Below are 70003 nucleotides of genomic sequence, written 5' to 3'. Positions count from 1 at the left end.
GCCTCCTATAGACCAAGGGTGAGAGAAAAACAAGAACACAAAAGGTGATGAGGTTATTGACTCTGGGACATTAGATCATAACAGATATCTCTGAACCTCCTTTGATATTCACCAACACCTGAGTCTGATGTTGGTTTACAACACAATGAAGCTGCCCTGCATCTGCTTTTGAGGAGACAAGTGCTTTAGGAAGAAAAAAACAAACTATGAGACACACTATGCACCGATGCCTACTCGGAGGGGTAGCAAGAAACACAAGGCAGTAAGTGAATTAGAGTGAGCAGTACCATGGACAGAGATACAGCATGTTTGGGGCTACAGTCTTTCCTAAGTCGCACAGAGGTCATTTATTATTAACGGAGCGGTGGTGAAACAGTGTCTGTGACGATATGTGTGTTTGTGTGTGTGTGTGTGTGTGTGTGTGTGTGTGTGTTGGGAGGAGGTGACAGCTCTGATGAGCTCAGGCTCTAACTGCAACTACTGTCTGATTTTAATCCTTAAATTTGGAAAAACAAAATTAACATTTGTGTGGCTTTGAGAGTTTCAGTTTGTATTGTAAAGGCATCAGTATCTTCTTTACACTGATGTGCACTTGCTGCAGAGGTACAAAAACAATTTGATGCACAAATTGTTTTAGTGCCTCTGCAGCAGGTGTCCAAAGTGTCCATTAAGAGTACGGAGCGCACAGTGCCGTAGCTTGTGTGCACTTCTTCAAATGAGTAACAAAGTAATGGGATAATGCAGGCTACAGTATGTGGATGCTCTCTCTTCGAATCTTCCCCGACATTTTTCCAGTTCTGGTAGTAGTTGTTGATCACTGAAAGCAAAGGAATGGTGACACTTTGATGCATTACCACCACACTGGAGGCTTTCAGCCTATGAATCTGCAGATACACTCTCCAGCTGTCTGAAAATAGCACTAAAGCTGAGCCCAGACTACAAGAGATTTTCAAATTTGAAGAGGTTTTCACCGGTCTGAGTCTTTTAGCCAACACAACACACGCTCTGACAAAGTAGTCCTGTTGACCTAAGTGCTGTCACAAACTTGCCCACAGAGTACCTTCAACACAATGCTTGTTGATTTGTGTGCACTCTGTACAGTGTAACAATAAAAAGACAAGATGAAAAATGATATGGATGAAGCTGTAGTTGAAAACCGGGCTGAGTGTGGTGGCTTCTAAATTTGGCAGAGTGGCAGACACAATTTATGAGAAATTGACAAGTGAAACTGTCACATTTATCTTCATTATAAATCAATGTCTCTAGTAAAATTTTGTCATGTGCAGCAGTGTTGCTTGACAGGGCGTGTGGAGGGAAACAATTTGAATGTAGCAGAAACACTTCATCATTTTTAAGTACTCTGTAAGCTGCATCCCTGCAGCGGGTCTAGCAAAGTAGTAGTAGTCTCTTGGCGATTGAGGGTGTCTGTCTGGGACTCACACACACCACAGAACACTTACTGATCATATTAAAACGCATTAAACATGATTCTCTTCTTGCAGAAAATCTGCAAAAGGAGTGTGGTGCACAGGTTGGGTGGAGGGACTCTGTGCAAAATAGCACAGGGATACAGGAATATGGTATGTATAATGTGTTTGAAATAAGGGAGCAAACAGGAAGAGGAAACTCTGATAAGAGTCCAACCAGCCCAAATGACAACAGTTCTACTTCCTCTGTGCAAAGATCCACCTATTATGTTACCTATTCAGTGCCATTGATAGTCCACAGGGGAACCCTGGGGCCCAATGTCACCTGGGGATGAGCCATGATCCACACAGAATGGGCCAATCTCTGACTCCATCTCTTAAACTATCAACATATAATCACCGAGTGCAAATGGGAGGGACCCTGGACTCCCAATTTGAAGCATTTACAGATGTTTGTATCAAGACATTGAAAGAAAAAGACCCAAGAATACATACTATAGGATCCCAGTCTCAATCAGCTCAGCCCGACCTCCAGCATGACCCTGCACCCCTGCATCACAGTCCATCCATCAAAGTAAGCCTTTTTTTTTTTTTTTTACAATACTCACAAAACACCAACATTTGGGTGTTTCTGCTGCGCAAGAACGAGTTCGTGTGTGAGTTAGGGCTGCACAATTAATCGAATATTACGTGAATTACGATCACGATTTTGGCTTCCCACAATTACATGAATGACATTTAAAATGCGTGCTCCGCTTATAGAGAAATCTGCTGCATATCAAATCAAGCTCTTCCTAAACTAACAGCCAGCCATCAGCCGGTGATCGAGATCTTTTGGCTTCACTTTTGGGTATTGATATTATTTATACAACCAGTGTGTTAATGATTAAATTGAGAGCACAACAATTGGGTATCTAGCTGTTAATGTTCCTATTTTTGCTCTCGAAGTGCACCAGATTGAAGTATTTAACTTTAAAATGTAGCTAACAAAAGGGTAGAGTGAAAATTCCTGTATTTTTTCATACTGCAATATTTATAACAGAAAACAAATATTGCAATGTCAGTTTTTTCCAACATCGTGCAGCCCTAATTTGTACATTAGCAGGAATGTAGCACAGCATGGAAGTGAAAGCAGTGCTCGGTTTCTTTTAATGTGAAAGAGCAATAAAAATATGTTGTCGCTAAAATCAATGAATAACCATGATATCAATATTGATCAAAATAATCGTGATTATCATTTTGGTCATAATCGTGCAGCCCTAGTGTGAGTGTGCATGTGTTAAGAATGCTCCTCACAGATTTAGTGAAACCAATACGGCTGGTGTTTTCCATTCATCAAACCATGCGGCCAGTAAAGTTACATTCCTGTCTTGGTGATGATACTAGCAGTACGATATCAAGTGTCCTGCTTCACAGTTTGTGCATGATTATTGTTCACTTTAACAATGACTGTTTCTGACACACACTTACACAAAAGGATAGTGCCCCAATAGCCCATTACGACTTCCTTTTGCATTAGGATTTACTTCCTGGACGAACCTGTGAGTCGGCTCAGATGACTCACCTGTACAGTGATCATGCACCCCAATCTTTTGTTTACAGTGGATCATGCGACTGACCCGTCTATCGCAACAGTGAAGTCACAGAATGACAAGTCATGTAGATGGCCTAAATGATGGGTGCTGAAAGAAAAGGCTTGTATTTCATTGTCCCTGTTGGTTTGTATTGTCATGCGTTCTCCAGTGAAGAACTCTGGTCCAAAATCTCTACAGTGACAACAGTGAGTATATTATGTTTATCACCTTTAGGAATACTAGCCAAAACTACAACAATAAGACTACGGTTGTAATTTTAGATATGCATACAGACTACTGATCCTGGCCTGTAAATAGAAAATATATTGCTGTATGTATTACTTGAACTGATTAGCACGCATTCAGCATCTGCCAACTAATCTTCACTTTGGTCAGGGTCAATTCAAGGGGCTTCTGCTAACAAAAAAGCATGGAAAAAAGACGAGCATTGGCAGCCACTTAAAGTTTATTGTGGTTCTCTAACGCCAGGCCATCAATACCACTGAGATGGTCTCCCCTGGGAGTTGTTGGTAATTTCATTAAGCACATGAGGAACTGAAAGGCTAGTATGTTTTCATTCATTGATTGGATGCGTAAATGCTTAAACTGATTGCTCAAATTAAACATCTGTTACTGAAAATGCCAGTTATACATGGAAATACTTTAGGGGACTAACCAATGTAGTGTATAACATGTAAAGTTCGATATCAATCCTTGTTAAAGTCAGTTTATTGCAAAGAGAATCACAATACAGAAATATTTAGTGTCTCTTTTTTCTTTAACTCTTTCCTAAAGATACTTCTATCTCCAGCTATAGATATCTGATCAGCCCATGTCATTATTCAGGCCTATCAATAAGTACTACTCCAATCAATATATGCAAATTGCCTCCCTAAATACTAGACAGATGCTGACTCATGTCTAATCATGGATGCATATGTATAAAACAATACCATGTCGCCTATTAGTAATCCCTCTTGGCGGTTTCCTCATCTGCAAATAGAGTCTATATGAATCACTTTGAGTCTTTCACACCCCAATCCTGCCATGCCAAGCTCCTACAATGTACAGACTCACACAGTAAAAAAACAAAACATGCTGGTCTTTTAAGACCAAACCTGTTGGATCTGCAAGACATATTTACTGTATATTTGTATTCTGGGGGTATTATTCCTATGCAGAGGGTGGTTTAGTTTATTTTTTTGACTACACAGAGGGTGTTTTGATATTTTAATAATTTACTTATTTATTGTGTTGAGTTGAATGTGCTACTTATTTTGTACTGTAATTACCTTGTGCTTTTTCTACCTTCTTTCTTTTCTTAAAGCTGACTCGGTGTAAACTGCTCAGAATTCCAATGTACTTATAGGTGCAAATGGCAAATAAAACTCTTGAATCATGACTGAGATGGAAAGCACGGTGCTAATCTGTACATAAGACTTCTTGAAAATCAAGAATAACTCAGCATATATTTAGACCCATTCAGGTAAAAAAAATTTAAAAAAAATTAGCCAAATGTATAATATGGTATTGTTTGTGGTTTCCACATCTGCAAATAGAGTCTATATGAATCACTTTGAGTCCTTTCACACCCCAATCCTGCCATGCCAAGCTCCTACAATGTACAGACTCTCACACAGTAAAAAAACGTGCTGGTCTTTTAAGACCACATCTGTTGGATCTGCAAGACATCATGATAGAAAGCACGGTGCTAATCTGTACATAAGACTTCATGAGAATCAAGAATAACTCATCATACATTTAGACCCATTGGTATGTTTTCATTCATTGATTAGACGCGTAAATGCTTAGATTGAATGCACAAATTAAACATCTATTACTGAAAATGCTGGTTATACATGGAAACACTTTAGGGGACTAACCAATGCCGTGTATAACATGCAAAGTTTGATATCCATCCTTGATAAAGTCAGTTTATCGCAAAGAGAATCTGATCAGCCCATGTCATTGTTCAGGCCAATTAATAAGTACTACTCCAATCAATATATGCAAATTGCCTCCCTTAATACTAGACAGATGCCAACTCATGGATGCATATGTATAAATCAATCCCCCTGGTGGTTTCCACATCTGCAAATAGAGTCTATACCACATCTGTTGGATCTGCAAGACATCATGACTGAGATGGGAAGCATGGTGCTAATCTGTACATAAGACATGAAAATCATGATAATAAAGAATAAATCAGCATGCATTTAGACTCATTCAGGGAAAAAAAAAGAGCCAAATGTATAATATGGTATTGTTTTTGGTTTCCACATCTGCAAATAGAGTCTATATGAATCACTTGGAGTCTTTCACACCCCAATCCTGCCATGCCAAGCTCCTACAATACACTGGCGAGATAGCCTACATATGAATTGAATGATGAACTGCTGTGGTCTTATCTTGTATGTTTTTTGTTTCTTTTATTGCTATGGACCCTCCTGTGTGTCTGAAATAAAGTTTGAATTGAATTGAATTGAATGTACAGACTCTCACACAGTAAAAAACGTGCTGGTCTTTTAAGACCACATCTGTTGGATCTGCAAGGCATCATGAATGAGATGGAAAGCACGGTGCTAATCTGTACATAAGACTTCATGAAAATCAAAAATAACTCATCATACATTTAAACCCATTGGTATGTTTTCATTCATTGATTGATTAGACGCGTAAATGCTTAGATTGAATGCACAAATTAAACATCTGTTACTGAAAATACCAGTTATACATGGGGACACTTTAGGGGACTAACCGATGCCGTGTATAACATGCAAAGTTTGATATCCATCCTTGATAAAGTCAGTTTATCGCAAAGAGAATCACAATACAGAAATACTTAGTGTCTCTTTTTTCTTTAACTCTTTCCAAAAGATACTTCTATCTCCAGCTACAGATATCTGATCAGCCCATGTCATTGTTCAGGCCTACCAATAAGTACTACTCCAATCAATATATGCAAATTGCCTCCCTAAATACTAGACAGATGCCAACTCATGGATGCATATGTATAAATCAATCCCCCTGGTGGTTTCCACATCTGCAAATAGAGTCTATACCACATCTGTTGGATCTGCAAGACATCATGACTGAGATGGAAAGCATGCTGCTAATCTGTACATAAGACATGAAAATCATGATAATAAAGAATAAATCAGCATGCATTTAGACTCATTCAGGGAGAAAAAAAAGAGCCAAATGTATAATATTGTTTCTGTAAATCACAGATTGATGGAGCCCGCAGGCCATCCTTTTCTCCATGAATCAAACTACTACTGGTGGAGTAGCTGGGTGGCTCATCTCATACCGGCAGAAAGGAGGCCTCTCTTTGCCCTGAACTCAACCACAAATAACACTTTAAGTGTGCTAAAGTTACACACAAAAACGTGCACATTATAATCTAACCAACACATATGAAGAAGCCACATGGAGCTGTTGGAGGGAGCAGGCCTCCAGCTTGCATAGTTTCGTTTCGCCATCACATCCTCATCCTCCTCTCTGTGGTCAAAGCATGCTAACCAGAACCAGCTAACCAGCTTGTGCAGCCTCTGTGGGATCAACTTTACATTATTTACTTAATGTTTAACATGTGAACCAACCTGCCAGCGGTGTTGCCTTCTTTGTCCTTTCTGCTTGCCTGACTTTGAGATCAGATTTCGGCCTGGTTCTGTGTCTGGCCGGCGGATTACAAAAGCTAGCTGGTAGCCTGTTAGCTCGGTGAAGCTAACTGCTCTCTGTCTCTCCACTTCTCGGCTCTTTCACGTCTTTACCGTCTTCTTTGGCCGGTTCGGAGCTCCTGGTCTGTTCGGCCGGTACTGTGGGAGCCGGTACTCGGTGGTCCGGTGGTTCCGTGTCTGTTAAACCTCCCGGTATCTCCGGTATCTCGTGTCAGACCGTGTTTCTTCTAGCTGTGTGTGAGAGTGAGGCGCCGCGGCCTGTCGCACAATCAAAGATGGCAGACTACGAGTTGCCAGATTTATGGTCTCATCCCCCTCTAGGAGTCGAAGCACCCCTTGTGCAAAGGTGCTCTGCTCAGTCACACACATCTGTCGCCAAACAAGTCTCATTGAAAGAAGAGTTCATTTTTAATGGCATTTAATGACATCCTGCACAAAATCACTATTTGTTTAATTTTTTAAAACACATTCACATTGTAATATCTTCAATAAAAACTCATTATTAGCAAGCAATTTGCTCAGTCACACATCTGTCACCAAACATGTCTCATTGAAAGAAGGGTCAGTCACCGAGATTCAGCTTTATTTATAATGGCCATTAATGGCATCCTGCACAAAATCTCATATATATATATTTTTTATTTGTTTACACATGTGCAATAATTATAATTATATAATTATATAATTATCTGACAGACACTTTGTGCAGTAATCTGGCAAAATCTGTCATCTCATCAATATACATATTGTATTTTTATATTTTATATTGTATTATATTTTATATATATATATTTTTTTTTATTTATCTCTTTTTTATGGTATTATCTTTTTTAGCACCTATGGGATTGTAACAATCTAATTTCGTTGTACTACACAATAACAATAAAGGTCTTGAATCTTGATTAAAAAAGGTACAAGTTGATATTACATAAACAACAACAAATGTGATGGAGAGGTGCAAAAAAAACCTCGGTAGGGCTTGATCAGGGCACACTGGCAATATTTGCACCACCTGTTTAAATCATGTTTATAGCTTATATTGTATATTGGTAGAATTTCAATTTTTTTATTCTATTTATTCTAATGTTTTTATCTATTCTTTTTTATTATACTGCTTACATGCACCAACAAAACCAAAGCAAATTCCTAGTGTATACCTCTTACACCTGGCAATAAACACGATTCTGATTCTGAATCTGAAAATCACAATTTTATTTTATTTTTTTTAAATTTGTTTACACATATAAAAAAAAGGTATAAGTTGATATTACATAAACAACAACAAATGTGATGGAGAGGTACAAAAAAAACTCGTTGGGGCTTGATCAGGGCAATCTCCAATGCATACCTTAATCAATTTTAAAAAGAGAATAAATTATTAAAAAGGATGGTGAAGAGAGAAAAAATAAAGAAAAAGATACGATTACACACACTAGTAGACATCTATATAGATAGATAGATAGATAGATAGATAGATAGATAGATAGATAGATAGATAGATAATAACTTTATTGATCCGAGGGAAATTCAAGTTTCCAGCATCACAGTTCCATAGTACAAAACATATTAGTAAAAAGGCAGTTAAAAAGTTAGTAGTGCAAAGTACAAAAAAATATAGCAGATATAAAAATACAAGGAGATGAAGAAAACTGTTAAAAATGAGTATAGTGCAGGGTATCTCCAGTAGCTTAGTCTATGAAAGTGCACTGTATGCATTATTATCTTTTACGAAGAAGAAGAGTAAGAAGAAGAAGAAGAAGAAGAAGAAAGGCACTTTATTAAATTAAATTAAACTAATAAACTAAATTAAATTCAAATTTGTCAGCTAAGCAATTTGCTCAGTCACACATCTGTCACCAAACATGTCTCATTGAAAGAAGAGTTTATTTATAATGGCATTTAATGGCATCCTGCACAAAACCACAACTTTTTAAAAAACATTTTTTAATTTGTTTACACATGAAAAAATGTACAAGTTGATATTACATAAACAACTACAAATTTGATGGAGAGGTGCAAAAAAAACCTCGGTGGGGCTTGATCAGGGCACTCTCTAGACATCCATAAATAGACAAAGTTAACGGGAATTAAGATTCACATTGTAATATCTTCAATAAAAACTCATTATCAGCAAGCAATTTGCTCAGTCACACATCTGTCACCAAACATGTCTCATTGAAAGAAGGGTCAGTCACCGAGATTCAGCTTTCTTTATAATGGCCATTAATGGCATCCTGCACAAAATCTCAAATATTTTTTTTTTAATTTGTTTACAGATATAAAAAAGGAACAAGTCGATATTACATAAACAAAAGCAAATGTGATGGAGAGGTGCAAAAAAAAAACCTCGGTGGGGCTTGATCAGGGCAGTGACTAATTTTGTGAGTGGTAGGATACATGTAGTGCAACTTGATACACTCAAAGTTAACAGTTTAGTAGCCGAGGTGTTGAAGGTGTGCAACCAGCATGAATTAACAAAATATATCCTCACATATATGTAAAGTCTTTGACATCCCTCAAATAACATTCTTATCATAGGCATGAGCAAACCTGGCAACCCAAATGTTAACGAGTCACGCGTGCATGATTCTTCTTCCGGGGTCTACCGGTGGTGCACGAGGAGCGGTGAGTTTAAAGACTGATAAAATACAGTTTAAAGTATCTATCTATCTCTCTATCTATCTATCTATTTATTTATTTATTTATTTATCTATCTATCTATCTATCTGTTTATTTATCTATCTATCTATCTATCTATCTATCTATCTATCTATCCATCCATCTATCTATCTATTTATCTATTTATCTATCTATATTTCTATCTATTCCTGAAATAATTAATTAATTAATTGCTTAATTACTTAATTACTATGATGTGTTTTTAATTACTTAATTACTTAATTGCTTAATTGCTATAATGTGTTTTGCAACACTGTCATGATAACTTCTGTTGTAATTTGTTCAGAGCTTTCTGCCAATGATTGGAATAAGAAGCAATAAGTTCTTCATTTTAAAGTTGAAGCACTTTCTGAAAGTCAGCATTATACTGGTAATTTTAAATGTCATTAGGACATTGGTTTTAAAATGATATAAAATGTGTTTCTGTTTATCACTATGAAACAGGTCTGAAATATTTATGTTAAAAAATGTTACAATACAAATAGTTCCAATGTCTGACAGTAAAAATTGTATTTACCATATGCTTAATTAAGATTGTGGGTTATGATTAATTGTTATGATTATGAGGGGGTCCTTGGAAAAATGTTCTACCCTGTAAGAGGTACTACTTTCTTATTATTTTATATTGACAAAGCCAATGATGAACTTATGATGCTGATACTATTTGTATTTGTTAATGTTTGTTTAGTTTACATTGTTTACATACTCACCTGAATACTTGACTGCTGGAAACTGTATCTTTCCTTCATATTATATATATATATATATATACCATCATTAGTATTACGATTATTATTATTGTTGTATTAACCTACACCTTTATATTATTATTATTATATCTTCTCATATAATTTCTTACATCTTCTTGTATTATCCTAATATACAGCTATACTACTATTATGCTATTACATTACTGTATCATACACTATAATATACACTACTATATTCAGTACTCTTGCACTATTTGCACTACCATTGGCACACTGTCACTTAACTGCTATACTTCTGTTATCTTATTTTTTATTTTATTTTACTTTATTCTATTCGATTTTGTATCTCATTTTAAGGTGTATTGGTGTTGTATGTGTTGTTTAAGCTACTGGATGCCTACATTTCCTTCGGGATCAATAAAGTATCTATCTATCTATCTATTGATGATGGTGTGAATGTGCCGAACATCATGTAGTGCTCCATATTCATCGTTGATTTTTAATTTCATGTCTTTATTTTTGATTGTACCACACATTTGTCATCTTTAAAAAGAAAGAAAACTACTGATTTTGACTACATGAGATTCTAAAGAGATGCGACCTTAATCACACAATGCCAGTATGATGATGTGACACACAAAAATCACTATACAATACATCGCTTCACATAGTTTTTTCAAGCCTAACATCAGCTTGGCTCTGGAGCTGCCATTAGGTGGCATCATTCACCAATGTGCACTATCTTACTGTAGTTAAAGGTCCATCCTGGAGACGGAGTAATGACATAGAAACTGCCAGAGGTGCAAAGTCCTGTACATTTGCTGTGCTTTAGTACAATTTTGAAGTACTTTTACTTGAGTATTTCCCTTTTGTTTTACATTGAAATGAGGGAAATAGTGTATATTTTACACCATTATTGCACAGCTGAACTTATAACATCTTTTCTAGATCAAGATTTTACCTATAAGCGAATGAAATATAATACATCACCTCAGTTTAAATGACCAAACACGGACTGAACATTTAAACGCTGCTGCTTGCTAATGTGTTACCTCATTAACACTTAATGAGCTGTGAACTTTCTCTACTCTATTTTAATTTTTTTAAATTGTATTTATGTTATCTATACTGATTATTAGATCTCCCAGCCAGTCAGCATGTATTATACAGCTATAATGACATCAGATTGAATATGAATTGCACATCAGTGTGCATGCAGGTAAGCTTTTATCTTGTCCAACAGTACACTGGGATCCTGTAGGAAAGCTGGAAGTTTGTTCCTGTTAACGCAGGCCAAGCCCACAGCAGCAGCTGACAGGATCAGAGGCCACATCAACGATCTCTTGGGTTTAGGATCATCACAGGGCCTGGTCTGCATGGGTTTAAACACTCTCTCCCACTGAGTGAGGATGGCCTGACGGGCTCCAGCCCATTTCCCTGGCCCTCTGAGACGATACTGGTACGGAGTACCGGGACCGAACATCACATTCAGCGCCAGCCTGGGATCAGTCAGCAGCAGCCTCAGGGAGTTGGGTCGAACCCCCACCAGCGCTGCTATCTCATCCATGTAGCTCATATAGTCAACCTGGATGGTGTGTCTCTGACTGGTGACGTACCTAAAAGATGCCATGTTGTGCATAACATTTGGTTCCTTTTAGATCCAAAATAGACAACACATTCTCATCCGAACTTGTCATATACTGACGCTTTGTCAGACCCCTCGACGTCACTTTGCGGTCACAGTAAGCACGTGCTTAAAGGACCAATATGTAGTATATTTGATGTTATAAATCATGAAATGACCATGATATGTCATCGGAGATTAAGGAAACATGCTGAATTGAAATACTGGCTTCTCCGATAACAATGCTACAACCAGTATGTTCTCCTTTGAAATTTCCAGTCCTATCCAGAATGTCAGTTTTTGTTTTGGCCTGTGTGATGAGTTTACATTCTAGGTAATGGAAAGCCTGATGCGTCTCATACCGACGCTAAAGGGTGTGCAGCGGTATCAAACGCCGACTGCCGTGACAAAGCGTCGGTATTTGATGCCCTGGGATAAGAACAGGCTGAAACAGACAATCATGAAGTTAAGAAAACCCACAAATCTACCTTTTAGCCATTGTCTCCTGCTTGCACTGGACATCTTTTAGCATAGAAGCCACTGCAGGAAGCTTGGTGCTGCCTGTTTAAAATGAGAGCCATGGTGAGTGAATTGGCTTCTTATGCTCAATGTATTTCTGTAAAGGAAGGAGTTTGGAGCACAAGCTCTTGAAAACCTGTATTACCTTTAAAGACACGTGTGGCCCATCGGGCCTGCATCTCAGAGATGGGCATAATGGCTCCCAGTGGCTGCACGAGACCAATGATAACCAGAGTGGGGCGGTCCAACTCAGGAGGAAACACATACTTGTACAGCGATGCTTTGTTCTCAGACACTGGGACCACATTTGAGGCCAGGAATGGAAAGGAAAACCTGTAACCTGTGGCAAACACCTGCAAGACAGCGGACTCATCACACACTACAGGCCAACTATGAAAGTTTGAGGAGGACAGAAGTGTGTATACACAAATAACCTACCACCAGGTCGACATCTTCCACGACAGTTCCGTCAGCAAACTCCACACTGGATCCCTGAAACCGGCGGATGTTGGGTTTCACCTGAACTGTTCCAGATAGGATACGGTTGGGAAGCTCATCATTCGCTGTCGGATGTTGGCTGAACAACCTGAGATATACATTCAGACTGATAAGTAATACTGCTGGCATGTAGGTCATAAAACATTTCATAGTACAAAAACCATGTCTTCGACTTAGCTACGCTGTTGCTGCCATACCTGTGCTTTGGCTTCAAGTTGTACAGACTGTGATCAAATCTTCGGTTGACTTTTCTTTCTTTCATGCTGCAGAGTAATTCAAAGGGAAGGATCCGGCGCACTTTAATTGACATCCTGTTGTACAACATATCACTGGGAAGACCATTGTCTGAAACTCGATTTACGATCCAGGCTCCCCTCCGAGTGCTTAGATACAGCTGTAAATATAAGATACAAGAAGTAAATCATCATGCAAGCACTGTGTTTAGGTTAAGACATCAAAGATCAATAACTTCCCAACCTGCTTGGTGACTCTGCTCAGTTCCACTGCTATGTCTCCTCCAGAGCTTCCTATTCCAAGCACTACAACCTTTTTATCCCTCCACTCCTCAGGAGTCTTGTAGTCTCGGCTGTGGAAGTATTTTCCCTTGAATGTGTCAATGCCTGAGAGGACAGATTTGTGACAATCAGACAAAATGCATTACATTTTAAACATTAAATTACGTTCATTTGGCAGACTTTCTTTTTATCCAAAGCCACAAAGCCAAGTTTTTAATACATTGGTATGGGTAATTTAAATTTTAAAAAGTTTTTGATCTAACCCGTGCTCTGGTTTCAACAAGATGCTATGAAACATTTTAAAAATATAACAAAAGCATTCAAAGAAACACATAGGTATAAAACATTTCAGAAAACTATGAAAATAGTCACATTTGCCAAAATCTCCTAATGTGATAATGTGATTGGAAAGAAGAAAAAACATTTTATTCGACTCTGATCTTTTTTTTCCCCCATGTGAAATAATGGATATTTTAGACCCCTAATACCCATTGACATTCGCAGGGGGTTGCAAGTAGTCATGGCTTAATTTTAAAGGGTCACTAACTCACTTTGACTCTAAATGGGACCATAATTTACTAAATGAACATCATGCTGAATTGAAGAAAGCTTGAAACTAGCGATTGAGACCATAAACTCATGTTTACAATGTTTACTGAGGTAATAAATCAAGTGAGAAGTAGGCTCATTTTCTCATAGACTTCTATACAATCAGACTTCTTTTTGCAACCAGAGGAGTCGCCCCCTGCTGGCTGTTAGAGAGAATGCCGGTTTAATGCACTTCAGCATTGGCTTCACTTTTATGACCCGAGATTGCCCAATGGTATGTAGTAAGCAATTACTGAGACACTTCTAAGACAAATTTCATACAGGACAGAAGATAAGATAACGACTCATTCACAAATTTCTTTCTTTCTTTCTTTGGTGGCTGCCCCACATACTTGTTATTGTTATGCAACCACAATAGATATGACAAGGTGCAGCCTATCCAAAAGGTGCTCCTATTGTGCCCAAGGTAGATTCATAAATGAAATTATCATAATTTTCGTCTCATGCTTTATGAGTGAACAGTTTTTTTCAACAGCCCGTAATAAATGGTACCTGGGAAGTCTTGCAGTGGCAAGTTGGGGTGGCAGTGATGTCCAATACAGATCATCACAGCATCAAAAATCTGTTTCTCCTTTTCACCATCCTTGTTCTCCGTCTCAACGTCCCACTGGCCTGAATGAGAGAAATCTGATCTCTGCTTCACCTGCAAGACTTTGGTCTGAACAACAGAGAGGCAGACACAAAACTATGTTAAACTAGGTGTTAAAACTTGTTGATACAGTTGCATCTCCTGAAAGTCATCTTGAATTATGCAACATCATTTCAGGTACATATTCATATAAGTTAATGAAGCATCCTTACATTGAAGCGTATGTGCTTGGTGAGCTGGAAGCGGTCAGCATACATGTGAAAGTAGTCCATGATGAGGGAGTTGTGCATGTAGTTGGGGAAGTGTGCAGGGATGGGAAAGTCACTGTAACACATCATCTCTTTGGAGGTGTTGATGATGACAGAGTGGTAGATGCTGGCCCTGTCTGGCTCTGGATTCTCCTGCAATAATAACAGCCAGGAAGAAGGAATATATTCATCATCACTTTCTAAATGTACTCTTTGAGTAAAAGAAAGTGCGACCCACCTTAAACCTCCACAGACCACCGATGTCATTGCTGCTTTCAAAGCAGACAGGCTCCAGCCCCTCATCCAGACAGCACTTGATACAGGCCAGACCTGAACTACCTCCTCCAATCACTGCCACACGACGAGCCATACTTCAGCTCTGTGAAGGATGAACCAGATTAGTCTAAAAAATGTCCCATCTAGAAACAAGAAGATGCATTCAATGAGCTACAAACAACATTAAAGTTGGTCAGCACCAAGATTTGTTCCTGTTGTGGACTGCAGACCTGTGGTCTACTTTCAGTATAGATTACTTAGATGTCTGATCTACTAGAATTCTTAATAAGTATATGTATATAATTATGTAACTATGCAACCAGTTTAGTAACATGTTGAAGAACAGTTTTGATTAAATCACACAGCACAAAATATATAACCGTGGTCATATAATGTCAATGTACAACAGCAGCAGATGCCCTCATGAGCTCAGCTATTTGATCCTTTTATGACCACAAACAATAGATTTTTTTTGTGGCTTGGTACAAATCCTGAGCCGCTCCTTGGGTTCATGTCCTCAGAACAACCCACACTATAACTTAACTTCAACAAAATGCCTCTTGAAGCTATTAGATTGATTCCTCTTCAGAGGAATATGTTTATCTAGGAAAATACTTAATCAAAGCACGTGGCATTGTGACTAAACATCTGTAGGAAAGATTTAGGTGTGACTGTAAACAAAATAGGTTAGATCTCTGATAACGATGTGTTCTATTTGGGCTAACAACACATGCAGCATGAACAAAGAGACTATAATTTGCTTGTTAATGTCACATTAAATATCATAAGACATCAAGAAACTGAAATACAGTACGTGGAATTTAGCCAGTGGGTAAATCTTGTACAATAAAACTTGTCTCCTTGTATGATATAAATGTTTTTTGTACATGTCTTCTGACAAATAAATGCAATAAACTAAACTCCCATAAACATGTAAGCGCTCTTGGAGGCACATGAAGTGTGTCCACAATAAATATATATTTCTGAATGTGAAAAGTAATTAAGATCAAAGTTCTGTCAAATTGCACAGATAACAGATAAAGATCGTTTGGGCTAAGTATTGTAATTTATAAGATTGCACGCTACTTGAAATCAAACTAATATGCATGATCAAATATTCAAATCATAGGAGAAAAACAAAGTAAAATTCAACTCACACAATGCATCGAATGTGTCACTTGGAGCTTGCATAAAGCTGTCTACCAAAATCAATGAGAAACAAAACTTAGCAGGCATTTAAAACCAAATCAATCAAATCCAATTTTACAATCTTTCCATGCAATCCTGCACTTAACTGTTATGATGCAAAAACAGAAAGCTCACTCTTGCAGAGATTGAGAGCAGTCGAAGGAATAACTCAGTGTACTGATTCACATGTAATATGACCTTTAGCACATAGTTAGTTAGCGCATGCATGGAATGGAAAATCTACTTCACTCCCACAGGTCCCTTAAGGTGAATGACCAAGTGCACATAAACCGCTTTTCCTGCATGGTGCAATGTGTCCTGCATTAAACCCCACTGGTGACTCCGAGGCTGTTTGGGAGTTTTAGGCCTACTGGTTGTCATAGACACTAAATCTCCTCAGAAATCTCCATCACAAAAGAAGCCAGCAGGCTGGATGCTAGCAGGCTGAGGAGCAGACTGAATGGAGCTGACAGGACGGGCATTGGAAGATCCTGGCTTGTAGCCAACATAACTGGGTTTCAGGAACTGGACAACATCCAGGTGGAGAACAAAGTGACTCACTCACAGCTTTTTCTTGAAATATTGCTGCTGAACCATGATCTTCTCCAGGACTGGGGCATGCTGATACGAGTGAGCAGCAATGAGATGCCAAAGTCTGCTCAAACCATTTACGTGTAAAATTGTGTCAAGGGTCTAAATATTGTATATTCGTGACATCACAAATGGGCAGAAATCCTGACAGCTTGTTTCAAATGCAGAGTTTCTGAATACGGGCTGTGCGTATTTCCCTGTGGATTGAGTGTTTCGATACTTTCTCAGTATTTATATATGACTTAAGCCTGCTTTATAATAAAGAAAACATGAAAATCTCACTTTTTTATAATATGGGACCTGAAGGAACTGGCCTTCTACCTCCAAGAGGTCAAGGCCCAGTTACGTGTTGGTTAATCTTGTGTGACAAAGAGAATTTCCAAACAGATGAGTTAAAGCATAATGATTCAATTTATTCCGAACAATCAATGTTGCATAAGTAAAATAAAAGAGTTTACAGATATCTGGATCCAATCAACGTGTCCCTGACAACATACAGTGCATGGGTCAGTTCGCGAAGTCTGAACCCCGAGCTATCCCTGATCCAGCCTATTCATGGTTTACACAATAGTAATATTCATGAGATTATGGCACGTGATGTTTTTGCTGCATATCTTCTTCTTTGTTTCTCCTTCTGACTCCTTTCTCTCTTTGACCTTACAAAAAGAACAGAACGTGCTTCCTCCCTGTCCTCGCAAACACTTCATGCACAACAAATCCAACAATCAGGTTATTTCAGGTCATTGTAAGCACTTTTGTACATAATAAATCCAACAGACCTTTAATTAAAAAAAAATATTTCAGAGATTCCTCCGCGTACCACTACAGAGAGGTGGTACGCGTACCACAGTTTGAGAACCACTGATATAGTGGGACATGTTGAATATGTTTGGCATAGTATAACATCAGTTGGCCTTTTTAAAGCCATCATGAGGTGGCATCATTGATTTATGTATCTTAATAAATTGTCATAAATTGATAACTGTGTTCATGTATGATAAATGTGTGTGACAAAAATGAGTCTATTGTGGGTGTCAGAAGGTTAAACCAGTAACACATTTGTGAGTGAAATAAGCATGAATTGCACATTACTGAGCAGACAGGTAAACTTTTATCTTGTCCAACAGTGCAGTGGGGTCCTGCAGGAAAGCTGGAAGGTTGTAGGCAGCCGAGCCCACAGCAGCAGCTGACAGAATCAGAGACCACACAAACGATCTCTTTGGTTTGGGACCATAACAGGGCCTGGTCTGCATGGGTTGAGCCACTCTCTCCCACTGAGTGAGGATGGCCTGACGGGCTCCAGCCCATTTCTCTGGCCCTCTGAAACGATACTGGTACGAAGTACTGGGACCGAGCAACAGATTCAGTCCCAGCCTGGGATCAGTCAGCAGCAGCCTCAGGAAGTTGGGTTGAACTCCCACCAGCTCTGCTATCTCATCCATGTAGCTGACATCAACCAGGATGGGGTGTCTGTGACTGGTGATATACCTGAAAAAGAGACCCTAGATTTTGTGCCTTTTATATCCAAAACAGACAATCATGAAATTAAGAAAACCCACAATTCTACCTTTTAGCCATTGTCTTCTGCTTGCACTGGGCATCTTTTAGCATGGAAGCCACTGAGGGAAGCTTGACGCTGCCTGTTTATAATGAGAGCCATGGTGAGTGCATTGGCTTCTTATACTCAATGTATTTCTGTAAAGGAAGGAGTTTGGAGCACAAGCTCTTGAGAACCTGTATTACCTTTAAAGACACGTGTGGCCCATCGGGCCTGCATCTCAGAGATGGGCATACTGGCTCCCAGTGGCTGCACGAGACCAATGATTTCCAGAGTGGGGCGGTCCAACTCAGAAGGAAACACATACTTGTACAGCGATGCTTTGTTCTCAGACACTGAGGTCACATGTGAGTCCAGGAATGGAAAGCAAAACCTGTAACCTGTGGCAAACACCTGCAAGACAGGGACACTTTTAGGTGAATTAAGGGTGATTGGGACAGTATTACTATACAGGGTTTATTTTCTCACCTGATGAATGAAAATAAAAAGTTTTTTTTGCTGAGCCCTAGCTATGAAACCACATAATCAAATTTGCATGCCCTCATCGGTGTGACATCACGTAGGGGGGCGGGGCAAGCATCAAACAGGAAGTTAACCCTGCAAAGCATGAGGTGAGGAAAATGACATAAGCTTTAGCTCGTTTTCATCGAAAGGTCGTAAAATTGTCATAGCTAATATATTGCACAAACCTTTGATGGAAACATGAATATGATGTACTACTGCAACAAAATCAATAAAAAATTGTTAATATCATGTTTCTATTTTTGGATATAGTTTTTTTTTTGTCCCATTCACCCAAACACAGTTTCGTGAATGGGACAGCATGGTTTTGGGTGATTGGGACAGTGCTAGCTTTACTAATGAAGAAAATGATCAACCTTGCAACTGTGTGAACAACTGTTTATGCTCTGTTTTCTCTACATTAGTGTGTGCGGACCCCTAATCCAGTGGTTCTCAACCTTTTCAAGTCGCAACACCGCAGAATAATCAGGTTGGTGTTCGTGACTTGTGAGTTTAGTTGAGTTGAAACAGCTAGCGCCTAGGCATTGTCCAATGTGCTCTAGGCACTGTGGATTTTTGATGTGTTATGTGACTTTTTCGCTCCTCCTGACCGCCAGAAATCCCCCGTCAGAAACTCATGTGTGATCCCCTTGGGGGTCTCGAACCCCAGGCTGAGAACCCCTGCCCTAATCAACCACAAAAATGTTCATGGACTAGCTGGATTTTGCACCAAGTTTAACCTAATACACTAGTTTAGCCTTGACCTCTTAACCCATACCTAACTAATCCTGATTAGTCTATTGCAGAGGCACCAGTAAGAAAGGGAGAGAGATGCAGGAAGACGACAAGAGGGAGAGCTCAAGGAAAGAACAAACAAACAGCAAGGACAAAATACAACAATTGGAGTGAGGACAAGATGAAGGAAGATAGTGGAAGCAGGAAACAATACCCAAGTTAAGGTTCTTGGCCAGAGCCTGGAATGTGCCAATATTGTAACAGACTCTCCTACACTTGTTTATGGATTAAACTGTATTTTGGCGAAGAAGATGTTTGGTCCTTTTCTGCCGTAGGGCAGGAAGACGAGTGGGGGGAGCTTCCGTTACGGGTCGGTTGTTGTATTACAGGAGAATTGAATAAAGCTGGCGGCCGTTGCTGCTCACTGCTCATTCACCACGGCGTTTGTTATTTTTATATTATATCAGTTAGACGAACCCAAGGCACACGGCTACAATATCAACACACCCTTCACTCTTAATTCACCCTAATTAAACCTACCACCAGGTCGACATCTTCCACGACACTTCCATCAGCAAACTCCACACTGGACCCCTGAAACCTGCGGATGTTGTTTCACCTGAATTGTCCCAGATAGGATGCGGTTGGGAAGCTCATCGCTCTGTGTGGGATGTTGTCTGAGCAACCTGAGATATATATTCAGACTGATAAGTAATAATGCAAGTATGTCGGTCATAAAACATTTCATAACACAAAAGCCATGTCTGCCACTAAGCTGCGCTGTTGCTGCCATACCTGTACTTTGGCTTCAAGTTGTACAGACTGTGATCAAATCTTTGGTTGACTTTTCTTTCTGCCACGCTGCAGAGTAATTCAAAGGGAAGGATCCGGCGCACAAAATCTGTCATCCTGTTGTTCAGCATATCACGGGGAAGACCATTGTCTGAAACTCGATTTGCGATCCAGGCTCCCCTCCGAGTGCTTAGATACAGCTGTAAATATAAGATACAAGAAGTAAATCATCATGCAAGCACTGTGTTTAGGTTAAGACATCAAAGTTTTATGGGGTGTGCCTCTGATGATCCATAACTGCCAACCTGCTTGGTGACTCTGCTCAGTTCCACTGCTATGTCTGCTCCAGAGTTTCCTATTCCAAGCACTACAACCTTTTTATCCCTCCACTCCTCAGGAGTCTTGTAGTCTCGGCTGTGGAAGTACTTTCCCTTGAAAGTGTCAATGTCTGAGATGACGGATTTGTGACAATCAGTCAGAATGCATTACATTTTTTTTTATCCAAAGCCACTTACAATAAATAGATTAATGCCTCTCTGCTTCATAGGTTATAAAACATTGAAAATAGTCACATTTGCCAACTTTTAAAAATGGGATAATGGGATAGGGAAGAGGAAAAACCATTTCATTCTGATTTGTCTCCGATCTTTGCTTTTTTTCCTCTGAAATAGTGGATATATTAGACCTCTAACACTCATTGACATTTGCATCCTGAGACGGGGGTTTGCAAGTAGACACAGCTTCATTTGGTCACAAGCCAAAAAGGCTGGGAACCACTAGTATGTACGAGGAAATAGGGCAAGACTCTGGTGTTACGATACGTATCATGATACGGGGGTTACGATTCAATATATTGCAATATATTGCGATACTGTAAGCAAGGCAATATACTGCGATTTTTTCAAATCTAATTTTAGGAAAACTGTCATAGTATAAAGAACACACCACCATGTGCAGAAAATTGGAATTAAAAAAGTTTACTTTTTTATGCAATCAGAACAGTGGTAAGCAACATTATGGATAACTGAGTGACTTCCATAACAAATTTCATACAAGAGTGAAGATAAGATAACGACTTATTCACTAAGTTCAGTATGTGGTGGTTACCCCACATAGTTTTGTTATTATGCAACCCTAATAGATATGACAAGGTTAGGCCTATCCAGAAGGTGCTCCTAATGTGCCCAAAGGTTGACTCATAAATCACATTTCTCGCAACGTATAGCACAAAATGTCCTTGAGTGAACTTTGTTTTTTCAACAGCCCGTAATAAATGGTACCTGGGAAGTCATGCAGTGGATAGTTGGGACGGCAGTGACGTCCAATACAGATCATCACAGCATCAAAAATCTGTTTCTCCTTTTCACCATCCTTGTTCTCCGTCTCAACGTTCCACTGGCCTGAATGAGAGAAATCTGATCTCTGCGTCACCTGCAAGACTTTGGTCTGAACAACAGAGAAGCAGACACAGTTAAACTAATACAGTTGCGTGTCCTGAATGTCATCTTGAATTATGCAACATCATTTCATGGACAGAGTCATATAAGTCAGTGAAGCATCCTTACATTGAAGCGTATGTGCTTAGTGAGCTGGAAGCGGTCAGCGTACATGTGAAAGTAGTCCATGACGAGGGAGTTGTGCATGTAGTTGGGGAAGTGTGCAGGGATGGGAAAGTCACTGGAACACATCATCTCCTTGGAGGAGTTGATGATGACAGAGTGGTAGATGCTGGCCCTGTCTGGCTCTGGATTCTCCTGCAATAACAGCCAGGAAGATGGAATATATTCATCCTCACTTTCTAAATGTACTCTATGAGTAAATTAAAGTGCAACCCACCTTAAACCTCCACAGACCACCGATGTCATCGCTGCCTTCGAAGCAGACAGGCTCCAGCCCCTCATCCAGGCAGCACTTGATACAGGCCAGACCTGAACTACCTCCTCCAATCACTGCCACATGACGAGTCATACTTCAGCTCTGTGAAGCTGAAGAGCCAGATGAACCAGATCAGTAAAATGTATAAAATGTTTATAATGTAAACAAGAAGATGTGTTCATGGACACCAACAAGAATACTTTTAAAGTACATGTTTCGACTGTTATCAGGCCATTATTAAATGGCCGTTATTGCTCGCTATAAGCATCATAGATGTGGGTCAGTAGGGGTCACTTTCCGGGTCACAATCTTTCTCATTTTACAGGTAAATAAGATGTTTCTGAAAACATTTGAGGTGGGAAATATGCATTACAATAACAGAATTTTGATTCATATTTCATCAGTGCTGCCTAGTTTGATCGTTTGATCGCAGTTCGCGAGTGATTAACTCGTGACTCTCATACACAGCAGCTGGACGGCTGACCCAAGATCAGCTCTGATCTGATCTCAGATCAGCTTCCTCTGGTCTGTGAAATCTTGCAGATGCCATCAGCAGCACCAGAGGACACCGGAGGACACAGAGGCACATGATTTTTTTCAGATTACCTGTCTCATGCACTACTGTCAGGATATAGTGACTGTTTTATAAAAACATATATTTTTTTAAATCATATTTGCTCCATTTCTCGATTTTTTCAAATCTAATTTTTGGAAAACTGTCATAGTATAAAGAACACACCACCATGTGCAGAAAATTGGAATTAAAAAAGTTTACTTTTTTATGCAATCAGAACAGTGGTAAGCAACATTATGGATCACTGAGTGACTTCCATAACAAATTTCATACAAGAGTGAAGATAAGATAACGACTTATTCACTAAGTTCAGTATGTGGTGGATACCCCACATAGTTTTGTTATTATGCAACCCTAATAGATATGACAAGGTTAGGCCTATCCAGAAGGTGCTCCTAATGTGCCCAAAGGCTGACTCATAAATCACATTTCTCGCAACGTATAGCACACTACCCACTGCAGCTTTAAGTTTAGGGAAAAAGAAAGCGTTTTGTCTTAAAATGTAACAGGTAGAGGTAGGACCCAATTGCAGCACAAAGGAGACCAGAAACAGTTGGGAAGGACTTTTAATACCAAACTCAGCAGTTACAAAGCAGGGCAGGTAAAGCAACACACAGTGCAGTTCAACAATCCAACAATGAATCCCTAACACACACAAAATTCAGTTCAGGTAAAGGCAACGGTACTGTAGAGGAGCAGGCAGGAGACGTAGTCGTGGAGGCAGAGGATCTGAAACCAGGTAGGCAAACAGTCCAAGCAGACAAGCTTGTAGGGGACAGGCAGAAGCTAAGTTGAAGCCAGGCAGAGGATCTGAAAGCCAGCAGGTAGGCACTCACAGAACACACACACAAGGACGAGTGTGGTGACACAGTGAGAGTCTCTAGACCACCAGAAAACCACAGGTAAGTAGATGGGAACACTCACACTGTAGCGTCGGCGGCGGACGGAAACACCAAGGCAAACAGGAACCAAGAATGCAGAAGCAGATCTCGAGAGATCAAAAAGGTCGGGGACAGAAGGCTGGTGGGTTTACCGGGAATCAGACGAAACAGGTGCGGGTACAGGATGGTACTGTCACGGTGCAGGGAGCAGCATAAGCAGGGAGGACCCAAATGCAGAGTAATAGACTTGCAGATTCAATCAAGATACTTTCAATCAAATAAAAGTCTAAAAGGTTCCCAAAAAGACAAGCAGGAACAGCTGGTAGATCACAAACGAACAGAACTGCAAGTGGCACCAAAGGCAACAAAGACGAACTGACAAAAGAAAAAGGACAGCAGAGAGAGTGAATACACAAAGAAAGAAGAAAGGAATGATATAACGATGGACAGGTGCCAACAGGGCGGATGAAGAACAGATTAAACTCTGAAGAGGACTGTCACACAGGCGGGAAACAAACAAAGGCAGGAATTAAAACAAGACAAGACACAAGAGGAGTGGATTTTCAAACTAAAACAGGAAACATCATATGACAATGACAGTAGATTAATAGCTATTTGAAAACTGGTATGCTTTGCCAAGAAGTTAGAGATCCCAGACCGGGGTCCGAGCAATCACAGAGAGATATGTTGAATATGTTTGGCATAGTATTACATCAGTTGACCTTTAAAGCCATCATGAGGTGTCATCATTGATTTATGTATCTTAGTATATTGTCTGTTTCAGAAGTTGGGGTAGTGTAAAAACTGCATACATGTATGATACATGTGTTAAATGAGTAACACATTTGTGAGTGGAACAAGCATGAATTGCACATCACTGTGCAGGCAGGTAAACTTTTATCTTGTCCAACAGTGCAGTGGGGTCCTGTAGGAAAGGTGAAAGGTTGTTCCTGTTAACGTAGGCAGCCAAGCCCACAGCAGCAGCTGACAGGATCAGAGGCCACATCAACGATCTCTTGGGTTTGGGATCATCACAGGGTCTGGTCTGCATGGGTTTAAACACTCTCTCCCACTGAGTGAAGATGGCCTGACGGGCTCCAGCCCATTTCCCTGGCCCTCTGAGACGATACTGGTACGGAGTAGTGGGACCAAAAATCACATTCAGTCCCAGCCTGGGATCAGTCAGCATCAGCTTCAGGAAGTTGGGTCGAACCCCCACCAGCATTGCTATCTCATCCATGTAGCTGACATAGTCAACCTGGATGGTGTGTCTCTGACTGGGGACATACCTGAAAAAGATATCACGTTGTGCATAACAAGATTTGGTGCCTTTTAGATCCAAAACACGCAAGTAATCACAAAGTTGAGAGAATCCACTGCAGTACCTTTTAGCCATTGTCTCCTGCTTGCACTGGACATCTTTCAGCATGGAAGCCACCGGGGGAAGCTTGATGCAGCCTGTTTGAAAGGAGACATTTTGACACGGTGGTTTGTCTTCTTAAAATGCAAAATACTTCTGTAAAAGGACTGAGTGATGATAAAAGGCTGCAACCTGTATTACCTTTAAAGACACGTGTGGCCCATCGGGCCTGCATCTCAGAGATGGGCATAATGGCTCCCAGTGGCTGCACGAGACCAATGATAGCCAGAGTGGGGCGGTCCAACTCAGGAGGAAACACATACTTGTACAGAGATGCTTTGTTCTCAGACACTGAGGCCACATTTGAGGCCAGGAATGGAAAGGAAAACCTGTAACCTGTGGCAAACACCTGCAAGACAGCGGACTCATCTAAGTCACAGCCAACTATACTGTTATCTATGAAAGTTTGAGGAGGACAGAAGTGTGTATTCACAAATAACCTACCACCAGTTCGACATCTTCCACGACACTTCCGTCAGCAAACTCCACACTGGACCCCTGAAACCTGCGGATGTTGGGTTTCACCTGAACTGTTCCAGATAGGATGCGGTTGGGAAGCTCATCATTCACTGTAGGATGTTGGCTGAACAGCCTGAGATATACATTAGTTATGTTACTACAATTTGATGAATACTGCGAACATATGAATTAAAACAAGACCAAAAGTCTGAAGCACCACATGAGACACGATGCACAGAGTGAACATGCTATTTATTGCATGTTAATTATTCTTTATCAGACTAAAATAACTGACTTCCTGTTGTTTTTAGCACACCAGCATGCACCTGTCCATTTCACCTCACACAGTATCTTTGCCTCAGCTCTCTCCCTACGCACCTCGCCTTCAACCTCACAGTTTGAAAATCATAAATAATTCCTGTCCTGATTGTGGCACTAGGAAATGTCGAGGTTGCAACATAGTTGTTCAGATCCATTGTCTGTAGACCATGAACATCTGGGCAAACAGAGTCAGAGAGTCTGCCATTTGCAGGGTCAAGCTACGCTATAGCTGTAATAGTTAGTAGTAGTGTAGTAGAATTGTAAAAAAAAAAAAAATACAGTACCTGTGCTTTGGCTTGAGATTGTACAGAGTGTGATTGAATCTTTGGTTGAGCAGGTTCTCCCCGATACGACAGAAAAGCCCAAAGGGAATGATGTTCTGCAGAGAATTCACCACCCTGTTAAAAAACAAATCAAAGGGAAGCCCGTTGTCCCCAACTCGGTTCAGAATCCAGGCTCCTCTTCGAGTGCTCAGGTAAAGCTGGGAAGAGAAGTAGTGGAAGTGGTAGTCAGTCATTGAGCTGGTACGTTAGAAATCTTTATTAAATATTGATAGTTTGCAAAATGTTGTATGTGAAACATTAATATAGAAATGTAACATCCATAAGGTGGACTCAAAATATCTGTAAAGTGCAGTTTGTTTCAACATTATTTCACTAAAGTATGTGGCCCGGTTACCTGTAATCAGTGATGGGGAGTTACGTAATTAAACTACAAAATAAATGTAATTGTAATAAGTTACAGATACTGAGAAAAAAAACATGTAATTAAGTTACAGTTACTAATCAAAATGTTGGTTATCACAAAGGGGATACATTTGGATATATTATTTTCAGTAAAAAGCTTTTATATGGAATATAAAATTAATTCTGTTGCTCAGTTCCAATCTTAATTCATGTTATTTTTTTAAGAACATTTAATAAAAGTTTGACATTAATCAGTGTTGAGTATTGTTGTGACTTTTACACTGCCTGGTTTAAGGTAGTGGTTTTAGGTCTTTTCAGCTTTATTGCCCAGTTTAAAACATTTGTTAGAAAAGTAATCAAAAGTAACTTTATGTAATAAGTTACATGATGATAAATATCTCATCCAACCAACCTGCTTGGTGACTCTGCTCAGTTCCACTGCTATGTCTCCTCCAGAGTTTCCTATTCCAAGCACTACAGCCTTTTTATTTCTCCACTCCTCAGGAGTCTTGTAGTCTCGGCTGTGGAAGTACTTCCCCTTGAAAGTGTCAATTCCTGAGGAAATAAAAATAAAAAGACTTGTGACTGCTGGACAAAGTGTCTCTCTACTTTTGCTACAAGAAAACTGTATTTGTTGTAGACATTACAGCTCTAAGAATCTAATTTAGGCGAAGGCTGAGGACACTTTACTGACAACATTGTTCTCTTTGGGAGGTGCTGCTTTCTACTGATACAGTATTATATAACCACATTCTACAGGGTTACCATTACAGGCTAGTTCAGACTGTGTCAAAGGTTGATTCTGAAATAACATCATTTCCTCTTTATATTGCTGGAGCACTATCAGCACTACTTGTCGTTGAGTACACTGAAGGATATTTACAGCCCGTAAATGGTACCTGGGAAGTCATGCAGTGGCAAGTTGGGTTGGCAGTGATGTCCAATACAGATCATCACAGCATCAAAAATGTGTTTCTCCTTTTTGCCATCCTTGTTCTCCGTCTCAACGTCCCACTGGCCTGAATGAGAGAAATCTGATCTCTGCTTCACCTGCAAGACTTTGGTCTGAACAACAGATAAGGCAGAAACAGAAAACAGTTTGCTGATAACAGTACAAACTAGGTGAGAAGGATCTATTTTCTAATAATTTAACCATTTGTTGTGTTGCTCTCTAAACAATATTTCATCTTACATTGAAGCGTATGTGCTTGGTGAGCTGGAAGTGGTCAGCGTACGTCCGAAAGTAATCCATGATGAGGGAGTTGTGCATGTAGTTGGGGAAGTGTGCAGGGATGGGAAAGTCACTGAAACACATCATCTCCTTAGAGGTGTTGATGATGACAGAGTGGTAGATGCTGGCCCTGTCTGGCTCTGGATTCTCCTGCAATATAATAATATACGCCAACCAATAATCATCCTAACTTACTAAATATACTGTGGAATTAAAAAGAACCTGCACATAGTGAAACCCACCTTAAACCTCCACAGACCACCGATGTCATCGCTGCTTTCGAAGCAGACAGGCTCCAGCCCCTCATCCAGACAACACTTGATACAGGCTAGACCTGAACTACCTCCTCCAATCACTGCCACACGACGAGTCATACTTCAGCTCTGTGAAGATGAAGAACCAGATCAGTATGAAAAATATCTCATTCATGGAGCGAGTTGATTGTTGTTCTCAACCTTTTTTTGTGTTAAGGACCCCTAAATTCATACTCTTTATGTCGCAGACCCCCATTTTATAAGATTTCGCTTCTGAAAATATTTTGGTTGTTAGATTGGTCATTCCTGTTATGCAGCAACATTTCTGTCCCCATGCATTACTTCATCATATTTTCTTTAAAATGTGTCAAATATTTATAACAAATGACTTCAATTATAGATTAAGGTCTTCTCTATAACATAAACAAAGAATAATGCACATTAAAAATACTTTTTTTTTACTAAACTGAGCTTTTTTTGGTACAAGTGCTCGATTTTACCATGTCCCAAGTGCAAAGTAATCAACTTCTACAAAAACTAGAAGCTATAAAATTATAAAATATGCAAAATATTCTTTAATTAATGTTTAGGCCATGTATATATATATACATATATATATATATGTATATATATATACAGTATATACATATACTATATTATGAAGAACTATAGTTATTTTTTTAACCATTTTCATAATTTACTGTGTGTCCTTGAAGTCATTTTCCACCCTGTTAGTTTGCAGTTTCTCGCCCAACAAAAAAAACAAAACTGCAATTCCACTGAAACAATCTTCAGGAAGTGCCATATTTTTTTTGGAGAGAACTCAAAGGAGTTATTTCGGGTGAGCATAAACTTTCACTCGTCTTTTTTTCACGTTTCATGATCTTAATCTGTTTGTCACATTCTTAAAGTTACACCCTGTTCGGCTAAATTATGATTAAAGTTGGTCCGATCTAGATAATGTTAAAACATATTTGACATAGTTATAAAAGTTTGTGTTTATGTGTAGAAGGTTAGCGAGCTACATCTGGATCACTCACATCTGGTTGAGAACCACTGCGGTATTCAATTGAATTTATTTATTTTATTTAATAGGGACAATGCAATTTAACATAGTTCCAATACAGAGCATGAAACTGATGTGCTGCACAGAGTTTTTCTACTGCTAGCCCGTACAAAAAATAAGTGTACTTCAACTTTATTTTATGAAGTAAACTTAAGTATAGTTCAAGTATATTCCCAAGTATACTTTCTGTAATAAGTATACTAATATCAATGTACTAGCGGTATACTTGTATAAGTGTACTACTTCAATACTTCTTGGGACTAAAAAAGTACACTTTTAAGTGTACTTTAAATGTAAGAGTTTTGCATGTAAGAACTTTACAGTACACAACCAGTTTACCTCCAAGTTGTATTTTGTACTGCAACTATAATATGAACTATACTTCAAGTGAACTTATAGGTATACAGTTAGTTTACTAGTTATATACTTGTAGCCCACATTTTAGTTTATGAAAGTACCCTTTAAAGTATACTCTCAGTAAACTACTAATTTAATAGTTTTTACTGCAAGCTTTCTTTAAGTTAACTTATAAGTTAACTTATAGTACTTATGCAAATGTACTTTTCAGTATAAGCCACGTATACTTAGACTTTTCTGTATACTTGTCGGTATAAGCCAAGTATTTTTTGTTAAGTTTAACTCTGATAAGTACATAAAAAGTAATCAGAAAGTACACTCTCTTTATTAAAGTTTAGAAGAAGTACACTAACAGCACACTTGAATAAACTTATTTTTGTAAGGGGATTTTCAACTATTGTCCCTAGTTGGGTTATTACATGTACAGTATAGTATACAATATAGGCTGCAGCTTTCAGTATCATAAAACCACAATACACTATAAATATGGAAATAAAATAAAATATGCATCACAAATACACCAATACACATACCACAACACACATTTACAGCAGGCTTTATCTGTGTGAAAAGATGTGAATAAGAAGATAACATATTGTTCTTCCTATAATGGACACCAGTGCGCCCTCTTGTTTACTCTAACTGGTATGAGGACATTTCTGTGTATGTTGGATCTGTGCCACGTACACATCAACACGAGTTAATATGTAGACACAAGTTCAGACAGAGATTTTTAAATGCGTTAAGCAATGCCAACTAAACCTGCTATCACAACTTTAACTTGTTTAGTCTGAGTCTGCAGGCTGTGACAACAATCCTCCAGTACAGCTGTTACTGGTTCAGCTGGTTCAACTCAATCACAACAACAAAAAGAGATTATCTCGACAGTGTTTGTTTTCATGGACTCTTAAATGCACTAAAAAAGTTACAATCTAGTATTTTCGTTTATGCATGCACATGGTCCTTCCTACCTTTTGCGATTGAGAGAAGGGAACGACTTGTTGCTGCTGCATGGAGCTGTGCAGTGGGCGGAGTGTGAGAGAGAAGGATGTTTATCACATTACCGGAGATGACCCTTAGTCACTGACTGGACTGCTGCTGCTGCTTCAGACCTCTTTAAACTGGTGGAAAAGCAAACATACTGCACCTCTCTACTCGATAACAAGCAGAGGTGATGAAACCCTCTTACCCTCTTTAGGAGGATGATCTTTATCCTCCTAAATTCCTCACTAGTAGAGGTCAATTTCCGATAAGATTTAGAGGAACCAAATTATGGAGTAGCTTTTCACATCTATCAATAAACTGTTCATCTGTCAAATGTTTCAAAAGTTGCTTAAAGGGTCATTTAATTGCTGTTTTGTTATTGCTTTTCCCCATGTTGTCCATGTATCTGTTTATATATTTTTCATTTTTTTTATGTTGTTTGATTACGATTTCCCAGAAGTCTTTATAGATATTTAAATCAATATCTTCCTCACAAACATTAACCATACACTTCCACGCAACACACACACACACACACACTTTTTTTGATATATTTACTGTATTGTTATTGTTGTTATTATATATATATATTGTCCTAATTGTTTTGTTATCACTATTATGTAGTCATATTATTTCTTTATATTAATCTTGTCTCTAGGTGGAGGCATCAGATAAGGCCAGTGTTTTTTTTGCCTCTTCCTGCACTGTATATTATTCATTTATTTTTTATTTATTTTTATTACATAAGGAAAGAGGCTGGGTGACGCGTCATGAATGCGTCATCAGTTACACTGAGCATGTCTTAAAGCTTGTGGTGTTAATGCACAGGCTGAGCGGAGTTATTAAAAGCAAACTAAATCATGATCCGGATTGCCACCAAAATCGAATGGATTGTTCATCGTGCCACACACCCCCCCTCCAAAAAATTTCATTAAAATCCATCGCAGACTTTGGAGTAATCCTCCAACCGGACAAACAAACCAACAAACCAACAAACCAACAACGGTGAAAACATACCCTCCTTCCTAGGCCTTCGGCCTTGGCGGAGGTAAAAATGACCAAGCATAAGGATGTGAGCGACTTTGACAAGGGCCAAATAGTGCTGGCTAGACGACTGGGTCAGAGCATCTCCAGAACTGCAGCTCTTGTGGGATGTTCCCGGTCTGCAGTGGTCAGGACCTACCAAAAGTGGTCCAAGGAAGGAAAACCGGTGAACCGTCGACAGGATCAGACCCGAGGCTTATTGATGCACGTGGGGAGCGAAAGCTGGCCCGTGTTGTCCGATCCAATAGAAGAGCTACTGGAGCTCAAACTGCTGAAAAAGTTAATGCTGGTTCCGATAGAAAGGTGTCAGAACACACAGTGCATCGCAGTTTGTTGCGTATGGGGCTGCGTAGCTGCAGACCGCTCAGGGTGCCCGTGCTGACCCGTGTCCACCGACCAAAAGCGCCTACAATGGGCACATGAGCATCAGAACTGGACCACGGAGCAATGGGAGAAGATGGCCTGGTCTGATGAATCACGTTTTCTTTTACATCATGTGGATGGCAACGAGTTGGAGGTGTTGACTCGGCCTCCAAATTCTCCAGATCTCAATCCAATCGAACATCTGTGGGATGTGCTGGACAAACAAGTCTGATCCACGGAGGCCCCACCTCGCAACTTACAGGACTTAAAGGATCTGCTACTGACGGCTTGGTGCCAGATACCACAGCAGACCTTCAGAGGTCTAGTGGAGTCCATGCCTCGACGGGTCAGGGCTGTTTTGGCGGCAAAAGGGGGACTTACTCAATATTAGGCAGGTGGTCATGATGTTATGGCTGATCGGTGTATATGTTAGTTACGTTTCATTATTTTGCACAGCCTAACCATAAGTAGTAGAGGCTCTATAGATACTGTATGTTTACATAGTAATGTAGTGCTGCTGGCTAAAGAAATGCTAAAATATCCATAGCAGATATTCAAGTAACTTCAGGAAAAGTTTGTCCAGTTAACCTTTGTGTTTGTTTGTTTGTTTGTTTCACAAGCAGCTGCCAGAGGACCTCTGGTACCTGACTGAACATATTTATTCAGAGATTATGGGGACGAGTTGGCAGAGAACAATCGGGGCAGAGCCACTGAGAAAGACAATGATATTCTGCAAAAAGAGTGCCTTAAATAAAAGGTTAAAACAAGAAGAATTATATACATTCAGTATGTTGTATGCTGTACAGACTGAGCCCAAACTTGCATGTTTATTTTAAGGACTTTATTTCTCATTAAAACTGTCAAATTACAGTCTAAAAACATTCCCTGCTTACACAGCACTTTGAGATATGAGAATGTGTTGCTGCTTCACTGCTGCCTCCATCATCACGGTCATTAATAAGGTTATCATTAATAATGTTATTATTCATGTTATCACAGTCTTGCAGTTTACTGAGGAGATCTGAAGAATGCCGGAGGAGAGAAGAAACAGGGGAGATGTTGTTTATTGTAGCAGAAGCAGCACAGCAGCGCTGCACCTGAGAAAATCACTATGATGCTCCGTCTAGAAGAGGTTCTGGTCTCTGGTTCTGGTACCACTCTGGTCCTGAAAGGCTGAAACACCCGATCCCACTGAGTGAGAATGGCCTGACTGGCTCCGGCCCACTGGCCCGGTCCAGTCAGACGGTACTGATAAGGAGTAAAGGGACCCAGCAAAACCTGCAGAGCCAGTTTGGGGTCCTTCAGGAAGAGCCACAGTATGTTTGGTCGAACCCCCACCTCTTCTGCCAGAGAGTCCAGGTAAGGGATGTAGTCCACATGGAGGGGGTTACGGTTTGAGCAGGAATATCTAACAGAGGGAAACAAACAAACAAAAACATTATAAAAACAAAAAACTGCAGTTTTTAATTTGGGACTTTATATGCTTCAAAGCAAACATGAATAATGTGACATTAAAATATATAAATGAAATTAAAGAGGTCATTGGTGAAGTAATATACTGATATCAGCAGTACGTGCATGCAGAAATACACAAATTTCATGTATTCTTTCAACTTTATTTCAACAAGTTAATCAAAAATAACAGATTTAAAAGCACAACCCGATCAGAACCCTGCAGTAAATCAGGTCAGATGGTAAGTATAATTGCAAACTTGATGTTTTGCGCCCTCCGGGTTGGGACTGAGTCTCTGTCCCAAGCGAGGGAGTTCAAGTATCTCGGGGTCTTGTGAGGGTAAAATGGAGCAGCAGATAGACAGGCGTTTCTGTGCAGCGTCTGCAGTTATGTAGGCGCTGTACCGGACCGTTGTGGTGGAGAGGGAGCTGAGCCTGAAGGCAAAGCTCTCGATTTACCAGTCTATCAACATTCCAACCTTCACCTATGGTCATGAGCTTTGGGAGGTGACCAACAGAATGAGATCCCTGATTCAAGCGGTCAAAATGAGCTTCCTTCGTAGGGTGGCTGGGCTCAGCCTTAGAGATAGGATGAGGAGCTCAGACATCCGGAGGGAGCTTGGAGTAGAGCCGCTGTTCCTTTGCATCGAAAGGGGCCAGCTGAGGTGGTTCAGGCATCTGATCAGGATGCCTCCTGGACGCCTCCCTTTAGAAGTTTTTTCGGGGTACATCCAACTGGTCAGAGGCCCCGGGGTAGACCCAGAACATGCTGGAGAGATTATATATCTTGTCTGGCCTGGGAACGCCTCGGGGTCCCCCAGGAAGAGCTGGAATATGTTGCTGGAGAGAGGGACGCCTGGAATACCCTACTAAGCCTGCTGCCCCCACGACACGGCCCCAGATAAGCGGAGTTAAATGGATGGATGGATCTCAAAATCTTAATGTGGATCTACTATTCAGTTTCAGCGTTATTTCCTACCTCTGGTGCATGGTTACTGTGTCTTTTTCAATTTCCTTCATCATGGTCACTTCTGAAGGGAGAGTTGCTAAGCCTGCATGGAAGAAAAAGAAAATCAGTCAATTTGAAATACACACACACACACAAAATATTTTAACAGTGATCTTAATGCTAATGTTCTGTTTGGAGTCCTGGAGACCCAGGCCCTGTTTAACAGGTCAAACATACTTAAAGTTACTACAAGGAACTTTCATTTTGTGTTAATTTTGGCGGCCCCTGTGGACAAAAGCGTTAGTGTTTTCGTGAACACCACCGCTCAATGTCGAAGAGATGCAGCTGCCAGACTCCCTCGAGAAAACCTCTCATTTCACTGCAGCAGGGTCTGACAGTCTGCCCCAGTCAGTCCTGGTTCTGGTCCTACCATGCCTCCCTTCCCTCCAGTGGGCCCAGCAATACAGCCTGGACCTCCAGCAGCGTGGTGTCGGTGTTGGCTTCCAGTCGAAATAGCCAATCTTCTCGCTGGTTAATGGTTTAGTTTGCTTATGTAGGTCATTTAGAGGCATCATTACGACACTGAATCTGTTTCATAACCACTTAAAAGTTCCTTGTAATAACTTTATCTTTGTTTTATCAGCTTAATACTTCATGATTCTTTCTGTTTTATACAACTGAGCATAAAACTCCGTTTGACTGCTGTACTTTACCTTTAAACACTCTTGTTGCCCAGCGGGCCTGCATTTCAGCCAGAGGGTTGATCGCCCCGAGGGCGTGGATGAAGCCCACCACTGCCAGAGTCGGCTTGGTCAGTGCAGGAGGGAACATATGCTTGTAGAGACGCAGCCTGTAACCACTTTTAGCCTGCAGAGCTGATGGCAGGAAGGGGAAGCTGTAGTTGTACCCTGTGGCAAACACCACTACGTCCACCTGTATGACACACACAATTAAGAGATTCCAAAAATGGATATCAAAGTACTGAATGCAACAATATGGATGTTTTTTTTTTTTACATTATATGACCAAGATCAGAATACAGTCTAGCAATTGTACTAATACACACCTTGTCTATGATGCTCCCATCGACAAAGACCACACTGGACCCACAGAACTCCTTCACATTTGGTTTCACCAGAACACGACCTGAGATGATCCGACTTGGCAGGTCGTCATTCACACAAGGGATCTGTACAAAAAAACTGTCAAAAAGGACGGCAGAGCTGTGTTAGGCAACTACAGTATACGAGGAATCACTGTTCACACTTAAATCCACTGTCACCTAGGAAACAAAAAGTGTTCCCTTTTTTTCAAATCAGATGATAAAAAATGCAATGTACATCTTGTCCATCACTCTCTTATTAGAGATGTTATTTTTTATTTTGGCATTTAGACCTGCACTTTAAAAACTTTGCACCCAGATGATCTGTCTTCTAGCACCATCATCTGGCCAAATGTTTTATTGGTTCACAAAATATATGTTAAGAAAGTGTGGTGCATGGGTGCTAGAACTACACAGAAGACAACTGAAAGTAATATTTTTTGCAAACATTCAGACTTTTTATTTAAATACTTCTAAGCTTTCCTCTGATGCCACCTGCAGGACAAACTTACATTTGTGACCCCACTGGTTAGGCTGCACAAATAGCAAATTCATCAGTGTGTTGTACGTTCTGCCAATACTTTCATATTATTTCATATTACCCATGTTTTGGTTTCAGACCATATAGTCTGTGGTCAGTTGTTTCATCCAGTTTCTTCTCCACCATCCTGTTGATCCACGAGGGGAAGAGCTTGTATATCATCTCATCCATTCGAGAAGTCCCAACAAGGTCAGTTGGGAGCCCCCCATCTCCCACACGCCTGGCAACCCACGCTCCGCTCCTGGTACTGAGGTACACCTGCAGGTCAGGTCAGCACATAGAGGGTTAAGATTCATGTTGCACAGCTTTTAGATTGTTTTTAGCATCACTTTTTAGTTTTTTTTGAAGATTACAGCCAAAGACAGCAGCTTTGGCAAATTTTTCGAAACAGTCTTGACTTTAAAAACCTAGTTATTGTGCCAGTAAATTGGCCAATGCCACTAATATTAAAAGTTGTTTTGTCATCATGTGAAACGCATACGCCAAATGTTTACGCGTTTTTTCCCCATGGCAGTCAACCCTGGAAATGTTTCTTATGTGCAAATCTCTGTTTTGTTCTACTTTTTGTTGACACTGACTGCTTACTGTACTACACCAGAATGTCAGCGTTGTCAAGCTGAAGGCTGTTGTGTCTCGCACTGAGCTGTCTAGATTCACATTTCAACAGCAGGTAAAGGTTTACCGGGAAAAGTCAATACTCTAGGCTACAATGCTGTTTACACAGAATCAGGATGTGCACATTTATGTTAACAGTAAATGTATTTGTGTAGCAATCTGTTACATGTATTATGAACAGAAAATTCACTGTTGATATTTCATATAAAGTCATATACAATGCACGGAAAATTTGCTACAAAATGACACCCATGCCAGTAAAAAATAAAATAAAAACCCTGCAACAATGAAAAAACCTGCAGTAGTTTGGTAAAAAAAAAAACAAGAGTACGTTTTAAGAAATTTACATGTATGTCTGACAGATTTTGATAATTCAACGAATCATTTTGTTCAGTTCAAACGATGGAAGAATATTTAGAAGTTGTGAAGAGTACGACAATCTCACTGAGAGTCAACTCATCAGTTTTGATCAATAAGACATGTGCAAGTGGTTATTGTTCAAATTGTAGACTATTGTACTCTTTTGCATACATGTGCCAAAACACGTGCTATTAGCTTGAATGAATGAGAAATTCTAATCTGTTGGGAACAACAAACTAATTGTTCACGTACTTGAGCTCATTGGCAAAGCGAAAGAGAAAATCTGTAATATGAAACAGCAATGCTAGATTTGAAAAGTAGTGAAATGTAGTTTAGTTGCGTACCTTCTCAGCAACTCTACTGATATCCACAGCAATATCACCTCCAGAGTTCCCAATCCCAATCACCACCACTCTTTTCCCCTGCAGACCCTCAGCGTTGCGATAATCCCAGCTGTGAAAATATCTGCCTTCAAAGCTCTCAATACCTGAGATGGAAAAATAAAAACAAACATGTCTATCACTTGCATAGCTGTAGTTATGTAGTATTCTATTTGAAGAGCAGTCAGTGTGTGAAATGTCTGTGGAGTAGCAGCAGCTGCAGGGTGACTCTCTCAAATGTGAAACAAAAGACTTACAGGTATATGTAATGATTCCTGATACCTGGGAAGTCTCTGAGTGGCAGGTGAGGTTGAGTGTAGTGTCCGCTACAAACCATCACTGCATCAAAAACACGAGTCTCCCTCTGACCCTCTGTCCTCTCTGTCTCCACCTCCCACTGGCCTGTCACTGCAAAATCCGGCGTCTGCCTCACACTGACCACGGGCGTCTGGACACAAACACACACAAACAGTGGTGAATATTCTCCGTTTATTTTGGCATTTATTCGTTACATTTATTGGTACCACATTACTTTATGTCCCCCTAAATGGTTTATAACACACTATGTATTTATGCACAGCTACAAAGATGAAAGGAACAGTGTGTAGGATCTGGCGATATCCAGCGGTGAGGTTGCAGATTACAAATTCTCCTGGGTCCCAAGCGTGTAGAATTGCTACTGTGGCCAACATGAAAACGCAAATGGCCCTCTCTAGAGCCAGTTGTTGTAACAGTGGAGTGCTTGGGTGTGTATGAGGGAAGTGAGTGGTGAAGCAAGAGTGAGAGAAAGCGGCGGCGATGGGAGCGAGTAACGTTATCAATACCGGCCCAAGCAGGAAAAGTTAACAGTGTTTGGTTTGTCTGTTCTGGGCGGCTGTAGAAACATGGCGATGCGATGAGTCAAAGCATTTATGTGGTTAACAACCTGTCGGGCAGCACTCTATATGCAAAACTCCATACAGAAGAAACACAAGCAATCCTAAAGCTCACTGACCTTAAAGTGAATGTGTTGCATCAGGTTGAAGGCCTGAGCGTAGAGGCGCATGTACATCAGCACCTCAGAGTGGTGCATGTGGTTGGGAAGCTCAGCTGGAGGAGGGAAGTCGCTGAGAGACAGCTTCTCTTTGGAGCTGTTGTTGATCACCGACTCATAGATGTTGGAACATCCAGGCTCTGGCTTCTCCTACAGAAGGACAGTATAAAGACAGATAGTGACTATGGCTGTCAAAGTTAACGCGCTAATAACGCGTTAACGCAAATTTGTTTTAACCCCCACTAATTTCTTTAACGCATTAACGCAACTTGCGATTGTTAGGTTGTAGCGAGCTCAGTTTTAAAGCTAGAGTGAAGACTCTAGTGCAGATACTAGCTTGTCGCGAAGGAGGCTAAATAACTCTCCAAACTGATGCTCAATTTTGGCAAGGAAAAACTGGCATGGTCATTTTCAAAGGGGTCCCTTGACCTCTGACCTCAAGATATGTGAATGTAAATGGGTTCTATGGGTACCCACGATTCTCCCCTTTAGAGACATGCCCACTTTATGATAATCACATACAGTTTGGGGCAAGTCATAGTCAAGTCAGCACACTGACACACTGACAGCTGTTGTTGCCTGTTGGGCTGCAGTTTGTCATGTTTTGATTTGAGCATATTTTTTATGCTAAATGCAGTACCTGTGAGGGTTTCTGGACAATATATGTCATTGTTTTGTGTTATTAATTAATTTCCAATAATAAATATATACATACAGCATGTTTGTCCACTCCCATGTTGATAGAGTATTAAATACTTGACAAATCTCTCTTTAAGGTTCATTTTGAACAGATACAAAGCGTGTATTATTTGAGATTATTTTGCTATTTTTATCATTTCACTTTGTTACTTTGTCTGCAATTAAACGGTCACAACAAATATAAATGTACTCGCATTTATAGAGCGCTTTTCTAGTCTTCTGACCACTCAAAGCACTTTACAATACATGTCAGCATTCACACACATATTCATACAAGGTGTTATTATTGATAAATATTATGTCCATACTACCAGGGCCGGCTCTAGCCCTTTTGGTACCCAAGGCGAAATTCAGATTCGGACCCCCAGAACCCTAATCCAAACGGCCCCCAAAACGTTTCTCTACTGTTTTTTCTTTTCCACATCCATATATTTTATTACATTTACTTTCAGATTTACATGTAAATTCCTACATGGTTTAACATTACAGACATACTTTCAAGAAGTGAAAATATGAGCTTATGTACAAGTGTTTATGTAAAAGCGTTGTCTTTCACCTTAAACCGCCATACACCTCCGATATCAAGGCTGCTCTCAAAGCAGGTGGGCTCCAGACCTTCATCCAAACAGGCCTTGATGCTGGTCAGACCAGAAATCCCTGCTCCGATCACTGCTACCTTCTGAACCATTCTGGAGATGAAGCACAGCTGACACCAACGGGAGCACTGATCTGATGTAGAGGTTGGAACTGGAGTAAGAAGAAAGGTGGAAGAGGAAATCTTATTGTTGTTTTGTGGTGTGACTTGAAGCAGTTGTTTGTATGTTGACTGTATGACTCTGTCACAGCCCTTTGTAAATCATGGCTTGATTCAATCAAGGGAAATTTGGTATGAGACAGATGAGTGCTAAACAAGATTAAAGTATGTATTTTAAAGAACAATGCCTCTATCTGTACCCTTTTTTCCAGAAAAAAATGTTGAATCAACCTTTCAGAGAACACGTTTGACACAGGTGTAACAAATACCAGCAATTCCTGCACAGCATTGCATTGATTACTCAGGCATCATTGATGTTGTTTGTCCCACTTGTGCTTTTTCAGCTATAAGTCAAAATGTTTGCTGTGAAGAGAAACAATAAAGAAACAGAAGTGCTCCGATGCTGGCAGGGCTATCGAGATTCAGGTTAGAAAGAGTTATTCAGTAAGTGTGATGACCTGACCCCTGCAAATCTGTTATTTGTCTCGTCTTTCAAATACCTGATGGCAGGAGACCATTAGCACCAACTGGGAACACCTGGGCCCCAGGTGTGACCCTGGTGTTCCCAGTCTTTAAAGCCCTGGCTGCTACTGGAGCTCTTTAACTTTTGTTTATGTTTCAGCTTTAGGTAAGGTAAGGCAAGGCAGCTCTATTTGTATAGCACATTTCAGCAACAGGGCAATTCAAAGTGCTTTATGCAAACATTCACATTGCGACAAAGTGCAAAAGAACATTAAGACATAATTAAAACAGTCATTAAAATTTGAAAGATTAGAAAATAAAACAAGCTAAAAATAAAAGCTAGGATAGAAGCTAAAATAGAATATAACACACAAGAGTAAAAGTTCTAGTGCAGTATAAGATCATTATTTGGTTTAATAAAAGGCAGCAGCAAACAGGACACTTTTAAGCTTTGATTTAAAAGAACTCAGAGTTGGAGCTGGTCCTGCAGGTTTCAGATATTTGGTGCATAAAAACTGAACTTCTGCATGTTTAGTTGTGACTCTGGGGACACTAAGCAGACCTGATCCAGATGACCTGAGAGGTCTGGATGGTTCAGAACATAGCAGAAGATCAGAAATGTATTTTGGCCCTAAACCATTTAGTGCTTTGTAAACCAGCAGGAGTATTTTTAAATCAATTCTCTGAGAAACAGGAAGCCATTGTAGAGACCTCAGAACTGGACTGATGTGATCCACTTTCTTGGTCTTAGTGAGGACTCTAGCAGCAGCGTTCTGAATCAGCTGCAGCTGTCTGATCCATTTTTTAGGAAGACCAGTAAAGTCGCCGTTACAGTAGTCAAGTCGGCTGAAGATAAATGCATGGTCTAGTTTTAATTCCTCTTTTGTTTACAAGTTGTACCAAGTTGTGACAGAAGTAAAATGTAAAGTATATGTGGATATAAACACAGATTAAAGGTGACATATCATGCTCATTTCCATGTTCAGCTTATATTTTGGGTTTCTACTAGAACATGTTTACATGCTTTAATGTTCAAGAAACAAATAGTTTTTCTCATACTGTCTATCTGAATATACCTGTTTTTACCCTCTGTCTGAGACACTCTGTTTTAGCGCCTGTCTCTTTAAGACCCCCTCCTGAAAAAGACCAGTCTGCTCTTATTGGCTTGCAAGAAAGATATGGTTCACCTCTGCAAAGGTCGTTCTCAAGCCGTGGGCGAATTATAAGTTGCATACTTTTTCTTTTTACTTTAGTACATACTGCAGCTGCCCTTACACAGTGCGTACTGTTGCATGCAGTATGCATACAATTGGGACATATTACTTCGTCATAACATTGCGCTTGAACTTTGACCCTCTTGCTCATACTGGTATATCCTCTGAGGATTGTGGGTCAGAATAACCAGAAAAGCATGCTGTCTTGCATACTGCAAAATGCGACCGGATGCAGTAGAACATCCTGGTATTTTTGGCATACTGCATTTGACATACTAGGCTGGTCCGTTTGCAGCAGCCTTCAAAGAATTCACAGGAAGTCACAGGAAAAGTGAAATCCAAACACCAGATTACTCATATAAGAAGTAAAGTAAGTCTTTACCAAAAAAAAGAAAACGAAGCAGAATAAAACCAAACAGTTACATTCACACAAATGTGATCACATTTTAGTGGGCATCATGTTGGAACATTTGAATTAAATCGATAGTCACAACATTGATTTACAAACGTGAACAGCAGCAAACAAGTAGACACTAAACTTTTCTCAGTGCCCAGAGGAAGAACCTGCTAACAGACATAAATATAACACAAACATGACAATACATTACATGTGTTTCAAATGTCAGATGGGTAAGATTAAATAGAGTAAATCTGAAGCTTGACTTTCTAATTGCGATTCGATAAGCATTTGTGCTTCAACTACGGTTCCTCTCACCAACACAGAAACACATGCACGAACACACCCACACAATATCTACAATTATAGCAACTGAGCAGTAATCTCTCAGAATATCACCCTCAACACTACTGGTCTTGTACAACATCTAAACAACTGCAAACCATACCAACACCAGCATTGCATCAGCCTTACCTCTTTTTCACAGGGAAAGTGGAATGACTAAATGACTTAAACACACTTCAAATGTGCACATCAGTCAGGTTTTAACACTCAAACAGGGCAGGTTGATGATTGATCAAATGTGGGTCCTATAGTCCATGAGCCATGTATCAATAATGAGTACATGTTGGTCGTGCCACTTTGGAGGGACCAAGTCTCATGGTGATTTTTTTAAAGGTCTATGTCCCTAGTGTTGGGAAATGCATGATAGCATTGCAGCAATGGTAGCTTTCTATGTGCTATCACTCCTTTTTTCATCCCTCCATCATTCAAATTTTCCCATCTTTTTTCGCCATTTTACACATAGATCCAGTATAAAAGAGGGAAACCAACACACAATACCATGAAGTCATATATCATTGTAAAGCTTAGACTATAATCTGTCCATTGGTCACATTGTCATGACACTGAGGTCAAGAGAATTTGACCTTTGACCTCTAATGCTGTAATAGGGCAAATTCTGAATGCCACTGCAAATGCCCTTATATCTAACTTCATATTGATCTGATGTGCACATGGATAGTTCCAGCATAAAGAGTACAAAAAGAGCTTTAAAATTATATATTACATGAATAACAACAATAACAACATTTCTTATCAGAATAAACGTAACTTTGTGCAGTTTGTATCTGATAGAATGTTCAGAACTTTGCATTGGATTCTGTTAGTGGGGCCGTTTGTAAATGACTTTCTTACCAGCAGAAACACAAAATAATACAAAAACTCTAAAAACTTTCCTAAGAAAGGTATTCTCTACCAGGTTTATCAATTATTTTATGTGTTCCCACTCTTACCCCGTTGTCAATATAAACATGTTACCACTGATGAGGCCCCGTTTCAGTAGCAGTGGGTTATAATCCAGGTGATATGTGAAAATGATGTTCACTTTTTCACAACCACATGAAACTTGGTACACTTGAACAGTTTGGGGCCCTGAACATTTTCAGATATGGAACCATCGCAAAAAACGCCTCGTGGCAGCCATGGCGGCCATTTTACTTTCCACCATAACCAAATTATGTATTTTGCATCATATCTCCTGAACCCAACATGATAACACAGAAAAGGTGATTTCTACCCTGATGTTTTGATGGCCAACATTTACAGTGATACCATACACAATATCATAAACTGTTCAGGTGAATAGTTAATGGTGAATTCAGTGATTTTGTATAAAGCAAATCACAATATGTGAGAACCTAGGCTAGACGTTACTAAATCATATCTGTTGCATGTAAAAGCTTGATCCTTTTGTTCATTAACAATGACAATACAGTGACTGTGAAGAGTTTAACAATATTCAATATGACCTTAACAACTTAGCTTAAAAAGAATTTATGAAACACAAATATTTATGAGCTTCTCTATGCCTTGGAGTATCCACCTGCTGACCAGGATAGATGTTGTAGTGACAGCCAGGTCGTCCACGAATGCTCTTATTGGGGGCTGTCACACTCCAGAATTGGACAAATAGTCCCTGCCCTTTACTTAAAAGTTTTTTATTTTAGAAACACATTTGCTGTAGCATTTGTTGTAGAACCTATTCTTCACTGTCTCCTTCAAAGTCTCCTCCACATTGACACAGAGCTGTGCACTTAAAGGTGGCTTTTTTGTATTTGCAATGCTCTAGCTTTTCTTGCAGCCACATGTGTCATAGCTGGACACTGAGGAGCTGTGGGTAACATTCGGGACTGGTAAGAACTTCATATACATACCTGCTCATTAGAGGTATAAAGATGATTTTACAACGATACTATACGTAACACTTTCCGTGGTTCCGATACAATTCAAGAATGATAGTTGGCTCATCTAGAGCGATATAATACAATTCATCCATCCATCCATCCATCATCCCGTTAGGGGTCGCGGGGGTGAGGGGGGCTGGAGCTGATCCCAGCTGACATTACACCTTTTATTTGAAAATAATAAAAAGTTCAACTTCAGAACCCGCTGCTTCAGTTCTCAAGATACAAGGCAGTGCAACATTTAACAAAAACTGAAGTAAACCAACTTCTATTCAAGTTAAATGAACAGTGGTTTAATCTGCTGCTTCCGTTCTCATTTTCAAAGCAAAAGGTATGCCATGAATGATTTCAGAAAGAAATAATGTTTGCAGTAATGTTAATTTGGGTAATGATGGTTTATATTTTTTGGTATTGGTATTTTCTAGTGTTTATGATATTGTCATTTATTTAATATTATGTGATGTTGATGATTTGGGAGATTTGGGTCACATGTATATGGGTGGCACACACAGTTAATATGATCAGCTGTTCACCCGAGGGAAGAGAGGGTGAGTGGGTCGCCGTATTTTTTGATGACCGCTATTTTCTTTTGATCGCTGTTATCATGATTTTGTGCATGTTATAATAACTTGATCATTTTCATTTTGTTCAACGTATTTTTGGATCTCAGTGACTTACTTTGGTAGCATATCGGAGAAGCAAACCGGGCCCAACCTTAGTCTCTCAGCAGCTATTAGTTTGTTTCCTGAAGTCGCTACAGGTAATAATAGTAGTAACAATATTTAACAAAAAATAAAGTGCAGCCAACTTCTCTTCAGGTCGAATGAACAATGGTTTAACGACCTGCTTCTGTTCTCATTTTCAATATTAACGGTAGAGCAATAATATTTAGGGATGCACCGATACCAATACCAGTATCAGGTATCGGGTCCGATAGTGTGCTCATGTACTCATACTAGCAAAACGGTTCCGATACAACGGCACTGATACCACTTTACGGCAGCGTGACGTTAACCTCTTGTCAAATGAGCAGGTAACGTTAGGTGGGGGAGCAGCCATGTCAGCAGTTTGGAGATATTTTATGGTAAACGATGAAGAAAAAAGCCTGTAGTGAGTAGTCTGCAAACTATGCTTTGCTAAACTGTCAAGAAGAGGAGTGAAAAGCAGCGCATTTAGCACAAACATTTTGATAAAACATCTTAAGAACCAACGCAATGCAGCGTTCAAGGAGTTTGCTAATGCTAGTGTGGCCCGGGCCCAACAGCCAATGGCAAGGCCGCAACTTAAAGTACCCGTTAGATTTTAACAATTAATGTTTTTTGCTTAGAGCCGACAACGCCACCTAGGAAATACTTGGAGCCTAGGACTCTGATAAATTCAGGTTCTTTTACATCAGGGGAGCAGAGTTAAAAACACAGGCAGAAGTTTAAATCAATTTAAAACCAGATTTATTGCAATTAAAATAGCATGGGTCTAAAAATGAATGATTAATCTAAAAGCTAAAAGGAATAAAATGTTACTAGCAACAAGGTTAAAAACCCTATAAAAAGTCCAGTCCAGTCCAATCCAGCGATCCTCCTCATGTCTGCGTCTTAGCTCCTCCCGTACTCCTACAGCCGTCTGCCCGTCTCGGCCGTCTCTCCAGCATCGTCCGAAACTGTGAAATAACAGAGACCAGGACCAGTAGTGTGTTCTCCACTACTTTGCTATCACAACTCCAGATAAAAGCTATCCTGGTCTGTTTTCAGTGTGTCCGCCACGTAAATGTACCAAAGGGTACTTATGTTTTTTGAGTGAATCTGCGTTGGCGGACACGGTCTGCTGCATGTAGTCTCACAGGACTCTCAGGTCACTGGGCTGGTAGGTAGTAGCAGGAGGGCTTTTCTGCTGCACTGCTGTCTCTGGACTGTCTCTGACTGAAGATCTCCTCTTCTGCTGCGAGCCGTTCTCTCCTTTTGTGTCCTCTCCACCTGTGCTGCATCCTGCTAATTGCAGGCTCTCCGCCACACCTGCCGCTCCTCTCCTAATCAGTCTTTGATTGGGGGTGTGGCTGTCCATGGGTCTCATTCCAGTTCATGACTTAAAAACACTTCAATTTACGTATTAAAAGCAATCCAAACAACCAACATGCAGGGATAAAACACACACACACACACACAATAGAATAAAATCAACCATAAAACATAAAACATGCATAAGTCATTTTTGACCCTGTCACACTAGCACTTGGAAACAGCAACAACCAACTTTGCAGCAAACGCTGGAGAAGTGAGCGAAAATGTCCGAAGACAACCCACGGGCGGTAAAATTAACAGAAGCTCTTACCCAGTACATCGCTCTTGATGACCAGTCGCTGTCAGTTGTTGATAATACGGGATTTTGCCGTCTTGTCAGTGTACTGGAGCCGAAGTATGAGATTCCCAGCCGTCGCCACATCACAGAAACTGCATTACCAAAGCTGCATGACTTTGTGAAAAAGCACATCAACTGCCTGTTGCAGGACATTTCAGCCTTCAGTTTCACCACATATATCTGGACTAGCAGTTTCAGCCCAATGTCTCTCATCAGTTTAACTGCGCAGTGGGTTTGCACATTGGCCAAACCATAGCAGGTGCACTTGATGATATGCTACAGACGTGGGGCATTCCAGAAAGTTCTGTTCACGGTGTGCTCCGGGACAATGCCAAAAACATGATAAAGGCCATGAGTGATGCAGGACACCCCGGCCTGCCGTGTGTCACTTACACCCTCCAGCTGGCTGTTAACGAGGGTCTCGGCACAGAGAAGTATTCGTATCGGTACTCAGTATTGGCGAGTACCCAGATGTAAGTACTTGTACTTGTACTCGAAAATAAGTGGTATCGGGGCATCAGCTGCATGCAGTGGGGCACCAGCACGCAGAAATATTTCTGGCATATAGGGCAACCTATATGGTACTACCTCATGTTTTCTCAATTTTACGGCCACCATAAAGGGTGCTAGTAAAGAGCTCAAGGCCTGGCTCCCAAAGGTGGACGAAATAAGGCCTGCCAGGGAGGTTTGAGGCCTGGATACACCGGCACTCCATACAACCCCAGATCTTGTGGCTTCTGCTGGTGTATGCAGTGCCCATAACGACAGTCAAGTCCCTGGAGAGGAAGATCAGCAGCTACTTGCGAAGATGGCTAGGCCTACCCTGCAGTATGAGCAGTGCTGCCTTGTATGTCACCAGTAACATCCTGCAGCTCCTGAACAGTGGCCTCGCTGAAGATTTCATGGTGTCACTGAGAGGGGAAGCTCTCTAGTACGGAGAGTCCTGGGATCCAAAAGAGGCATCTGCCGGCATCCAATTCTGAACAGGCAGGAGCATCGACAAAGCACTGGAGGTGGCTGAGTCATGGCTGAGGCCAAGGTGGGGTCCGTAGCAATGGGGTGTGCAGACATAGGCTTCTTCCCGGTGACCAGGGTCGACAATGTCCAGGGCAAAGAGTCAGCTGGATGGTAGGGATGGGACTGCAAGGAGCATGGACTAGATGGGAAAGTGCACTGCAACGAAAGATCACCTGGTCAAATATCTGGCAAGCAGACTTCCACCAAATCAGGTTCTTAATCCAGGCTGTTGACGATGTTCTACCAAGTCCAGCAAACCTTAACGCTATCGCTGCCGCCATGACCAAGTGCTTAACACAGTCAATGAGAGTGTAGCCACAGCCATCAACACCAGGCAAAGACCATCACGTTCCTCAGAGCCGGAGAAAAGCCCCACCTACAACCAAGAGCAAAGTCTGGTCTCCTCACCACTGCCACTGACTGGCAACTGGAAGTGGACTTGGGCAAGCAGCTGAAGTTCCCAGCCTGGATAACATCAACACGGCTTCAACCAGACATGATCCTCATTTCAGAGTCTACCAAGCAACTGATCATGCTGGAATTCACAGTGCCTTGGGAAGAGCGTTTTGATGAGGCCAATGAGAGGAAGCGAGACCAAGTAACAGGAACTTGTGGAAGAGTGTAGAAGGCAAGGCTGACGAACTCGCTGTGAGCGTGTGGAGGTGGGCTGCCAAGGATTTTCAGGACATTCACTCTGCAAAATATTTGGGCACTGGGCAATAGGCATCACCGGGGAGGCCATAGAGAAAGGCAGTCAGATCCTTTACGGAACCTGCAGAGAAAGCCACTAGACTGGCTTTGGATCAAGAGGCTAGATACGTGGGCGACTGCTGCTGGGATGCAAACTGGGGTATGATCAACCCTGGCTGGGTCGCCTGGGCGAGAGTGTCTGATGTTGAAAGACCCAAAACACCCAATGACCCCAGGTTCCATCACTGATTATGCGTCCCAGCGCATCTGCAGGATGTATCTTTCATCTTTGTGTTTGACACATTAATTTAAAGCTTTAACTTGTTACGGTCGTATTGAATATTGCTCTCCTCTTTACAGTCACTGTATTGTCAGGGTTAATGAAAAAAAGGATTAAGCTTTTCAAACTCTAAACAACATACATGCACATAACAGACATGATATTATAGTCTAATTAAGTTGTAGTAGTTAAGTCTAGCCTAGGTTCTCAGATACTGTGATTTGCTTCATACAAAATCACTGAATTCACCATTAACTATTCACCTGAACAGTTTATGATATTGTGTATGGTATCATTGTAAATGTTGGCCATCAAAACATCAGGGTAGAAATCACCTTTTCTGTGTTATCATGTTGGGTTCAGGAGATATGATGCAAAATACATAATTTGGTTATGGTGGAAAGTAAAATGGCCGCCATGGCTGCCACGAGGCGTTTTTTGCGATGGTTCCATATCTGAAAATGTTCAGGGCCCCAAACTGTTCAAGTGTACCAAGTTTCATGTGGTTGTGAAAAAGTGAACATCATTTTCACATATCACCTGGATTATAACCCACTGCTACTGAAACGGGGCCTCATCAGTGGTAACATGTTTATATTGACAACGGGGTAAGAGTGGGAACACATAAAATAATTGATAAACCTGGTAGAGAATACATTTCTTAGGAAAGTTTTTAGAGTTTTTGTATTATTTTGTGTTTCTGCTGGTAAGAAAGTCATTTACAAACGGCCCCACTAACAGAATCCAATGCAAAGTTCTGAACATTCTATCAGATACAAACTGCACAAAGTTACGTTTATTCTGATAAGAAATGTTGTTATTGTTGTTATTCATGTAATATATCATTTTAAAGCTCTTTTTGTACTCTTTATGCTGGAACTATCCATGTGCACATCAGATCAATATGAAGTTAGTTATAAGGGCATTTGCAGTGGCATTCAGAATTTGCCCTATTACAGCATTAGAGGTCAAAGGTCAAATTCTCTTGACCTCAGTGTCATGACAATGTGACCGATGGACAGATTATAGTCTAAGCTTTACAATGATATATGACTTCATGGCATTGTGTGTTGGTTTCCCTCTTTTATACTTGATCTATGTGTAAAATGGCGAAAAAAGATGGGAAAATTTGAATGATGGAGGGATGAAAAAAGGAGTGATAGCACATAGAAAGCTACCATTGCTGCAATGCTATCATGCATTTCCCAACACTAGGGACATAGACCTTTAAAAAAATCACCATGAGACTTGGTCCCTCCAAAGTGGCACGGCGTCCACATTTTGGGGGTCTGGCTCATGGACTACTAATCATGTCTTGTTCGTATGGATACAGACGTAACTTGAAACACAATGTCCCTGGTGTGATTAAGGCAGTAGGTGGTCCCTGTTTAATAAGTACCAAGATGAAGCTGACTAAACAGAAGACAAAGTGCAACTTCAACATGGTTCAACATTTGTAAAACTCTCTATGTGCTGCACATATGTGGCAATAAACTGCATTTAATAAAAAAAAGCTTAAGCCATATTATTATTATTATTATTAATAATCTAAATCTTTACACTTTTCCTCAAAAAGGCTTTTCTCCGATATCATGTTTAAGATGAGGAGAAAATACAACAAGGAATAGACACTCTGATGACCTTCGACCCCAAGCACAGGATCTCCCAGCAGTCTCAGTTTCTTTTCTACACCTTTCTAAAAAGCCATTTAAGTAAACGTAAATACTACTGTACATAATATTAAGACAAAATATATATTAAAATTATATATTCTATTTTTCTATTTTCCACTGAGGTTGTAGGTAGAATTGTAAGAAATGATGTCCATAACATACGTCCATAACTATTTCTGGTCATGCCAAAGAAAATTACAAAAAAAGTGACTTTACCACACATGCACACAGAAATACCAAAGTAAAACATGTATCTTATAGTAACAAATCCAATGTAAAACCTTATGCTTTGTGGTCTGCTCTCCAAGATTCACCACTTCAGGAATATTTTCTTCAAAATGATCCAACTTATTCTGGGATCTTCCTCTTATTTAATGTACACATATTTATGTGTATGACAGACATGAAGCCAGTAAGCAAATCTAAAACACAATGTGGGTTTGAACAACTGTTTCTACTTCACGCCTCCTTGCATCTCAAAGCACTTCCCTTCACTTCCACCTATAGCGAACTCCCTCAATGTCCTAAATCTTCCACTGAAGCAGAGAAAAATGTTCACTGAGAGGCTAACAAGATAAGACAAGTTAACCGCATTCCTACATAAAAAATAACTAAACCAGTTTTCCTACAGCTTCCTCTGAGCAATTTTGGGTTCAGTGTGAGCAGGAAGGATTGGAAATTGAACCGCTAACCCTGTGATTAGTGGACATCCTATACTCCACCTCCTATATAAGTCACAGCAACTCGCTACGGCTCTCGAGAAACGATTAAACAAAAGGGATGATTAAATCTGGATGTATTGCAAAGGAGGGAAGCAGTATGAAATAAAACTCTTTCAAACTCAAGATTAAGATTATGATAAAGTTAACCTCTTTTACCCGACAAACTTCTGAGCTGTGTGTTAAAACTATGCCTTTAAAAACTTCATAAAATGCTGCGGTGGTCTTTTTTCCGAATTGTTTCTAAAAGACGAGGCCTTAATGCTACTAAAACAACACTCCAAGAGTATTTTGTCCAAACAATGTTCATTTGACAATGATTTCAATATTTTGGTTACAAAATCAACACTCGAGAAATTGTATTTTTACTTTATAATATTTTTGTTGATAATTGTTTTTTATATTGAATGTACTTACTCGACTTTGGCTTCTTTTTTATTATCCCATCTACATTGTTATTGATCTTATTTATTATTATCTAAGTTTTACTTCATTATTATAATAAAACTACTGCATTTGGAGTCAGAATTATACAATTTAGTAGTTTTTTATTGATTTTATACTGTGCACAATGGTAGAATGTGATGATGCACAGGGTAAAGGTCATGACCAAAGGCTCCATTGTGTGCACATAGCCTCCTGTTAAGATAAGACCTATATTGTCACTGAAGTACTATGAAATGTCGTTTGGAGCAAGCCTGCGTTATTAAGGATAAAATACTATAAGTTCACTAAAAAAGTACAACACAGAGTATGAGATAGGCTATAAACATGTAAAATAGAAAAATATAGCGAAATAAATACTGTGTGTATATATATATATATATACACACACCATATACATAGAGTAAAAGAATTGCTTGATTCAATTGTCATAGAGACAAAAAATATGTTTATTGAGGCCACAATTTATAATTAATTGATTTACTAACTAATAAATCATTCCCACGTTTTGATTAATTCGTGTGCATGAGATAAATGTATATACAGAGAGCAAGCACATCACACCCCGTTTGCAGTCTCTAAATGGAGTGATGTTGCTTGCTGTCAAGCAACAATTACGCACGGGAAGATCCTCTGGTTACATTTTTGGCAGCCAATATCAGACTGTTGTAAAATAACCGCAGAACCACTCGGGCTTATTTGCACATCAAACGTGCTGTTTTTATTCATTATTCTACACAGTTCCTTTTGCACATCAACAGACATGTAGGTGAACTTTTAACCCCCTCAGGACTGTCCGTTCTAGCCAGTCTTTCATCTGTGCGTCATTTTTTTTTTAAACGAGGCTGGCCAAAATGTTGTCTTGAGCTCCACATTTCTAATTATAAAAGTCTGTCTGAACCATGTGACATAACTTTTTTCTTGACCCAAGTTTACCCCTGTGTGCATCATGTAAAACCATGTTTTATTTCATCTCATCATGTTTGTATGGACTTTCTTTTTCTTGGACACATATTGTGATTAAATGTTTTTTCCTGCCTCGGTAAGCCTCAATTTAGGGTTTTCTGCACACCACATGATGACAGTGTGGAGGTTTCTCTGACCTGTGAAACTGACACACCTGTCAGAGGAGTGCAAACTACTTTCACAATTATAACCCCATGTTATATACATATACCTTATTAAAATCATATTAAACTAATTATACCGTATTAAAAGTGGGAAGCCGTCTCAACACGCCAAACACAAAATTTACAGTAACTTCTCTTTTACTGCATGTTAGATCATTTTGGATGTTAAAAGGTGGATCTATAATCAGAGTCTGGTCCTACATTTTACATCCTACTGCAACATATAAGATTTTTAGATCCCATGTTACAAACTGGATTTCATTGCGTTGTTGAGGTAAACCAGTGAACCAAACAGTCCCTCAGGAAAATCTTGCACCGGTCCAGAATCTGAGCTGCACCCTGCAGCATGGGAATAATCTCATTCTCAGACAGAAGGACAGCCATCGTCACAGTTCCTCCCAATGTGAGCAGCCAGGGAGAAAAGAGGACAGAAGAAGGCCTGCTCTCTGGTTCTGGTACCAGTCTGGTTCTGAAAGGCTGAGCCACCCGCTCCCACTGAGTGAGGATAGCCTGACGGGCTCTGGCCCACCGTCCAGGCCCCGTGAGGCGATACTGATAAGGAGTGCATGGACCAAAGAAGACCCTCATCCAGAGCACAGGATCTCTCAGTAGCAGTCTCAGGAGGTTAGGTCGAACCCCGACCTGTGGTTGGAAGTCTATCATTAAGGTTTTGTCTTACACAAACAGTACAAATACTACAGTAACACAATTTTATATACTGAACTGACCTCCTCAGCCATGAAATCCAGGTAAGGGAGGTAATCTACCTGGAGAGCTGCCTTACCTCGGCACGGATAGCTGAGAAAACAAGTAGATTCGTTCAAATGTCATCATTTACACAACATATTTTAACCCAAATTCTGCTTTCCCTCACTGAAAAAGCAGTATACTTCAAGTTTATTTTATGAAGTATGCTTAAGTAAAGTTCAAGTATATATTTCCCAAGCAACTAAACTTTAAGTATACAGATAGTTTACTAGTTTTAAGCCCACTTTTTAGTTTATTTAAGTATACTTTTAAGTGTACTTTAAGTAAAAACTTTGAGTACACCACTGGTTTACATTTAAGTCTTATTTCGTACTGCAACTATAAGTATACAGATAGTTTACTAGTTTTATACTTGTAAGTGTAGTACTTCAGTACTTCTTGGGACTAAATAGGCCCACTTTTTAGTTTATAAAAGTATACTTTAAGTGTAAGTATTGTACTGATAGTTTACTAGTCTTCTACTGGTAGCCTACTTTTTAGTTTATGAAAGTGCACTTTAAAGTATATTCAGTAAACTACTAGTTAAATAGTTTAGTATACCAACTTATTCTTTTCTTAAGTATATCTTGATCAAAAGATTAAGTATAAGCCAAGTATACTTAGACTTTTCTGTATACTTGGCAGGATGAGCTTAAGTTTAAAAGATGTATACTAATAGCACACTTGAATAAACTTTGTTTTGGTAAAGGGTTGTACAACGTGAACAACACCATCGAAAGGACATCAGTGTGAATATGATGTTTACCTTTTTATGTATCTCTGCGTTTCACACTCAATGACCTCCAGCATTTTCTCCTTCGGTGGAAGACGACTCAAACCTTGAAGATAAAACACACCAAACTGACACCTTTTGTTTCTCAGTGTGTGCATGTGTGTGTGTGTGTGTGTGTGTACACATTTAAAGCTCACAACTGTTTACCTGTAAAGACCTTAACAGCCCACCGTGCCTGCATTTCCACAGCGGTCATGATTGGTCCATTTGTCTGGAAAAGACCCATGATGGCCAGCGTGGGTTGTAGTAGAGAAGCAGGAAACAGAGTCCTGAAATAAAAAAAACAAAAGCCTGTAAAGTGATCCTTTGAGATTATAATATTATAACATTATTAAGATCTAAAAAGATATGATGTATCAACAGGCAAAATACATACAAGCTCCATTCTTTTAGTATAAACAAGTAAATATAAAACTGTTAAAGGAATAGTTTGACATTTTAGTAAATACTTTCTTGATGAGAGTTATTGAGAAGATTGATACCGCTCTCTCTTCTCATCTAACTCCAAGACATTCTCATCCCAACTCGTCACATACTGATGCTTTGTTATACCCCTCTGTGTCACTTTACGCTCACAGTAAACACGTGCTAACACGTGCTTCACGTTGTGAATTAAACAAAAAAAACCCCACTTGCTTAGGATTAGGCAACAGAAACCACTTAGGTAGGTTTAGGAAAAAACAACATGGTTGGGCTTAAAATGACTACGTTTGTAGAGTGAGAATGTGACTTCATGTTGTGAACATGGGACACGAACGATCAGATGATTGTAAAGTGAAAGTGAAACGTAACGCACAGGACATGAAAAGCGATCTCCTGGATGAAAGTGTTTGTTGGAAACCACAAAATATGATCTGAGATCTGCAAAAAGGTGCAAATACTCTCGCGAGACTCGCTGCCCGATGACCTATCCTGACCTTAACTATTCAAGGTAAATTCCTAACCTCATCTGTTCAAGGTCAATTCCTAACCTTAACTATTCAAGGTCAATGCCTAACCTTAGCTGTACGAGATCAATGCCTAAGCTTAATCTCACAAGAGTTTCCACAGTTTGGGGGCTCCCTTCTAGTCGGTAAATCAGGGCTTGAGTTTCTAATTGTGTAATGTTGAATTTCAAATCTACCTTCTTTACAAAATAAAACCCTAGCTATACAAAACTCTATCCTCCGTGAACTTACTTGTACAATGTCAGCTGTCCGCGAGGCCCCTCAGTTAGAGCTGGAGGCAGGAATGGGAAGGTTCCATTATAACCTGTACAGAAGACCACGACGTCAATGTTCTCCTCCACGGTGCCATCTTCGAATACAACTCCAGAGCCCTTGAATGCTTTCAGATTGGGTTTCATTGTTAGCGCCCCTAAAAGGATTCGACCAGGAAGGTCATCATTGATCAAAGGCCTTTTGTCCAAAACTCTAGGAAAGAAAGAAAAGTATAGGAGTCAACCAAACCTGTCACATTCAAAATTACACCATTGCATTAACTGTCTGCACGTCATGCTCGCGCTGGGATCATGAGGCAGAGAGGAACAGCTCACCTGTGTCTGGGCTTCAGGCCATACAGTCTGTGGTCATATTTGCGGTTCAGTGCTCCCTCTACTTTCCGGTTGAGCAGAGTCTTGGGAAGAAGCAGTGAGAGGATGCGATTGTATCTGGTGACATATGTCATGTCCAGAGGGAGACCATTTTTGGACATCCTTCCGATCACCCAGGCCCCCTCGCGTGTGCTGAGAAATGTCTGTAAAAAGAGAGTAAAAAGACTGGATGTGAATAAACATACTACATTGTGTTGGAGTAACAATGCACTGCTAAGCAAGAGCAGTAGGCTACATATGCATACTTGCCAACCCTCCCGATTTCCCCGGGAGACTCACATTTTTTTCTCTTCCGGGTCACAATTCTCCCATATTTCTCCTGAATTATGACAAATGTTCACACCTTTTTTTTCCCTTTTTCGTTATCTCAACCTGTTTCTGGCGCTGTACAGCGTGTAAAAGCCCTACTGTTTGCCCTACTGCCCTACTGCCCTACTGCGTGCACCCACGCTGCACCCAAAGTTGGGCTTTGCTCGATGCAGCAAAAAGATATCATGGCGTGGCGTAAGCCAATTGGAAATAACAGGTTTCAGACCAAGTGGTAGGAGAAAGAAAGAGGCCTACTCAAGCAGGGGCAGAAAATGAATGAATGAGTGAATGAAAGAAAACTAATGCTGCCAGAGATTCACACAAGTTCACACCAGAGGGGCCAATTACTCTGTATTCGTTCCTGAGAATTAAAAGTAAAATTAAAAGTATTTAACATAAAACAGCTGTTGTAGTTTACTTTGTAATTATAATTATTTTGCAATTTTCATTCTCTGAAAGTCACCAGAATGCAGGAAACAACGTTTCTGAAACCCTCCACTTTGGTTTCGAAATCGATCCTATTTTTGAGGTCTCAAGGTTGGCAAGTATGTACATGTTTTCCTCTGTCCCCCTGGTTCTTTACCAAACAACAATGAAGCTATTCTATTCTTTTTCTGTCGTATACCTTCTCTGCATATCTACTGATCTCCGCTGCAATATCGCCTCCAGAATTGCCAATGCCAACCACCACCACCTTCTTTCCTCTGCAGGCGTCTGCATCTCTATATTCCCAGCTGTGAAAACACCTGCCAGAAAACATCTCATAGCCTGAAGAGATACAGATGGTGCAATAGATCAAAGGAAAGCAGGAGTTCCTTGCAAGAATATGAAGTAAATCAACCCATTTTTACTCCTCCATCAAATTGTGTAAAATGTTTTAAAAGTGTTATCTATTGGTTTACCAACCTGGAAAGTCTGACAGGGGTATGGTTGGATGGGTGTAGTGGCCTGAACACACCATAACAGCATCAAAGACGTGTCTCTCCTCGTCTCCATCCCTGTTAACGGTCACTATGTCCCACTGACCGGACAGAGGGAAATCCGGCCTTTGTGTAACACTCCGTACTGTGGTCTGAAGCATGCGTATCCACATTCACACAAACATACACACATGCATTAATAAACTTTGACTTTACATAGTATGTTGTAAAAGCGTGTGAAAAGACAACCTGGAAATGAATGTATCTGAGCAGGTCAAAGTGGTCAGCATAGAGCCGGAAGTACTGCAGCAGCTGGGAGTGGTGCATGTAGTTTGGATAGTCAGCAGGCATGGGGAAATCACTGAAACACATCATCTCTTTGGAGGTGTTGACCACCAAGGAGCGATAGATGCTGGATCGCTCCGGCTCAGGTGACTCCTGTGGACACAAAGGAAAATGAGACTTAAACACAATTCCTGGTAACAAGATTAATATGTGGGATACTCTTTTAAATAGCCCCCCCGACTCACCTTAAATTTCCACAGGCCACCAATGTCATCGCTGCTTTCAAAGCAGACAGGCTCCAGGCCTTCGTCAACACAGATCTTGACACAAGCCAGACCAGAACTGCCTGCTCCAACCACTGCCACACGTCGAACCATTGCTGAGCTGTGGAAAAAAAAACAAGACTAAGAGTCTACAGCCATGCTAGCAGCTCTGTGAGGCTCTACTTAGCATGGATGTATTATAAGAACTGGATATTCGTCTATTCGGTCTAAACAGAATTGCTCGCCTAGCACATACGGCGAAAAAAAGTTTCTATAGCTTCCAGGTTTACTTCCGGGGTATGCGGCCCACTGAATATGCCTTCCTGCTCAGCCCATAGACTTTGCATTGTGATGATGAGGTCATTGATTTTTAAATAACTTTTCTCGGCTCGAGGAAAGTTTCACAAATATATATAAAACCTCCATGGATTCAAAATTCATAAGACAGCCTTTGATAGAAAGAGTCATAATCAACCTGGTTTGCAGTTCGAGGTGTCCTGGGAACAGCTTTACAGATTACACATGCATCTTAGTCTATAATTATAATCTGTCAATATTATCTCAGTATCATAAAACATTACTCATCTTCCTTCCAGCACTGCCTCCATACTTCATGATTTTAATTAGACTTTGCTTGCACGTCAAAACTCTCTGAGCGACTCCTACTTTACAAAGAAGCTACTCAAGAGTAGAACTGTACTATCTGTTTATAATCCACCCCTCAGTGTTAGACTATATGAGTGGATAAAACAAAGGATTGCTCTCGTCTCTTCAATTCTACTGAAACAGGTTCTTTGCAGCAAAGTTAAGTTTTAAGTGTTGGTAATTTCTCAAAAACAGGTAACACTCATTTAAGAACAACACTGTCAAGTATCTCATATCATTAAGTAGTTCAACTCGTAGGAATATTGCTTTGAGGAAGTTAGATCAGTTTACAGGTACAGAAGGTGTATTGTGCATGTCAAGAGAGACATTTTTGGCAGGAGGGACAATCAGCACAATACTGCTGGCACAAAAAATAGGTCTCTGTATTGTTACATTGAATACAACAGGCACAAAAGTCTGAAAGACTGCTCTTACCTTCTCCAGTACGCTGATTGCAAGTCCTGGGCAGCTGCGATCAAATGCTTAACAGCCTCTAAACTCCCATGAACTGAGCTGTTGCTTATCAGGTAAAAAAGGATTGCAGGGGAGAGACTTTAACCCTGTGAAGGAGAAATATCATACTAGTTTAACCTGTCTGTTCTTCAGTGTGGTTTGGTATCCATGTCAAAGGTTAACTTCCTCTTTAACTTCCCTTCTGAGTCACTGTAGGCCTTTCTGACAGCTCACATGTTGACTTGTCACAGTAGGAAAAGCACAGGTGTAAATAATGAAGTTAATGATGGCCTAACTCCACAGATGGTGCCTTCAAATGAAACTCATGAGATTGTGTTTACAACATGAGAAGTCGTGTACACAACATGCTTTGCATTCAAGACGTGAGAAAACCGCTGCTAGGCAACGCAATATTAACGTTACTGTCGGCGTCTAGAAGCCACAGAGGCGAACAATTTAGCAAGCTAGCGAGCAGGTAACATAATGCAGGAAATGCATAATGACAGAGGAAAAAGATGAGGCTGTTTCGAATATCAACATTTAACATTTAGACATATTATAAAATTACAAAGATTTACAATATACGACTAATATTACAATATGTTCTCTTATTATGTACTGAAAAATTAACTTCCATAGCCTCCGCCATTTGTGACAACGTCAACAAACACGTCATAAACTCGGAGCTTTCAGAAACTTTCCACTTACGAGGTCGCGGGCCAAAATGCAAATGTACGACGGAGTATTACGGCCACATTGAGGGGAAAAAAATCGGAGAGATTTCCAGAATAAAGTCATAATATTATGAGGATAAAGTCATAATTTTATGAGAAAAAAAGTTGTAATATTATGAGAATAAAGTCATAACTTTACAGGAAAAAAGAAAATAACACGTAAAATTACTACTTTATAATATTATGACTTTATTCTCATAATATTACGACTTTTATCTTGTAAACCTTTGACTTTATTTTCATAATATTACGACTTTTATCTCGTAAACCTATGACTTTATTCTAGTAATATTATAACTTTATTCTATTCTATATCTCAGATTTATTTATTTTTCCTCAATGTGGCCCTAATACTCCGTCATACCGTCGTACCATAGACCTACAACAATGAAAAATAAAAATGTAAACAAAAAACAGTCATTCATTTCCATTTTTAAAAATCCACAGGGAGCCACTGGAGAGGGGCTAAAGAGCCGCATGTGGCTCCGGAGCCGCAGGTTGCTGACCCCTGGCCTATTTGAATGTCTTACAGGCTCTTGCCTTACGATACTACAGGTAACTGTCAAAAATTCTATTTACTTGTTTTTGGTCAAACTTCATTAAGCAAAATTAAAAGGAAATGGTTGATGAATAAACCCGGTGTGTAATATAGTGTAATGCTTGCATTACTCTGATTTCATGTGTTTTCTATTTACCATCTTAAATCCTTAAACCCCTGAGGTCGAAGCTGTGTGCCGTCCTCTTTGTTTACCTTTTTCTAACGCCTCTGGGCTTCCCTCTGGTAACGGTGGTAACCCTGTGTTTAATGTCACAGCGCTATTAATTGTGGGTGATTCCCTCAGGCAAAGTCCACAGAAATGCGGACTCACGGAAAGTGTTAATAAAGGGCTCAAAATGTCTGCAACCCTCACAGTGGGACGGCCATAAACCCTCACAAACTAGCCTCAAAGTCCATGAGTCTGTGAGTGTGGACATTGGGATCGGGCCGATATCACGCTCACACTCTCACTCAAACACTTGAATAGAGCAGAGCCATCGTTAGTGTTATTAGTAACAGCTGTGCTTTTCCTACTATGAGTCAAAATGTGTGCTGTGAGGAAAGCCTATAGTGACTCTGAAGGCAAGTTAAAGAGAAAGTTAACCTTTGAAATGCACACCAAACCACACTGAAGAATAAACAGTATTATACATTTCTTTCATAAAACCTGCTCCACTTATACAATTATTCACTGATGGAAATACTAATGCGTTGTTAAGCTTTATCATTGCTGTACTGCTGGTCTGAGTGGAAATTCATTCCTATTTTGGGCAGTCATGCAGTGGTAAGCATTAAAGGAATACTTCAAAATGACCATTTGTATATGAGTTACTCACCCTGTGTTATCTTGAATTCTTGAAGAAAACTTTGTTTTTCTCAGATGCCTCCACGCCGAACGGAGAATCCAAAAACGGAGAAAAGTCTTGATAAATTTATGTACACTCTCACACAACTCATGCAGTTTAGTCCAAGTGACCTTTATCCAGGCGTATGCTCCCTACTTCCCACACGTTTCTATTAAAAACAGGTTTGACGGCTTAGCTGACTCCACTCCTTAGCAGCACCCACTATTTTTCTGAATGCTCAATATGGTAATCTCAATACTGTGAATGCTGCTGAACAAATCTTTATTGTGTAAAATGTTGTTCAGCATCATGTCTTGTGCGTTAAGTTTCACTTTCGTGTCACAATCATCTGTACGTTCGTGTCCCGTGTTCACAACTTTCAGTGTCATTTTAAGCCCAACCATGTAGTTCTTTCCTAAACCTAACTCTAGTGGTTTTGTTGCCTGATCCTAAAGTGACGCCAAGGGGTAACTGGAGTGGTTTTGATGTCAAATATAAAGTGACGCCAAGGGACGCAACGAAGCGGCAGTATGTGACGAGTTGGGATGAGAATGTTTTTAAAATATTAAGCTTATTTTTTTTTTTTTTTACAATGTAACTCAATGGAGAAATCTTCAAATCCTCTTAAACATACTCCACTTTGAAACGCTACTGCTTCCACCTACTTTCAGCTACGAACTTCATTTAAACGGGTTACAAGAGTTTGAACTATTAAGGTGTAAGTCAGCATTTTTATATTTTTTACAGTTTTTCAATCATCACAGTTTACTTTTTATGCTGTTTTCAGACCTTTTTTGAGTTTATAATGAGTGTTTATTGTGTTGCTTAGAGTGAAAAAAAATCTTCTTAAGCTCATACAGTTACTGACCGAGGAGTCACTTGGCAGTTTCCATCACCACGGCAACATTTGATTGCTCTTAGAAAGATGTTTTATTTATTCACACAGGAAAAAACACTCTTTCACATTGTGACTTAAAGTTAAATATGACGTACATAAGTCTGGTTAGCTTAGTGTTGTTTGACCTTTAACAATCCAGTAAATTTCAACAGACAACAAAGAAATTACAAAGGAATAAAAACACAGGTTCAGCCAATCTATCTTCTGCCAGTTGTGTTCATATGCAAACATTTGCAATTTCCAACTTTGCATTAAAATGTAGGAAGTGGTGTGACTTTCATTTAGTGCAGGGAAATGTAATGGTGTGAATGTTGATGGATGAATGTGTGTGACTCTGACACTGGACGCTCAAGTTTGGATCCTCTCTCATACTTTAAAGGTGCTCAATGCTGAATTCAGAGCATATCTATTGCCTCGGCACGGCTCTCAGTATTGGAGGTGCATGGTGAGCTTCTCCATGGTGGCATAGCAGCAATTGTCTGCTTTGCAATTGTCTGGAGTGGTTATGTGTGTACGTGCACAAACTTGCACTGGGGCCAATCACAATTATGTTACACTGCTGGCTCACATGCACTAAAAGACATGCGTTGCCGGCCCGGCTATGTCAACAAAGCACAGAGAAACTCAGATTACAACACACACAGAGGGAGAGGGACTTCGTCCTCTGCTCAGGTAGACATTACTACTCTATATCTTTACATAGTTATAATAGTTGTTTTCTGCTATATTAATGCTCTGGATATCGTATGGAGCTACTCTCAGTCAGTGTTGATTTTTCAATATTTACTATGACTGGGATACTGCAAAGATTGGATATTGTATCGCTGACAGCAATCATTAGCAGCGAACAATTGTGTAGATACATGTAAACCAATGTTACATTTCCATATTTTGTTGATGTAAAATAGTTGCATATCAAGAGAAATGTTTAGGCATTTAAATAAACTAAATGTATAGATATCGTAATACCTCTAGCTTAGACAGTGACCCCTAAAATCATTCCCATAATCACAACAAGTTTACTGAACTAGATTTCTAAAGGGATCTAGAAACAGTACATATAGTATTTGGTTTGCATGTTGCACGTCGTCTGATCAATGCAGCGTGTTCAGACTGTCTGCGGACGGATTTTGGACAGCAGGTTGGGGATGGCGGTCGGGTTGCGCACGTGGACGTAGTAGACGGCAGCTCCTCCAGCCATGAGGGTCAGGCTCAGCTTAAACAGGCGGCCAGTGACGGAGGGCTCGTCTGTCACCATCTGGAAGAGAAGAGGTGGAAAAAAGTTACGTTTAAGTTTGACCAAATTCTCAGAAAGTTAATAGTTCATCATACATTTATTTATTTAAAGTCATACAAGGTTTATAGAATGCAGAAGAAACATTTCAGACCTGTCTGGTTTTTAGGGGCTGGAACATGCGCTCAAACTGGGTGAAGATTGCTCTGCGGGCTCCGTCCCATTTCCCTGGTCCCATCAAGCGGTACTGGTAGGAGGTGACAGGTCCCCAGAGAACCTTCTTAAACAACGGGTAGTCTGTGAAGAAGAGCCAGAGGAGACTTGGCCGCACCCCAATCTCTCCTGCTATCTCATCCATGTAGGTAACAAAGTCCACCTGCAGAGGTGTCAACTTTGACACTATGTAGCTGTGGAGAGGATACATCACGAATGAATGTAGGTATTCCACACTAAAATGAACGCAGGGACTCAATATAGTATAGTTCAATATGAATATAAAATATAGTAATCTTTGTCTGAACTCAGACTGATGTTTAATATACATGAATAAAGTAATTTAGTTTGAAGAACTGCCAAACTTTTTTTTAACGAGGCAAAAATAAAAAAATAGTAATGCAGCTTTTAAAATGGAAGTTTAAACATCTATTCACTCCATAGAAATATATAACAGAAGAGGGGACAATGTTGTTAGAAACAACAAATAATCAGACAAAGGAATATTGGGGGATTTACGTGTTTGCGATGTCCTTGGTGTCCCTATCGACAGCCTTTATCATGGCCTGGTTTGAGGGCAACTTTTTAAGTCCTGAGGAGCAAAAGACAGGAGACAGACGGCTGTAAATAGACTACCTGGAAAGTATCTAGACTAGTGGCAGGTGATAAACTGGACATGCATGCCGCCTCACCTTTGAAGACACGTGCCACCCAGCGGGCCTGTATTTCAGCCTGGGGCATGATGGCTCCAAGGGCATGGATGAAACCCACGACAGCCAGAGTGTTGTGCTCCAGGTTGGGAGGAAAGACGTGCTTGTACATACCCACGCGGTGCCCGGACTTGTAAATAGCACTGCTCGGCAAGAAAGGGAAATCATAGTTGTAACCTGTGGCGAACACAATCGTATCCACCTGTAACGAGGAAGAGATATACGTTAGAGGTAAGCTGTGAAATAAAAAGAAAAGAAAAGTATCGTTGGAAACACAGTTCTCTAACATTTTCCACAGTGCTGCCGTCCTCGAACATCACGGTGGAGCCACGGATCTCCTTCACGTTTGATTTGAGAATGACCGACCCGGACAGAATCTTTAAAGGCAGATCGTCGTTTATCACTGGGATCTGACTGAAGAGTCTGAGGAAGCAGATTCAACACATTTTTCTTCTTAATGCAAGTTGTAATGCTTAAATGTGATTTATTTTTGCCTGCGCACCTCAGAAACAATGTGAGAAAGTCTGACTTTATGCAGAGTAATAATTTGTGCGGTCTTGACACTACCTACCTGTGGTTGGGTTTGAGGGCATACATGGTGTGGTCATACATGGCGTTGAGTTTCTTCTCGCCAAACCAGTTAAGGGAGTTGATGGGCAACAGCTGGAAGAGGATGTGGACAAAGCGCGTGTTGTACTTCATGTCCACTGGCAGGCCGTCGTCGGAAACCTGTCGGATGACCCAGGCACCACGACGAGTGCTCATATACACCTGCAGAATGAGAACAAGAGTCAGGCATCAACATGCATGGATTATCTCGAAGAAGAAGAAGAAGAAGAAGAAGGAAGACGTGGAGAAATCAGAAAAGACTCCCCAACCTGCTCTGCCACTCTGCTGCTCTCCACAGCGATGTCGCCTCCCGAGTTACCGATGCCGATGACCACCACTCTCTTCCCGAACATGTCCTCAGGCCCCTTGTAGTCCCAGCTGTGGAAGTATTTTCCCTCAAATGACTCAATTCCTGAAAAACACAGCAGAATTATGACTTCATATTGTGTTTCTTTACTTTGTCGCAGCCTGGTCTTGACGCTTGACGATAACCATTAAATTAAAAGAAAAGAAATATTGAGATCATGTTAATAATACACGTATGATAATAGCCTCTTAAATCATGCTTTTGAACAGTTATTGTGAAAGACTCTCTTATTTTACTCTCTTAAAAAATGCATAATAAACATAGTTAAAGCTGAATTTGACTGATAATTGTTTTTCTTTCAAATTTTCCATAGATTGCCATAATATCCTTATCGTGAATTCTTTCGGTCACGATAATTGCGTATAGTGAAAATTGGATATTGTGACGGCCCATTGTGGGAGCATTAATCTCCCCGGAATAAATAAAGGTGAAAAAAAGTTGGAATCTTGTGCAACAGCAAGAAGTGAAAAACAACATGATCCTACAATGGCACCATTGTCTCGGCCTGTCTGGGCACACCCGGGCAAGATGTGTTTGTGTCCTGGAATATAACCTGTATTTACCTGGAAAGTCTTTGAGCGGCAGGTTGGGGTAGGTGTAGTGGCCAGCGCAGCAGATAACTGCATCAAAGACATGTCTCTCCTGAAGTCCATCTTTATTCTCTGTCAGCACTTCCCACTGGCCAGTGCGAGAAAAGTCTGGTCTTTGTTTGACACTCTTCACGGAGGTCTATATAAGAAAATACACACAGTAGATTAGTTTCAAGATATTGTTTTAAACTGTGGCCCAAAATATTTAAAGAAGCATGTATCTTGTTACCTGGAAGCGAACGTGTTTCATCAGTTTAAAGTGATCCGCATACATCCTGAAGTATTTCAGGATTTTAGAGTGGTGCATGTAGTTGGGGTAATCAGCAGGGATGGGGAAGTCACTGTAGCACATCATCTCCTTGGAGATGTTGATGGTGAGGGAGCGGTAGATGCTGGCTCTGTTTGGCTCCGACACTTCCTGCAGAGAAGAGGTTTCAGGTCACAGAGAACGTGGGAGAAGAAAAACGGTGGTAAGATTTGGCAGCAACTTAATTGTTTTCATCCAGTTTAAAAAGCATGGGGCATAAACACAAAAATGGTTGTCAGCATTTGTTTTTCTGGAGTGGTGACTTGCCTTGAACTTCCACAGTCCTCCTAAGTCATCGCTGCTTTCAAAGCAGATTGGCACCATGCCCTCATCCAGACAAGCCTTCACACTGGTCAGACCAGAGGGGCCTGCACCGATCACTGCTACTCTGTGCACCATGATGGAGCTGCACCAAGGAAAGGGGAAAAAATACATATTTTAACTCATCGCTGTCATCAGATTCAAGTACATCATTTCATTCCCCCCCACTGTCTGAGACAGTTCGGTAATATGAGGACGTGCATTCCACTGGTGATTATAAGATTAACAGGTTAGATCATGTGATGTTGATCTGAAACCTGAACCGTAATGTGTATGGCAAAATCTTGTGCCAAGAACTGAATGTGAAAAACACATTGATCCTGTATAGGATACGACTTTAATTATGTGTTTGCATGCTCACAGTGATAAAGCTCAGTTTCATTCCCAGCCAGGGCTGGAAGGCCTTCTGGCATACCGGCCGTTTTCTGGTGGGCCGACGCAACCGTCTTTTTCTTTCTGGTGTAACTGGCCCATAAAACAGGCAGATCAGCCAATTGTTTTTTTCTAAATTCTGTCTGTATCAGTCCTGCCTCCACATGCTCAATAGGCTTTGAATGTATGTGTGAGTGCACTCAGCTGAGAGGTTGTGTCCCTGGCAGTGCTCGAAGTGGGCTGGTACTTAACGGTACACAGAACCGGCTCTTTCACATTTTACTCTTTGATGTATCGTGAGATTTTCTTGTGCACTCTGAGGCTCGAGATTCATAATTGCTATTTTGTGTTTAGGCATGACCAGAAAAATTGAGAGCATGTGAGGACAAGCTGGTGGTGGAGGAGGAGGGGTGGGAACAACGGTTCTGTAATTTATATTATACAATGTTCACGTCCTTTTTGTAGAATAATTAGTGAACTGTTTGGCATAACTAATTGTTTTCATTTGTGAACAAATATAATTAATGAAACATTGTTTTGATTTCTAGAATATGATTTTACAAGGCAAACATTTCCAGAAGTATTAAATGTTCAGACGAAGGCTGTGATATATGTAAATGACATATTTATTTAACTAGCCTAATGGTCCCAAATGATGAATTTTGAAAATTGCATGTTTGTTTTAAGTCAAAAGTCTAGGCCTAATGATTCTTAATTAAAAAGGTTCTGATCAGTCAGGAAAAGGTGTGTGTGATGGAATTTTCCATCAATTCCTCTCTTATTGGTAGAAAGGTCAGAGTGTTTGTCAGACTGTCCCTCTGTTGACATTCTTGGGTTGGAGTCCTATCTAGAGGAGCCACCGTTATCTGTACAGCTGTGCCTGTAGTGGAGACCGTAGAGCCAGTCGCTAGGGCAACCAGGGTCAGAGATGCCAGAGGAACGGAGTAAGTCAAAACATGATAAGGGGTAAGACACTGAGCACCGGAGAGGAAGGGCAGAGTTGTGAGGCCTTCATGCAGAGAGCATCTATTGTGGAGACCTGACAATTCTCCTTGATCAAGCTTCAATAAACCTTCTTTTGTAAGACATCATCAGCTCCGGACCTCTTCCTTCCAAAGATAACTTGTATATCAATTATTCCATCACAGTGTGAATCTAAATATTTATAGCTATTTAGAGACTGTGTGGGCTAAAACACACAAGAAGACTAATTCTCCTTTACAATAATTCACTACATGTTCACAATCAGGCAGGCAAACCAAAAAATATGCAATAATTAAGATCAATGTATATGAAGGAATAGAGGCACTAGAATGTGCCACAGGAACCAAATTTGGGCTTTAAGGTCAAATTGTTTTCACGGGGGTCGGGGACATGCCCAGACACCCCTATCTGGTTACTCCATATCCTCATGGAAAGTTCTGTTCATCACAGTGGAGTACACAATTTTGTAGCCACCTGTTGAAGGTATTAATCATGTTTCCTCTCTCTTAAACATCCCTTGATTTCCCCTTACTCATTACACAACTTTAATGTTTTTTTAAGGGAGTGGCACGGTTGGTATAGCCTACATAGGGGAGCACGAAGATGGGTGGTGTGTGTGGGCCGGTTTGGGCCAAAATGCCAGGGCCAATCTTTTGTTCCAGTCCAGCCCGGTTCCCAGCCCACTGAAAAGGCTCAGGTTTACAGTAGAACAAAAGAGGGGGATCAGATATCTAATCTGTCTTCGCACCAGTTCCCACTCCAACTTGCATTAGATTATAGAACTGCTTTGAAAATATTCCTGATTGTATAAACAGCCTGAAGCAATATTGCTGAATTTAATGACCCCTAATTTCAGATTATGCAATAAAACTTTCTCAGTCCTTAGAAGTAGAAAGAAAAGCACTGAAACTTTAAAATGACCTACTGGATGACATTGTCTGAGCCAAAGCTGTGCATACAACTGTGTTGTGATCATATCAGTGCAAAATAAGTAAAGAAAAAACTATTTTACACTTTGAAAACAACTTTTTTTGTTGGATTTGCAGTTGAATCATATGCACATGAATAAGCCACATAACACATCTCACTAAAATATTACCAACTTATTCAACAATGGCACTAAAAAATACCAAAATTCTGCAGTTAAAAAAACACCACAACTACAAGTGCAGCAGCTCTCCTTCTTACCTTGATCCTTGCAGGTTGGTTTCTTGTGGAAGTCAAAGGATGATAACCTGAGCACATACTTTTATAGGTTGTGGGGCGGTGACTGAAGACGCAGTCTCTTCTCTTAGCTTTTTCTCTCAACCCTGCCCTAAAAAGGCAACAACCAAAGTTAAATCGTGTTTACTCAGATCCAGTAGGTTCGGTTTAGATTAAAGTTCGATTTGTGCCCTCTGAGGTTAAATCAAGTGTCGATGTGTAACTGAGTGACATGAGACAGTTTTCAGATTTGTTCCCTCCCAATTTACTTAAAAATCATTACAATCAAATCATTCAAGAACAACCCCTCGGGGAATATTGAGCAGCACGTTCAAATCCACCAAACATTAATCAACACAGTGTAAACCACGTGACCATACAGGCATATTTATATACATTAAGAATACACACACACACACAATATCATTTATAGTATAGCAGGCAAAACTGAGTGCAGTGAAATATATTGCAGCTGGCTTCATGTTGGACAATGTGCAACAACAGATGTGATATTTGCTGTCAATCTTTGAGAGCTGAATAAATAAACTAGTAAACAGGTGACGTGGAATGTGTTAAATTTATAATAATTCTGCAAACATTTTTTTTTTAAGTTTGTGCATCACTGCAATATCAACATGTAAAACAACAAAAAATATCAATAATAATAAAATCATAAAAATCATTTGGTCACAGAGTTCACTGTCCAGCATATTTAGATTTAAACAAATGGGTATTAAAATAAAAAAAGGAATGGAAGCTACCACACTCGCTGGTCATCTTATCGCTCACACTGGGAAGATCATTGGTGAATTATTGCAGAGAGGGGGCACAGCGTGTAAGAGGGCAACGAAAGTTTAGAACGGGTCACATGCATACCCGGGATCAGATCCAGCTGTTGTGCAACTTATTAAATGATCTGCTTACTCCTGACAGAGCGGTCGTGTCCTCACATGGCAGCCAAAGTCAGCAGAGAGGAGAGGTGTGTGCATTTAGTGAATGAATAGATCAGGTGCAATAATACATGCACAACACTACCTTTACTTTTCTTTAAATCTCTTTAGTCCCAGTAATTTTGGAAAAAAATTTGAGCAATTCTGCTCAATGGCTTCATTTTATGACACTTATCCGACAATAAAGACCAGATTTAGGAAGTGTATGTAGGATAATCTTCTGATTTCATGTTGCAAATAAGCAGAAATATTGCTTGAATGACACATCACCTGCCAAAAAATCTGGTTCAGTTGTGTGACAGCCAACACTTGTAAGGGCACAAATCAGTTAAGCACAACTTCCCACATGCTGTGCCCCCAAATGACTCACACGGGTCAACAGCCTCCGTGGCAGCGCCAACGTCACTCGACGTCAAACACTCATCTTTCGTTACAACATCTTGATCGCTGGCGTCATTTAAAGTTTAACATTAATGTCTTTCAATCTGCAGACACATGCGTCAGATTTCATCATCGAACATTAACTGTGGGCACATCTGCAACATTTGGCTGTTAATCCCTTTTACAGATTATTGCCTTTGTGAATCTTTCACTGAGAATTTGTGGGAAATTTAAAACATTATGAAAAAACCCCATGACAAAGGATTAAAGTCACAAGAAATCTACCCACCGTGCCATGATGTGATATCACGTTAGTAAGAGTTAGTGGATGAGAAACTATGGCAAGAATTTCCTTTACGTTCACATTCATTTTCACGAGATATGACAGTATGTCACGACATGCT

General features: G+C 40.2%; 7 protein-coding genes and 1 pseudogene across 17 annotated transcripts in view; 1 reads left to right on the top strand and 7 right to left on the bottom strand.

The window, feature by feature from the left end:
- The window catches only part of prrc2c (proline-rich coiled-coil 2C), a 26237-nt gene extending 19279 nt beyond the window's left edge, over positions 1–6958 (bottom strand). For all 9 annotated transcript variants that reach the window (XM_037769288.1, XM_037769293.1, XM_037769292.1 and 6 more), the window contains exons 1-2: positions 6604–6958; positions 1–5 (exon numbers count right to left, since the gene is read on the bottom strand). The exon at positions 1–5 is cut by the window's left edge and continues 165 nt beyond it. The gene's annotated coding sequence lies outside the window, so the exon portion shown is untranslated. The remainder of the gene's footprint in view (positions 6–6603) is intronic.
- Positions 6959–10562: 3604 nt separating this feature from the next.
- On the bottom strand, positions 10563–30470 carry LOC119488737 (flavin-containing monooxygenase 5-like). Of its 2 annotated transcripts, none has more exons than XM_037770621.1 (10): positions 30409–30470; positions 14911–15051; positions 14637–14825; positions 14328–14493; positions 13189–13331; positions 12909–13105; positions 12652–12799; positions 12359–12566; positions 12183–12255; positions 10563–11686 (listed from the first exon to the last, which is right to left on the bottom strand). In XM_037770621.1, exons 2-10 carry the CDS (start codon positions 15040–15042, stop codon positions 11275–11277), a joined length of 1668 nt encoding a protein of 555 aa, XP_037626549.1. In that variant the 5' UTR covers positions 15043–15051; positions 30409–30470; the 3' UTR covers positions 10563–11274. The 2 variants fall into 2 exon arrangements, with proteins under 2 accessions (XP_037626549.1, XP_037626548.1); XM_037770620.1 differs by lacking the exon at positions 30409–30470 and adding an exon at positions 16243–16323.
- On the bottom strand, positions 17510–30498 carry LOC119488738 (flavin-containing monooxygenase 5-like). Its single transcript, XM_037770622.1, is given in 11 exon segments — positions 17510–18215; positions 18295–18367; positions 18471–18678; positions 20062–20134; positions 20136–20207; positions 20317–20513; positions 20619–20761; positions 21594–21759; positions 21879–22067; positions 22150–22290; positions 30409–30498. Coding segments are annotated over 10 exon segments (1653 nt in total). The 5' UTR covers positions 22282–22290; positions 30409–30498; the 3' UTR covers positions 17510–17815.
- Positions 23311–30510, bottom strand: LOC119488736 (flavin-containing monooxygenase 5-like). Its single transcript, XM_037770619.1, has 10 exons — positions 30409–30510; positions 28003–28143; positions 27722–27910; positions 27429–27594; positions 26942–27084; positions 26128–26324; positions 25508–25655; positions 25205–25412; positions 25029–25101; positions 23311–24932 (listed from the first exon to the last, which is right to left on the bottom strand). The coding sequence occupies exons 2-10, from the start codon at positions 28132–28134 to the stop codon at positions 24518–24520; spliced, it is 1671 nt and encodes a 556-aa protein (XP_037626547.1). The 5' UTR covers positions 28135–28143; positions 30409–30510; the 3' UTR covers positions 23311–24517.
- A 2144-nt stretch (positions 30511–32654) lies between these two features.
- Positions 32655–42457, bottom strand: LOC119487839 (flavin-containing monooxygenase 5-like). Its single transcript, XM_037768887.1, has 10 exons — positions 42261–42457; positions 39516–39706; positions 38222–38410; positions 37510–37675; positions 37192–37334; positions 35934–36130; positions 35296–35431; positions 34943–35162; positions 34260–34332; positions 32655–33236 (listed from the first exon to the last, which is right to left on the bottom strand). Exons 2-10 carry the CDS (start codon positions 39645–39647, stop codon positions 32837–32839), a joined length of 1656 nt encoding a protein of 551 aa, XP_037624815.1. The 5' UTR covers positions 39648–39706; positions 42261–42457; the 3' UTR covers positions 32655–32836.
- Positions 42458–46945: 4488 nt separating this feature from the next.
- LOC119488685 lies at positions 46946–49233 on the top strand (annotated as a pseudogene).
- Positions 49234–51623: 2390 nt separating this feature from the next.
- On the bottom strand, positions 51624–58447 carry LOC119488253 (dimethylaniline monooxygenase [N-oxide-forming] 2-like). 2 transcript variants are annotated; one of them, XM_037769742.1, is made up of 11 exons: positions 58326–58447; positions 57228–57366; positions 56947–57135; positions 56684–56849; positions 56403–56545; positions 55412–55611; positions 55056–55289; positions 54025–54146; positions 53851–53923; positions 53066–53135; positions 51624–52979 (listed from the first exon to the last, which is right to left on the bottom strand). In XM_037769742.1, exons 2-11 carry the CDS (start codon positions 57357–57359, stop codon positions 52596–52598), a joined length of 1713 nt encoding a protein of 570 aa, XP_037625670.1. In that variant the 5' UTR covers positions 57360–57366; positions 58326–58447; the 3' UTR covers positions 51624–52595. The 2 variants fall into 2 exon arrangements, with proteins under 2 accessions (XP_037625670.1, XP_037625671.1); XM_037769743.1 differs by having other exon boundaries at positions 52807–52993.
- Positions 58448–61371: 2924 nt separating this feature from the next.
- On the bottom strand, positions 61372–68407 carry LOC119488254 (flavin-containing monooxygenase 5-like). Its single transcript, XM_037769744.1, has 11 exons — positions 68254–68407; positions 65656–65794; positions 65311–65499; positions 65055–65220; positions 64394–64536; positions 64087–64286; positions 63803–63938; positions 63498–63717; positions 63325–63397; positions 62747–62999; positions 61372–62616 (listed from the first exon to the last, which is right to left on the bottom strand). Exons 2-11 carry the CDS (start codon positions 65785–65787, stop codon positions 62467–62469), a joined length of 1662 nt encoding a protein of 553 aa, XP_037625672.1. The 5' UTR covers positions 65788–65794; positions 68254–68407; the 3' UTR covers positions 61372–62466.
- Between the last annotated feature and the right edge of the window lie 1596 nt (positions 68408–70003).

This window comes from Sebastes umbrosus, chromosome 5 (genome assembly GCF_015220745.1).
Source record: "Sebastes umbrosus isolate fSebUmb1 chromosome 5, fSebUmb1.pri, whole genome shotgun sequence".
NCBI lineage: Eukaryota > Metazoa > Chordata > Actinopteri > Perciformes > Sebastidae > Sebastes > Sebastes umbrosus.
This window is presented reverse-complemented; position numbering and strand designations above follow the sequence as displayed.

Bases quoted from the DNA above. Each gene is read 5' to 3' on its own strand.
- LOC119488737 (XM_037770621.1), bottom strand. From the start codon at position 15,042: ATGGCTCGTCGTGTGGCAGTGATTGGAGGAGGTAGTTCAGGTCTGGCC. The intron at 13,332-14,327 runs GTACCATTTATT...CTGTCCTCTCAG, and splicing joins GCCACTGCAAGACTTCCCAG to GCATTGACACATTCAAGGGA. The intron at 12,567-12,651 runs GTAGGTTATTTG...GCTGTCTTGCAG, and splicing joins TGGAAGATGTCGACCTGGTG to GTGTTTGCCACAGGTTACAG.
- LOC119487839 (XM_037768887.1), bottom strand. From the start codon at position 39,647: ATGGTTCAGAAGGTAGCAGTGATCGGAGCAGGGATTTCTGGTCTGACC. The intron at 38,411-39,515 runs GTGAAAGACAAC...GTCCTTCTGTAG, and splicing joins GAGGTGTATGGCGGTTTAAG to GAGAAGCCAGAGCCTGGATG. The intron at 34,333-34,942 runs GTAAAGTACAGC...TCTTCCATGCAG, and splicing joins GGCAACAAGAGTGTTTAAAG to GCTTAGCAACTCTCCCTTCA.
- LOC119488736 (XM_037770619.1), bottom strand. From the start codon at position 28,134: ATGACTCGTCGTGTGGCAGTGATTGGAGGAGGTAGTTCAGGTCTAGCC. The intron at 25,656-26,127 runs GTACTGTATTTT...TGTATATCTCAG, and splicing joins AATCTCAAGCCAAAGCACAG to GCTGTTCAGCCAACATCCTA. The intron at 25,102-25,204 runs GTAATACAGGTT...CCTTTCAAACAG, and splicing joins GGCCACACGTGTCTTTAAAG to GCTGCATCAAGCTTCCCCCG.
- LOC119488254 (XM_037769744.1), bottom strand. From the start codon at position 65,787: ATGGTGCACAGAGTAGCAGTGATCGGTGCAGGCCCCTCTGGTCTGACC. The intron at 65,221-65,310 runs GTAACAAGATAC...TTTCTTATATAG, and splicing joins TGAAACACGTTCGCTTCCAG to ACCTCCGTGAAGAGTGTCAA. The intron at 63,398-63,497 runs GTGAGGCGGCAT...TTTGCTCCTCAG, and splicing joins GGTGGCACGTGTCTTCAAAG to GACTTAAAAAGTTGCCCTCA.
- LOC119488253 (XM_037769742.1), bottom strand. From the start codon at position 57,359: ATGGTTCGACGTGTGGCAGTGGTTGGAGCAGGCAGTTCTGGTCTGGCT. The intron at 56,850-56,946 runs GTTGTCTTTTCA...CGCATGCTTCAG, and splicing joins TCAGATACATTCATTTCCAG to ACCACAGTACGGAGTGTTAC. The intron at 54,147-55,055 runs GTAAGTTCACGG...TTTTTATTTCAG, and splicing joins GGACAGCTGACATTGTACAA to GACTCTGTTTCCTGCTTCTC.